Source organism: Panicum virgatum, chromosome 2N (assembly GCF_016808335.1).
Source record: "Panicum virgatum strain AP13 chromosome 2N, P.virgatum_v5, whole genome shotgun sequence".
Classification (NCBI taxonomy): domain Eukaryota; kingdom Viridiplantae; phylum Streptophyta; class Magnoliopsida; order Poales; family Poaceae; genus Panicum; species Panicum virgatum.
Window position 1 is genome coordinate 52,688,846 of NC_053146.1, and position 62,586 is coordinate 52,751,431.

Below are 62,586 nucleotides of genomic sequence, written 5' to 3' on the forward strand. Positions count from 1 at the left end.
AGGGTTTTTGAAAAGCGAAAGATGTGACCCTGAAAACATTATGTGTAGTGTACTGCACTTGTGCAGGAAGAATTACAGGTGCAGTTCAGAAGTTACATTGCAACACTTTAGTAGTAAGTGGTAGCAACGCCTTGCAAGGCAAAATGGTCGTTGCGCACACCAAAAGGTCGCTCGATTGGATTGGGGCAAGGCAAGTCTGCAAGCATCTTGTTGGAGTTTATTAAACATGTATTTGTCACGGTTAACGGCGACAGGGTGACCTAAGTTACCTCTTTATTCTCCTGCTTGCTTGCACGTTGCTGCCGGGTGAATCCATCCATGCTTCGGCTGGCTTTGGCGTCATCTTTTGCATGGAAAGAAATCCACTTCGACGTCATCGCTTTGCAGCGCGCAATGTCTTCTTGCACTTGCCTTGCCTTGCCGATCTTTTCCTCATGAACTGCTCCGTTATTCCGTGCAGCTTTTGTCCTGCTGATGCTGCCGGGTGATTTGAGAGCAAAATAAACAGTTTGGTACTCTAAAGTCTGAAGGGGAAAAAAGTCAGTTTAATACATGTTATGCGTAACCACGCAAAGAATGTTTCATTTCTTCAGAACAGACGCAAAGAAAACTCGGAGTATAGGATCACAAAGCCTGAAAAGTCAGATCTGCGAACTCCATCCGAGTAAAATACGTTTGACAGTGCCCGGCGTGTGTATACCGGCGTGTAGAAATATCTGACGGCGATTGGACCCACCAAAGAGCCTCCAGGATTCAGGCACCGGTGGGTGGCGCTCGGTTGCTTGGAAGGAGGAGGCAGGAAGCAACCGGCCTGATAGGCGGCAAGCAAGGCTCAATGGAGTTGCAAGAAAGCGCCATGCCCCATGGGGGTTGCTGCATGATTTGTTATATTCAGACGTAATGGAAAAAGGCGCTAACGATTCTTTGTAATCCAGATTAAGGAGTATAAAATAAAGTAGACTGATATATAGTCAAACAGCACGTACAACACATGTCATACACAATCAGCTGACCTGACCTTGTCTTTTTTTTTTGTTGGGCAAAAAATAACTGAGCTATCAGCGCTGTTGATTAACATGGAAGATAACCATAAGTTAAATCGCTTTATATAAGAAAAATATCAAATCATTAGATTTCCAGCTACCAAAACATTGATTCTACCCTTCTTTCTTTTGGCAATCATTTACAAAAGCCACATCAGTCAGGTCTCACTCCAATTTGTCAGGTCAAGGCCCATGCTGCCCATGCTATGCCGCTTATTTTTGCAGCAATTACTGGCAACACATGGGCAAACCTGCTGAAGAGTGACTGACGAACAATTCTGTATTCGGAAAATACTCTGGAGAACAATTCTCAAATTCAGAAGAGAAAAAAAGAAATGTGTTCATTTGCAGCTGAATTTTTTTTCTTGAATAGGCAGGAGAGCTACACACCGTTGTATTATGAAGAGAATGAAAGTTCAGATTGCTTGCGTTACTTCCGATTAGCACCTCATCTCTTTTCGTACCTTTGTTTTCCCTCTCTTGTTTGCAATTAGCACTCCATTGTGAAATGGACAGCAATAGAGAGGAGATTTATAGAAGATTTTTTTCTGAATGGGATGGGATCATGTCAAATCCGAGAAGGAATCATACTATTTAAGCAAAGAGCAGAGGTAGCAGGATGGAGTCCGCTCCACGCCACAGGGGATCTCCTATAAATTCCCCGCCTTTTCCTCCCCACTCCACTCATCACAGAACCTCTCCTCCCTCTCTCTCCCCCAAGCCCCCAAGGCTTGAAGCTCTCCAGCTAGACTGTCCTGCTTCGGCGCTACTGTGCACAGCCATCGACAGCACACAGCAGAGTCTATCCTGTGGGCACTGAGCAGCAGCAGCAGCAATGGAGAGGCCTGCGCAGGCGCCCAGGCAGCTGCCGCCGGGGTTCCGGTTCCACCCCACCGACGAGGAGCTGGTGGTGCAGTACCTCCGCCGGAAGGTTCTGGCTCGCCCGCTGCCGGCCGCCGTCATCCCTGTCGTCCACGACGTCGCCAGGCTAGATCCATGGGACCTCCCTGGTGCGTGCGCACGCTCTCCTTTGAGCCGCCGTCCGTGATGCTTACATCTGCAGAACAGCGTGATGTTCTTCAGATTCATGGGAATGGAACGTTGAGACAGAGTTTTGATGTTCCTTGGTTGGTGTCTACAGGAGCGAGCGAAGGGGAGGGGTACTTCTTCAGCCTGCGGCGAGCGCCGGCGACCGGCCGCGGCGGCCGCAGGAGGAGAGCCGGCAGCGGGTACTGGAAGACCACGGGGAAGGAGACGCCTGTGTTCCTGCACTACGGTGGCAGGCGGCAGCTGCTCGTGGGCGTCAAGACGGCGCTCACCTTCCATCGCAGTGAGCCGTCGTCGTCGTCGTCGCGGACAGGTTGGGTCATGCACGAGTACCGGCTCGCCGTGCCTGGCGACTTGGCCATGGCGGAGCAGAGGAAGAATGCAAATCATGTAAGAATTCGCCACCAATGATTTCATCCTTCTACTGAATTTTACTGAGTCGGCAATTAACTTCGTTCTCTGCTGTTAATAGAACATGCCACTGTCAATTTACGGGCCACTTTAGTGTCGGGCCATCAAATCAAAATTTTCCGCTAAGTGGTTAAACTCATTTGGATATGCCAAAAAGCAATAGTAGTACTAGTAACATGCACTCCCTCTGTATTTAAATATATGATGATATTCAGAAAAGTCTAGTTATTTCAAAAATCAAGTACGTTTTAAGAAGTCATAAAAATATTTTTTTCCTCAAAAGAAACCAGAGATCCATGCTCTGTAGCATTTGCCCGCTAGGCTTATGGTTCGTGCTTACTCTGTAGTAGTACTTTACAGCCTATGCTTATGTTAGGCTTATGCGTTAACACCGGCTTCGCAAACCAGAAAGTTCCATTTCTTTGGGCAACTTGAGACTGTGACAGCTTAACAGCGACTACTGAACACACAGTAATGTTTCAGATCATGCAGATATGAGAATCTTGCCTCCTTCTGAAGTAGCTTGGTCCGATTTGCAACCTCGATCGCGATAGTTCACTGAAACTTAATTTTTTTCTCAAAACTTGGAGGACCGGTTTGTTTTGTTTTGCTTGCAATCGATAACATGGCAACGACTCGCAGGGCCGTGTTGCTGAGCCGGGGGAGTGGGTCGTGTGCCGGGTCTCTCTGAAGAACAGGCCAAGAAGCAGGCCAAACCGGGATGGCGACGGGAAAACTCCTGGAAACCGCACCTCCATCGCACAAGGCGCGGCGCCGCTGCAGCACCGGGAAGGTGACGGACGGCAGCCGCCGTCGCTGTTGATGTCGCCACAGCCGTCGTCGTCAAGCTGTGTCACCGGTGTTACCGACATTTCAGACCAAGACGAAGTCAGCAGCATCAGTGTCAGAGATGCTCCAGCAGACTCTCAAAGAGAGGCCTAGGCGTGACGAACTTGAAGTTTTTTTTTTCCTCCCTCCGTTGCCAGTACTTATCCTGGTACCATACAGTGATGGGTTAAGCATCAGGCAATCAGGTCCAAGGCAAAGTCCAGCCCAAGAACGATCTCGAGATATCAAACAGTTGTGTGCCATCTGTATCGGTTGTAACTTGTAAGATTCGGTAACCTGAACTAATCAGGAGCAGTAGTTGCAACGGTTCAGATGCTGGCTGAAGTTCCTACAGTACTTATACAGGCGCTGCAACGGCCCACTGGTGTGTAAGATTGCAGCTGACTAGGTGAATTCTTCGCACGTTGCTGCTGGAATTCGATGAATATGTTATAAATGAAGCAATTTTTTTAGAAAAAATGTACAACTGAAACTCTCATACAAATTACATTACAAAGTAATAAAAAAAAAGCTCATATAAAAGCAAATTGTAAATGCTTGACGTCCAACTGTAAGGTTGGAGGAGGAATGGCTCCTACGTACTATACCAGTAGATCGGGAGAAGTTTCTCAGGACGCCTCATTGGCAAAATATAAACAATGAAAATAAAAAGGATGAGCACAGTCTACATGACAACTGCCATTCTTGGGAGCACAACCCGCATGGCATCGCGTGAATTCTGAGAGTTCGTGTGGCAAGACTTGCGATTCCTCCAAAAATGACGCTAGCTCTGACTTCTGATGGAGCTGAATCCGTTTTGAAATACATTTTGCAAAACAACTCCATCCTGCTTTTTATCAATAGATTGAAGAGAAGCTGGTTGGAGCCACCTTTTGTGACTCCACTACATAATGGAAACATATTTTAGGCTTCACCAACGGCTTCTTGGATGGAACCGCTCCAAGACCATCCCTTTGGGGCTTTGACGGGCTTTGTCCAAAGCCGTCTTTGGAGCCGTTTTTTTAGCCTTGCCAAAGGGACTCTTAGACCTACTCGATTGGAGGAAAACCAGGGATGAGTAGATGCTCTTGAACCTGTACAGCATTCCCACAGTGGAAAAAACAAAGAGTGGCAAACTAGAGAGAGCTCATGAATTCACCTATACTGATTAAAGTAATGAGTTTTGTAGTTGAGTAAAGTGGGCTCAATGTTGTATGCATTTTGTTTAAAGGTATTTATTATTTAAAAATTAATATTTTGAGACAAGAAAATTAGTGAATATGGGCAGTTTGCTTAGGATTCCTAAATATTTATTTTCTATTTTACTATTCTTATTTTATTGTTAGAGTAAAAAGTTTGAGGATTCGAGCATTTATTTGTACCAAGACAAATCTCCTTGTGTAGTGAATATTGAGGCATATCATCAGTCAAAGTGGGTTTTATTATATAGTCAATAATGAATAAAGAGAAAAATAGTGTCGTACTCAATTCACGTGAGTTCAGAGAAAACACCTTAGTTCCTACAAAATAATTGCTTAATTGACATGTGGTTAAGCTCAATTTCCTGAAAAAATATTTAAAGTATAAAAGTAAATTTCTGAAGCATTATTTTCAAAAATTCTATTAAAGTAATACTTGTTTTTTTTCGAGAGGAAAGTAACAGTTGAATTGGGCGATCCTTTTAACACTTTCAACAAATCGGCCCATTTTCTCTCTTAAGTGTCGCTTTAACTGACGGCTTGGCCCACTCGCTCGACGAACCGGGACGGGCCGGGCCGTCGTGCACAACCAGTACAATCCGACCACGCGGGGGCTTTCCTGCAAAAAGCGCGCAAATAAAAATCTCACGCAGGAGACAAATCCACGCTTTCCTTCCTCCTCCCTCGCGGCCAACTAACCAATCCCTCCTCCCCTCCCTCCCTTCCACCCTGCCATTCTCCCGTTCCGTTGCGGCGTCTCTTCCCTCCCCATCCCCCGCCTCCACCGCCGCCTCCGTGCCTAACGCCCGCTCGAATTCCCGCATCCGCTGCCGGCCGATCGCCGAGGACGAGGATGCTGGGCGCCGCGAGGAGGCAGCTTGGATCCGGTCCCGTGAGTGCCGAGCACATCCGCCCCTGGCCCAACCGCCGCGTGTTTCTGGTCGCCTCGCGAGGTCTCGATCCGTAACGGAATTTTTTGAATTGTTTTTCCCTGCGTGCAGATGCTGGGGCAGTTTCTGCGGCGGCGACGCCCGGCGGCGGCGACCGAGGCGGCGAGGGGGTACTCCGCCGCGGCGAAGGAGGTGAGGGCCCGCTTGACGGAACCCTACTCATTCCTCCTAAACGTGGACGGGTCGAGGTTGCATTGGTGTTAGATGCCATGATGTGAATCGTAATTGCGATTGTTCCGTTTGTCGATTGGCGGCCTCACTGTAACGGGGGTAGGTGGTTTAATCGGTGGGGACGTGCGGTTGCATTTATTGTGTTTTAGTTATTGCCATGAAACGAACTGTTCCTAGTTTGGTGATAGGTTGGTCTGTTTGTTATGGGAGTGGTTGGTGGGTCATGGAAATGATTCGATACTCTAATAATAAGTTATGGCTTTTGTCTTAGTGGGGGTATGCTTTGGTTTTGTGTGGTGCTTGCTTAATTGACAAATGCTATTGGAATATATTCGTTAACTATATTTTTCTGTGCTGAGATTACTGCCTGCCTATATGCCACTACTAGGGGAAATTCCAAACTGATTGATCATAATGTTTTAAACCGTTGACAAATCATTTGTGCCATATATATGGATGAAGCATGTTTGTAGTTCCTAAATGTTATTTGGTACAGGGCTCTGGTCACATTATTGGGTTTAGCTACATTGTTATTCATTTTAAGATATGATTTGTTTCTTCTTTCTTTTGATTCTTTTGATCCTATTTGCTTTGTCTATATGCCAGCACCTTGCTAATGTTTCTGTTCCCACATTGTAGTAACTACATCTTCATGTGGCAAGTTTTATACACTATTATTTTACATGTTCAGATGACTGTCCGTGATGCATTGAACTCTGCACTGGATGAAGAGATGTCTGCTGATCCTTCTGTCTTTCTGATGGGAGAAGAGGTATCACATGAAACAAATTCCAGATTATTGTCCTTTTGCGCCTGCTAAATGGATCTCTTATAATTCTTGTTCATTTGTGGTAGGTTGGAGAGTATCAAGGTGCATACAAGGTGTGTTAAATTTCTGAAGATTAATGCCTTTAATCCATTGGTAACTGAATATTGATATGTGAAGTCATACCATCATTGATAGTATTCATTGGTGCTCTGTTGCAGATTTCTAAAGGCTTGCTTGACAAGTATGGTCCTGATAGGGTTCTTGACACGCCTATCACAGAGGTGTGCTATGAAAATGTTAAATTATTGCTGTCTATTTTCAGTCTATGTAAACATGATCACACACTTACTCATTTCTCTTTGTATCCTCAGGCTGGATTTACTGGCATTGGTGTTGGTGCAGCTTATCATGGTCTTCGGCCTATCGTAGAATTTATGACGTTTAATTTCTCGATGCAGGTGAGTTTTTTATATAACTGATAAGCAGTTTTTTACTTGTTCGTTTCAAACAACATCCTTAAATGCCTGAGTGTACTTTAATTGTTGGTGACTGCTATGCAATATTCACTTGTTTCTTTTATATAAATTATCTTCTGGATAGTCTTACAGTATTTCTTGTATGGAAATCATCTTGACCACTTGGCTGCATAGCACAAACATATTTTTGCTCGCCACTTTGATTACAAACTATCCATAGATGTGAAGAAATTTAACTTTAGTTGCTAGTCCCATTCCTCATGCTTATCTTCCCAGAATTTCTGTTGAAAGCAATCATTTGTGCATGATTTACTCGTGTGACTGAGACAAGGGGTTTATAATGTATTGTCTTTTGGCCATATATGCTGTGTACTGATTGTAGCTTATGCACTGATACACTGATAATGATTCCTAATGTAATTTTTTCCATTAATGTCATCAACTGAACTCACTGTTTCATATTTTGTACAATAATACACAACTGTCTATGCATATCCAGGCTATTGATCATATCATCAATTCAGCTGCCAAGTCAAACTACATGTCAGCTGGTCAAATCTCTGTTCCTATTGTTTTTAGAGGACCTAATGGAGCTGCTGCTGGAGTTGGGGCTCAACACTCACAGGTTTGTGACAGGGAACGGCTCATGTAGTTATGTGTCTAATCATCATCCTACTGCTTTCTAATTTTTCCATTGTTATGTTGTTGCCATATTTTTTGGTGCTTGTTTCTGCAAGATATACTTGCACTATTGAGATGACAATCCTTTGATGCTCCGTGAACCTATTTGCAGTTTGTGTGTGTTTTAAATTAACAGTGAAAAATAAAATGATAAGTTTTGATCAAAGAAACCAAAAAATTGCATTGTGAGAGTGTCTATGATACTGTAGGGAGCTGAGCAGTAGCTGTGTAATACTGTAATTAGTTTACTATGGTCATGAGCAGCTGAGCAGTAGCTGTGTAATACTGTAATTAGTTTACTATGGTCATGAGCTTTCAAGATGCATAGTATCTGTTTTTTATGCATCTTGTTGCTAGCTCTTCGATTATGATGTTATAACTGTACTACCTTGAGATTACTAACTCAACATTATGCAGTGTTATGCAGCTTGGTATGCTCATGTTCCAGGACTCAAGGTTCTTACACCATACTCTGCAGAAGATGCTAGAGGCTTGCTAAAAGCCGCTATTAGGGATCCTGACCCTGTTATTTTCCTGGAAAATGAATTGCTGTATGTCAGTCTGATCTTTTCTAATTATGTTTCTTACTAGCCTGCATTTTGGTGAGATTTTATAATACTGTTTGCAGTTATGGAGAATCATTCCCTGTATCTGCTGAAGTGCTTGATTCTAGTTTCTGCCTGCCGATAGGCAAAGCTAAGGTATGTTGTCGTGTCTTCGGTACATGTGTCTGGGTGTATCGGAAGGCGCTGGTTTATGTAGGACTATATGCATAAGTTCATCTTGATGGTTTGGCTGGATGAGTTCTTGTTGATGAGCCTCCTTGGGTGTAGAGATCAGATAAAGACTTGTAGATATATATTTCTGGAGTAACGCTTCTATTTCCAAATCAGGCTCTCCCTGACTTCCATTCCTGTTCTGTGCACTTAACTGCGGGCCTCATCTTTCTGTAGGTAGAACGTGAGGGTAAAGATGTTACCATTACCACATACTCCAAGATGGTTGGTTATGCTCTCCAGGTATGTCATGTTGCTCTTGGTAAACATTGTAAAGGAGTATGAGATTTTTAAATTATTAATTCATTGCCCTGTAGGCTTGACAAATAATTAGCATGTTTCTTTTTCCTATGATGTGGTATTTCTGTAAGGATTTGGATGTACTTTATCAAGCAGTTACTACTAGTTAAACTGATCTGCAAAGTTGTCCATTTGAAAATTTTATTTTGTTTTTTGTTCTAAGAAGGATATTTCGATGGCAGATGGTTTTAGTAGTGCTGATGTCACTTATTTTTCTCGATACTGAATTTTGATATGTTCTCATGCTCAATTTGTCTTCAGGCTGCAGAGATACTGTCCAAGGAAGGAATCAGTGCTGAGGTAATTCCTCTTGTAGAAGATATATAGTTTCACTTGTTCAGTATAACTGATAAATACAGGATCTTGTCTTCTTCATATGCCATATTTAGCACCTTACCTTCAGTTCATATTTGTTGGCAGGTGATCAACCTTCGATCAATCAGACCACTTGACAGAGCTGCTATCAATGCATCTGTCAGGAAGACCAACAGATTGGTGACTGTCGAAGAAGGGTTCCCCCAGCATGGGATTGGTGCAGAGATATGGTTCTCCTGCTCACTTGCTTGCTCACCCTCTCTACACACGCTCGTGTGTAGTATCTAAGTATTCTGACACATTTTTGTTGCAGCATGTCTGTTGTAGAAGAAAGCTTTGAGTACCTTGATGCACCAGTTGAGAGGATCGCTGGAGCTGATGTACCTATGCCCTATGCTGCCAACCTTGAGAGAATGGCTGTTCCACAGGTCCTCTTCTTTGTCTTCCATCCTAGATTTTCCATTGTCTCTTGCACACACAACTCAAGATTGCTCTCTCTTCCATGCTTATTATGTCATTTATGACAACATTTAGTTGGTTTACCTATATGTTTAGCAGAATTTCCGAATATTATGCCCAGTCCTTTGGAATTTGTATTTGGGGAGGTACGCATGGGATAAATTGAGGCCATCCTGACTGACTATGTAAAAGATGGGCAGTAGTCAATAATTAACCTTTACATTTGGACCATTAGATGTGCATGCCATAACTCACACTGTTTTCAGCTTCTGCATTTCTTTCCCAGACTTCTGTATAATGTTGTCTGCCACCCGGATATGCCTGGAGTGTCCTGTTATAATTAGGAATGGGGTGGTTTCTTGTCTGTCTTGTTGTGCATGCCAGGTAGCCATTGAGGTCAAAGTGGTCACAGCATAGCATCACTATTATTGGTTGGCAGCTTGGCTGCAACTCTTTGATGCTTTGCGGAAGACCGGAAACTGGCAAGACTTGGGTGTGTAGCTCGTTTGGCAGTGGCCTGATTCATTCGTAAGACAACTGAGGGGCATCTTTTGGGTGACTTTTGGAAACCGAATAATAAAATTTTGGTGCAATCTTATATCTCTCTTTCTAAACATAGTGTCTGCACTGAGCGCATACACACATAATTACCTTATTTGCTTTTTTTTTGCGAGGAATTACCTTATTTGTTGCCGTTGGTAAAATCTTCTCTTTTTTTTTTTGGCCTTGCCTAACATTCTCATGCTGCTGTTCTACAGGTAGATGACATTGTGCGGGCAGCGAAGCGGGCCTGCTACAGGGCAGTGCCAATGGCAGCAACGGCCTGAACCTGATCGGTGACAAGCCTTTTTGTTTCCCTTGGCTTTCGCCTTCTAGCCAGAAACATGTAGTATTCATAGTATTTCATAAGGTGGTGGCAAATTGCCCAGAACCCCAGAGACTCCAAGCGAGCTAATTTTGTAGATCTGCCCTGGCGTGCTTTGCTCCGTTAGTCGCAGATGGATGATTGCATTCTTTCTGGTTCCAAACCCCGTTCCTTTTCTATGATTTGTACACAACCTAATCATGTTGGCATGCAAACGGACCACTTTGTTGTGACGCGTCATTTCTGTCGCATCGCATCTTTTGCTGCTTGGACCACAAGGTCAGTGGATGACAATAAACAACTCACCATGATTGTGCATGCCTACTTAATTTCTAATCTGCCTGGAATTCACAGCAGTGGACATCAAATCTTATGAATTACAGTGGCGTCTTCGGGTAAAAGAATCAATGTCCCTGTCTGTAACTGGATGCCCTTTCCCGATTTCCTTGAGAATTGAAGTGTTTCCCCGTTTTTCCTGCCTTGCTCAGTTGCTCTGTTCTTCCAGAGATCGCAACTCCGAGCTCCCCATTTCCGATATCCTTTGCCGACCATATCTTTTTCGCGACGACGATCCCCCACCGACATGTTGGGTACGCGGGTACACCAGCGGCGGCGACCCTTGTCAGACGGGTACGGCACGACTAACTGTATGATGGCCCCGGTCAAAGGATCGGTCGCTTAAATAGAGCCCGGATCCTGTGCCGGTAAGCATCAATCAGTAGAGTATAATAATAGCACGTCCTCGTCACCGAACGCGGCCCCGTTTTCTATCGGTACTAAACAAGGCCCAAATACCCCGTGAAACGAGGACGCCGCTGATTTTGGCATCGGGATCTCGTTGACCGGAAACATGGGTCTGGTGACTCACGTCCTTGCGTCTTCTCGTTTGCTTTCCGAAAACACACCCTCTTTGACCGGACCAACAGGCCGCAACAAGCCAAAGAAGAATAGGCCACAGTCTAAGATTAAAGAAAAAATTGGAGAGCAAAAGCAACACCAACACCTTTGTGCTCCGAGGAAAAAAAGATGGGGTTCTTGGAAAAAAAAAGATGGTATACTGGAATGTGAAGGAATGGTAGACTGACACAAAGCTTAAGCAACGCCGACGGCTCAGTTTGACCAAACACAAAGACCGGAGCAGGAACCAAAGCTTCATCGGAGACAAGCAACCGGAAAAGAGATCGTTTATATTTTGTTTTAGTTATTAATTAATTAAAGATACCATCGTTAATTTAAAAAAAGGGCACGTTATAACACAGTGCGAGCGAACGAAGTAAAGAAAGCGCACCAGGGCGGCACTCGCCCTCGAGCTCCGAAAAGGAGGAAAAAAGGAATTCTCCATTTCCCCACTCGCTCGTCAGTGAGAGTGTGCGTGCTGGGCTAGCCGCTAGGGTTTCCGCGCGCGCGAGCCCGAGCGCCGGCGACCCGGGGCTCGATCCGGCGCGGGCGAACCGGGTCCCCGTGGGGGCGGAGCGGAGATGAAGTCGTCGCTGCGGAAGCTGCGGGGCTTCGCGCTGCAGCGGCACGAGCAGCGGGTGGACCGCGACCGCGGCCGGGGCCACTCCACCGCCGCCGTGGCGGCGGCGGACGAGCTCCTCTTGGCTTCCCAGGTGCGGGGTTTCACCTCTTCTTCATTTCGCTGCGTGGCTGCGTGAGCTGGCGAGCGAGCGAGCTTGGGTGGGCGGGTGAATCGGTCGGGACTGCGGAGATCCTGCGAGGGAGGAGCGGCGGCGGGTCGGGCCTGGCTTTCGCGGCAGGATGCGTGAGGTACGGGTGTTGGCCTGTTGGGTTCCGGGGGATTGGTTCTGCTTGTTGGTTGAATTTGATGGTCCGGAGTTGGTTGAATTGTATGGGAATTCTAGTGTGCGGATCTGTGTGCTCCATTCAGCGCACTCAGTTGGAGGTCGTTGGGGGTTCCCAAAGGGAGAAAGGAGGTTAGGCTGTTTCTAGTATTACGGGGTATCGTGAGCTTACTTTTGATGTCGCGTATTTCCGAGAGAATTTCCGTTAATCTGCTTATCATTTGACGGTTTGCGAATTTCAACTCAATTTCCATGGCTATCTGTCATGTTTAGTTTGATTTTCTTTTTGGGATGCATTCTCTCCTGTTCAGTGAGGTGGTAATCTAGTGATTGTGATGCCTGTGTGCGGTGCTGCGCTGGAGCTAGAAAAAATTCCAAACATTAGGCTGGTTTGTCCGCAGTGACACTAGTTTAGTGCGCCAACTAGCAACTAGTACTAAGCTAAATCCCTTGCAGTTGAGGGTGGCACTTTGCTTGATGGGGATCATGTCTAATCTAGTTGGATCAGAGAAAGCCTTGTTCAGAAGTCCGTAATGTATATGAGGGTGTCCTGAATAACGAAGAAGTGATAAACGAGCGACATCCTGCTGTTTACCAGCTGACGGATTCATCCAAATTTCATAAAAGATGTTATAGTCAAAATTTTCTTGCATTAAGAGGTGCTGGCTTTGCATCCCGCTAGTTTTGTTCTGAGTTGCTTCTTTCTTTGTCAGGATATGGCAGATATGAGGAGCTGTTATGATAACTTACTTTCTGTTGCCGCAGCAATTGCAAATAGTGCATATGGTAATTTTCTTGTCTAAAGGTTTCTTTTGCTCCTTGAGATCAATTATAGCTTGTGATACGTCCTCCCTAATGTTTACTAAGCTCATTTTAGGACCGGTTAGAATGTTGAACTCCTGGAGGTGTTGAAACCCCCTATCCCGACATGGTCCAAAGCACGGCACCTTCTTAGAACAAAGCCTGGGGGGAATCTACCCTCGTGGTTGATTAAAAAAGATCATTTTATCACACTAATGTTTAGTGTTAGTTTATGGAAATATCAGTTATCATTTAAGTTATCTTTTTTCTATATATTACTTAGGTTTGCACACTGTTTTGCGAACAGATACCCATCTGCTCTCACATGGATGAAACATTTTATCCTCACTCAAAGCTCGAAAGATCACAATGAGCTTATTTAGGACCCATTTCTCTTAATGATTTACTCAATTACACAGGGCATGCAAACTTAATCATTTATTTTTTTTCTCACCTTGCTGTCATCTATTAACCTCAGTTCATGAATATTAACATATAGATGGCTTTATATATCCCTGTTAAGGTTTTAGCGGCTAAAAGTCATCTTGTTGATTGGATGTCAATAATTACTATTGCAGAGTTCTCTGAAGCCCTTCAAGAAATGGGAACTTGTTTACTTAAACGGGTTACACCAAATAAGGATGGAATAAATGGTAATTATGTTGTTGTCTTCTTTTTTCTATGTGAACATGCTTGTTTTGATAATTGACAGCAATACATGAATATCATTATAATGAATGTTCTGGATTTTGATAGGTTGTTGTCATTAACTCATTGCTCATGTTGGGTCGTCATCATCATTTAATTCATTGTCCTGAGGGTTCCAAAGCTACCAACTTGATCTTCAGAAACCTATGTGCATACATAATATCATATTTATACTCTTGTATAAATTCCCATTCATTTTTACTGTTGTGCAGTCATCTCTAGAAAAGGTGGATGTGTTTGGATGATACTGTTCCTGCCATCGTTGGTCACAAAAAGAAAAGTAGAACATGCTGCATACATAAGTTAAATAATCTCATTTATGTTATCTGCAACTGCACTTAGGCTCTTCAAGGAGAATGAGAGCTAGTTAACACAAATTATTACAATGCCCATCTTTGTTTTTTAGTTAGTAGTCACTGTCTCATTAAAAAAATTAAGAGACATAAAAATTGGGAAATATTTCCCCTCCTAATGTTTTTTTGAACATGACGTTTAACTTTCAACTACTTCTCATTTGATTGTTTAATTTTTACATATACATATAAATTATCTCCAGATAAGGTTTTGCTGTTGCTCGGGAAATCACAATTTGAACTTCGGAAACTTGTAGATAGTTATGTAAGTTTCTAATTACCTATTTGTTTACCTTGCTAATTGCTATACTATAATTTTCTATTGCTAATCCATGCAACTACCTTTCTCACAGCGTGTGCATGTTCTTAATACCATCACCACTCCATCACAGTCCCTTCTGAATGAGCTTCAAACCGTGGAGGTATATCTTTCACTCTGGTACTAGGCATCAATGCATCATGTGCAGGCTTGTATTTTCTTATTATTTTGTTCTATGCATTGTATCATATTTTCTGTTGTTACACCTTTTTATCCTGTTTGTGGCCTTCTTAATGTACAACCGATTTACACACGTGCTCCCTGTTTTCTCAAGAAGGGTAAAAGCTAGCAGTTTAGGCCATATTTATTTGCAAAACCATGTTTTAATATGTGCTATATGTGGTACAAGTGCTAGTATCTGTACACTGGTATCTGGGCTACAAAATAATCTTGGCCAGATCTAATACTTGTTCGTATTTGAAAAGACTCTACAAATTTCCAGTATATCTCATAATCTTACCTATGTTTATCAAAAGATAGGTTATGCAAACATGGTTATGTTTATATGCAGAATTACATTTATAGTTTGCACCTGGTTTATTTTTGTATGCTGTTGCTGATGATAGTGTTACTTCATGAGTTAAAATACTTATTGTTTCCCACCAGACAACTATGTGTGATTAATAGAATGTTTCCCGTTGCAGGCAATGAAGAGTCAGTGTGATGAAAAGAGGTACGGTATTTTTTCAGAATACACGCACAACTTTTACATTGTTGACATGGATTTTGAAGTTCTAATATTCCTTTCAGAGAATTGTACGAATTCATGTTAAATGCACAGAAAGAAAGGGGAAGATCTAAGGGTGCTAAAGGTGATACAGGAGCATCAGAGCAACTGAAACAAGCTCAGGAAGATTATCAAGAGGAAGCAACTCTTTTTCTATTCCGGTTAAAGTCATTGAAGCAAGGGCAGTTCCGAAGTCTTTTCACTCAAGCTGCTAGGCATCATGCTGCACAGGTGCACATTCAATCACTTGGAGAATTCTCCCTTTCCTTATGGCAATCTGTCCAGAAATTTATTTTGTGTAACATAAATGTATTATGCAAACCAGCTAAATTTGTTCAGAAAGGGGCTCAAGTCCCTTGAGGCTGTAGAGCCACATGTTAGGCTTGCTGCTGAGCAGCAACACATTGATCATCAGTTCAGTGCACTTGAGGAGGAGGATTACTTTGTTGAGGATGAAAATGATGATGATTACAATGACAGTCATGATGGAGAGCTATCTTTTGATTATGGAGAAAATAAAGAAGTCGAGGAATCTGTTAATGCTTCCAGGAGTCATACAGAGGTACTAGCATATCTTACTATTACATTATGGTTAAATATCCTACTGAAGGACATTCTGGAAGTTGCTTGATGTGTGTGTTAACATGTCCCTCTTTACTCAGTTGCTCGAGTTTAGTACTGCTGTATCTTATCATATTAAATATGTAATGCTTGCAATATAGCACCTTATGATGAGTGTTACCTGTATGGTATTGGAAAAAGAACTTATTTAAATTTGTTAATCAACCTTAGCTAGCAGAGAATGGCATGATTTTTCAAAATGAATTTGACACAAGTATATATTTCCCTCTAGTTTTTTTGTTCTTTACCATCAACTGTTTTCTAATCCTGTTTTACAAGTGCATCTGATTTTATGATCAGCAGGAATTTTTTAATAGAGCCAAAGAAGAGTATTCTTCTATTCCACATGAAAGGCAAAGAATTGTCAGTCAGTCAGCACCACTTTTTCCTGAGAAAAAGCTCGAAACAGAAGATAAAATAAAAGATTTGCGGCGTTCGGCAATGAGGAAGTTAAATACTTATGTTTTGCCTACTCCAAATGATGTTCGAGCTACTTCTCAGATAGTTTCAGGAAATCCTACTTCTGGGCCTCTCGACAGCAGAGGTGCCTTTCCATCTCCGCCCCACCCATCTGCAGAAATGGGAGATTTGAGAGACAATAAACTACCTAGTCCGGCAAGATTATCTAATGCACAGTCTGTGCTGAAAGAGAGCAATATCAATACCGCAGAAACAAGGAAACTACTCCCAGTGGGTGATATGGCCTTACCTGGCTATCATGACTTGAAGACTTCTGATAATAAAAAGGTGAAGAGAGGGTCATTTTCCGGCCCAATAGCTTCCAGACCACGGTCCACAGAGAACATTGATGTTCTTTCTGCAGCACCCAGGCACAGCTCTGCACATCAGCCAATTCATGTCAGAGTATCCCCTGGCAATTCACCGCCACCTATTTCCTCACCGAAAATAAAGGAGCTTCATGAGCTTCCTCGACCGCCTGTTAATTCATCAAAACATACAGCTTTTCCCAGTTTGGTTGCTCACTCTGCCCCGTTGGTACCAAATTCTGCCTCATTGGTGCCCAAAGTTCAAGACCATTTTAGGGCGAGACAAACACCACCAAGTACCGCATCACCTTTACCAACACCACCTGGGCCTATAGCCCGTAGTTTCTCTATACCTTCTAGAGGCATGAGAACATCAAGTATTTCAGATAGTAAAGAGACAGAAGAGCATCAGGATAAGGGAGCTGCTAGAATGAGCCTTTCTTCTCTTCCTTCAACGCAAACATTCTTGGAAGATGGTCAGCTGTTGTCAGCAGCTGCAGAATCAGTTAGCAAAACATAGGTGAGTTTTCACTTGTGTTTGTCTTATAAACCTCACATATTTCTAACTTTACATTTGCATAAGCTTCTGCATGTTGATTTCTGTAACCTTAAGTACAACAGTTGGACCCGACCAAAGTTCTTATGAGATTATTATGTTTGTGGCTAATGAGCCTCAGCAATGTTGGACTAATGTAGTAATGTTGCTATCATTTACTTTTCATGTGCAGGGTATTTGGTGCTGAGGTGGATTATTACATTATCAAGTGGCTCACTGGAGGAATGTTGTACATATTAGAATGTCAACTCAGCCAGAATCGTGAAGTAGTTGGTATTTCGTGTGCCCTATGGTTAAGATGTAGTCTGTGCAAATAACGGGTTTGCGGAAATAAATCCCCATTTTTCTCACCGGTTGATTGATTGACGCGAGATTTGCTGTTGCTGCCCTCATTATTTGCTCTGAAGCAAGTTCTGAGCGCCATCTGTTTTCTGCAGCTTATGTAATTATCACCTGGTTTCCTCTGCTTATGTAATTATCATCAGTTTTCCCCTGATCAACATTCGAACAATCACTGTGGAAGGGTAGGGAAATCCTGGTTCCCTCTCTATAGGATTTTGCCTGAGGGGCAAAAAAAAGAGAGAAGGCCTTTGTTGTTGTTGCTGCATTGGCTCAAAATTGAAGGCTAGTTTGGTTCCACATTTACCTCCCCAGGACAGAATCTTGACTACCAGCTGGTTGTCTCTTTTGGCCTTGTGAATCATGTGAAGCTGTTTTGGAACTATAGCATTTTCGTTGTTATTTGCCAATTAATATTCAATCATGAACTAATTAGGTTTAAAAGATGTCTCGTCATTTACAGTTAAATTGTGTAATTAGTTATTTTTTTCAACTGTATTTAATGTTCTATGCATGTGTCTGAAGATTTGATTCGATAGATACTGTAGAATTTTTTTTGGAAACTAAACACCGAGTAATGTTCATTGCTCAATAAATGGTTTGCTTCCCAGTTCTGGATAGAATGCGTTGCTGTGCTAAATCCACCCGGAGCTTTGGTTGGGGAATTGTCCAAGATGCACGAAACGTAGAGACGCCAGAGAAGATTTTGAGCGAGCCTAGGGAGGGCACGGAACATCTACATTCGATGCCCACCAAACTTGTAAAGTCGCGGCACGACCCTGGGTGCGGTTCTGCCACAACTCCATCAGATACGACTTCAGGTGCGACTCTGATTCTCTGAGTGGTGGGGATCGTGCGTTGGCAAACTCGTGAGATTCCACGACGACTCGGGCGATTCTGACACAACCACGACCCACCGTGTCGGCTGCGCGTCCCCGGCGAGTCACGGATCATCAGCGCAGCGCGCGACCGTGCGAGCGCAAAACGACACCGGCGGCGCCCCACCGCACCTCGTCACCTTGGCGGAAGACGACGGCGATGCGATGCGACGGTATCTCCAAGAATTTACCAAATTTTATTTGACAAATTTTATATTTTGCTAACTTCTAAAAAAATATACTAAATAAAAAAAGTTCATCTCCAATAGTTTAGCATAATTCACTTGCCAAACCCAAATATAACTTACATCAGAAACTTGAGAGAGAAACAAAATTATGTTTATGCCTTCCACCTCATGAAAACTTATATCAGAAACCTGAGACAGAAAAAAAATTATTTTTATGACCTTCCACCTCTTCTGATACGGACGGATACGCCGCGGATACGAGCGCGCATATATATGCGCGCGGAGGCTCTTTTTCCGAACTTGGCATAAATGGCAATCTGGGATGGGGAACTGTTGGAGAAGATTTTTCCTGTTTTTGCCAAAAAAAATAAAAATGACAATCTGGGATGGGGAACTCTTAGAGATGCTCATGCCCCGTTTGGATGACTTGTGCTACTCACGCTAAAAATAAATTTATATGCATGAAGTACTAAACAGAGTTTATTTACAAAACCTTTTTACAAATGAGTGCAATTTTTCGCGACGAATCCAATAGCGGCAATTAATTCATAATTGCCTACAATAATGCTACAGTAATCATTCTCCAATCATGCGGTTAAAAGACCTCATTAGATTTGTCTCGCGAAGTAGTGCCGAAGTTGCGAAGTTAATTTTACAAACTGCTTTCATTTAATATCAGTATTAACGATCAAAGTTCACTGGCACAACTTGTGCTAGCAAACCAAACAGAGCACGTCTCCTCGACGATGAACAGCAGCAGACGACGCTGGGCCTGGCACTTTTCGGGTTCAGGGACCAGAGGCGCGCAGGCACACCACGGCACCACCCCTTGCCCAAGTGCAAGCCCCAACGATCATCCTGAAGCTTTTGGTTTTGGCGTGACCGTGACGCCGAGATGGTCTTCTCTCTCGGCGATAGGGACGGGATGGTCAGGTACGCAGGTCCAGCGTCCAGGTGCGTGCGCGGTGCCGGACGTGCCTGCGCGTCTCGGGAGGCGCCTCCCTTTCTCCGTGAGACAGCCGTGACGCCGTCGGGGCGGGCGGGGGAGGTGGGAGAAAATCAGAAAAAGGACGGGGCGGGGGCGCAGCTTTCAAGGCACGCGAACGCGATCTTGGGCACCACGTGCTTTGGTCGGCGGCCACGCGCCCACGGGCGTTTTTCTCCACGCTTTTCCTAAATTCTCGATGGTTTCTTTTTGTTCTGCACCATTACCCCAAATGGCAGCACGCCGAATACCGCAGAAACCCCTTGCTCTTTCCTAGGGATTTCGAAGTTTTTATGATCCTAGAAGTGACCTGCAGCAAAGCAATCTGAGATGAATTTTAGGAACTATACTACAATTATCTTCATAAAGTTCCATTCGTACAAGCGCTGTGATTGCGTGGTTGGCAAGGCAAGAAAAGGCATGTGTGCAGGATTGGAGAAGTAATAGCGTAGAGCCATCTATTAAAGAATCAGAACATTGCTACCTGGTACAGATTTCAAATGTTAGACGTAGCTTGATTTTAGAGGATCTTAACTGTCAACAGATATATATAAAAAAATGATGTGTAAAAAAAACTGCCAAAAAATATATCAAGAAGAGCCGGTGTGCAGGTGAGCTTGTATCTTGAGCGGACGAATAATTCAAACTCTGTGCCTTTTGTCCTGTTAATAACTCATGCAAGGGAACAAATATTAATCTCTAAAAAAACCAGAAGTATTCTTGCACACGAATATTACTTATCTCAGAAACGTAACTTTTTTTTGGATCTTAGTGTATCTCAGAAGCAGAACTAGTAAACACTGATTGACAAATTTATTGACAAGTAGGACCAAAACACAAACAATCCCACGTGAAAGAAAATAAAAGTGATAAAAAGGGGCAGAATGCTTATTGTAGGAATCTACTCCGATAGTCCTATTTAGCCATGGAGAAGGAAGAAGGAGAGAGAAGGACCCAAGCATTCTCAAAGGGGAGGCCGAGGCCGCGACTCGCGAGAAGAACCACACGGGAACCAGGTGGGGGAATCGCTCGAAGAATGCCGCATCAATGTCTCGGTAATTTCCGTTGATCTTGCGTAAATCCCCAACGGCTCCGACCCAATTCACCCGGCAGCAGAGTACGATCCGTTTGGGGCCCGATCGTTGTGCTGTGGCTTGTTTCTGGTCGCCGCACTCCGCGCCGGCCGATCGCGCCTCGATCTGGATCCGTGGAGGGGGCGCCGTTGGCCGTTTGGACCTGAGGAGTTGATCTACTTAATCTCTTCCTTGGTTGGTTATAGGATGCGCTTGCTTGCTTACAGGGATTGTTTTTTTTTTTACTGTGGAATCCTTTTCTCTTCGTTGATGTGGGCCCTGGAATCCAAATGCGTGTTTAGAAAATACAGACCAGTTCATCCCGATTTGCTGCGGATCGGATTCGATTGCTTGCTGTGTGGTGGAGCAGATAGTAGTTAATGTCGGTGGTTTGCTTTTTTACCTTCCAAACTTTTGCGGATTGCTAAATTTGCTGCATTGCATCGTATTAGCATTAACTGCTGGTTCATAGATTTTTTTTGTTAATATTCCTACGATGACTTTGCAGCTAATTGGCAATTTGGAATCCTCTTTGTGATAAAGTCTGAAGAAACTTTGTCATAAGTTAGCTTATTTAGCAGTGTAGTGACATCCTTTGACTATATCTGCAGGATTGTGATCTGATTTCTTGGTATGGTTCATCCGAGGTTTCTTGTTGCTTGTTCAGGCTCTAAGTTGTGTTTCATCTCAAATTGTCGCAGTAACTATAAGATCATGATTGGTGGTGGGACGGTGACATCCTCACTAGTGATCGGTTTGTGTCAGAAATCTAGATGTGGTTCTAAGTTAACCCTCTCGTGTTGATAGAGTGGGATAGATGATTATTGGAACCTTCTCTTGTTGAAATTACTGGAAGTTGGTAAGGGGTGTCATTGTAACATCTGAATAAGCATCTTCTGGAAGTAAGAGCAAGTTCATTTTTCCATTTGCTCCGTAAACGATATTGGGATGGGTTTGCCTCAAATTCCTATGGTAAAGGAGGAAGTGCCAACTGCACTCAGTACACCTGTAGCCAGTCCTCATTTCAGTGTTAGTGGTCCCTGCAATTCAGGTAACCTTCCTGTAGGGTGCTCAAGTAGAAGTGGATTTCCATGCCCATCCACCAGTGATTTCAAGAGAAAATCTGCATTGGGCACGTCGAATGAATTCAATAGCCATTTCAGAACCAGCCATTCCACTGATGATCCTGCAGGATGCCAAGGCCTAAATCCTGAATCAAGAGATCCAAGTTATATATCATTCCATAAATTCAGATCTACTGTCCAGATGCCTGCAATGAGGGTTGTTGGGTTTGATGCAGGAACTGCCTGTTCCACTGGTGTTCCTGATATGACGGTAGCTGACAAAATGCATTCATCTTTAGTCATTGGTAATTGTGGTTCATCAGCTGGACAGCATGCACTTCAGGCAAGGAAAAGGGTATTGTCACCATTAACAAATGTGCTTCCTGCTGGACAGTTCCATGGCGATGCCCTGAACATTGGTTCTGGCGATGTCAAAAATCAGCACACTCATTGTGTTAGACAGCTCTCTACTTCTGGCTTCCATGACAGTAAAAAGGCCAACATTGGAATTCTTGATTCCTTTCAGTCACCTACTGAGCCAGCATTGAGATACTCCAGTTGGAGTACAGACCAGGGTGTCGGAAAGTTTAGTTCTAATGTATTCACCGATGGTCCTTTGCTTGAGGGCAAGGAATTCTTTTCATGCTCAGATCAACCAGGAGCTGAAAGGTTTATGAATCTTTCAAGGGTATCTGTACCACCTGCAAGATTATCACATTCCCCTCCACTCTCTCTTTCTCCGCTTGGTCCAAAATGGATGCATAGAATGAGGACTACAAGAGCTTGGAGGGATCTAACAGGAGAAATTGAAAATGATTTCCTTGGCCTGAAGGAAATGGAGGAATCAAATTGTGAGGATTATTCAGAGTATGGTGGTAGAATAAGGATGAGGAATATGTTAGAAGAAACCAGTATTTTTCATGAAGGATTTGATACAGTGAGCCCTAAGAGGAGTTTTGGTAGAAGATATCGGAACTGGATCCCAGAATCTAACCCAGTGTCTCCAGGCATTGGATGTATTAGGAGTTTGAACCTCCTCCCTGTAAGGAGATCATTGGTTGGCTCCTTTGAGGAGTCTCTCTTATCTGGTCGCTATTCATGTGGAAAAGACAATCAGGTTCACCGTGTTTTCTATTACTCCTAATTACTCAACTTTTGATGAGGATATCAGACATCTTGTTTTTGTCTTAATTAGTTAATTTCTTGTTCTCATAATGCAGAGTATTGACGGTTTTCTGGCTATTCTTAATGTGACTGGTGGTAACTTCTCTCCCCCAACTCAGAAGCTTCCATTTACAGTAACAAGCATCGATGAAGATAGCTCCTTGTTGTACTATTCGTCAATTGGTCTTGCGGGGAGGTTGCCTACGAACAATAGCAAAAGCCCAAGACTCAAAAGAAGCCTCAGTAACAGTGATTCGCGGTCATCAAGAAGTCGACTACGCATACCTGTTAAAGGCTGCATACAGCTGGTACTGAATTGCTTGACCTTATAATATTTTTTGATTGGGATGTAATATGGCATGATTGGAAACTTTCTGTGAGCTTAACTACCTGTTATTACTAATATATGTACCTTTTTCACTTCCTAATAAAGTTGATATTGTTTGTACAGTGAACTTCAATTTCTACGATTTATTGTGTATGCATGAAATATGAACATATCATTTAGTTTGATAAACCCACATGTTTGGAGCACGTTTGTTAGACATGATGGCACATATTGCACCTTGACCTTGAAGTCTGCATGCCCTTATGTATTATATTTAAACTTTTAATTCAGTTGATGAGCCAGTCTAAAAGGAAATTGAAGCACCTTTCTGCATCCGGGGAAAAAAGGACAGCAATTGTATTATTACTATTTGGAATTATAAAATTGTGATATGCCAATTGAGCTCATGATGCTACCTTCATTCCATGTTTGGAGCTAACTTGGGGACTTAGCTAGTGCATCTCACCTCCCTCAGATTGCTTTTTGATTGGATCTTCAAAAATTTTTATTAAATGGTCATATTTCTAGCGATTTGTGTATTTCACATTAAGGAAAACTCTTGTTTGGCAGGTGGTCAGTAATCCGGAGAAGACACCACTTCACACCTTCTTCTGTGCATATGATTTGAGTGACATGCCTGCTGGAACCAAGGTATGAGAAATCAGTACATGTTATTGCCTTTCTGGTGGAACCAAAAAAGGCCCCTTGTCGGCTGTTTCAGAGTAATATGGAACCACCAGTTGCTTACATAGTAATGCCTGGCCACAGGCACGTCCTGGGCATCCGGTTGGTGCGCCCTGGGCAGCCGGTCTCCAGGGCCTTTTTCTCGGTCGTGCGCAAGAGAATCTTCTCTACGCAAAGAAAACCTCAGGGGAGGTCCCCTGGGACCGAATTTTTTTATTTCCTCTTAAACATATACATTTTTTTTGCTTATTGTCTTATCTTTATGTATGTCTCAGATTCTTATTTCACATCATGACAAAAAAATGTGCATCATGGTGACATACTCTGTTGTGATTCTTGATTTTGCTGATTATTAAAATGTCATGTTTTTTATTTCTTAGTTTTTATGTTGAAATTCAATTAATATTGCTGGATTCCATATACTTATTGAGACACATGTGGTTCAGTGCCAATCATGGACTTCTATTTTGGTAGATAGACAAAAGAAGAACATTTGGGTCCTCTCAGTGTTCTTATTAGAGTTGATTATAGAAAGTCTTCTAAATTCATTTTATTATATCTATTAATTTTGGGTGAGGGGAGGTGGGGTTACCCAATATCAAAGCAGGGCTTTCTATGAGTCCTTACTGGTTATTGTAGCCAACCAAGGCTGCCCGCTACCAATCCAGAAAACTAATTTCTGCCCATTAGTGAAAGTGTTGCCACTTCAGTTTAATACTGGTGTACTTGGTGGTGGGATCAAATGAGTAAATTGTGATATATCATATGGTGCAAATACTTGATCATCTGGTACCATTTTGCAAGTACTGCCAGGTGCATGAATGATATTTGCCTTATGAAATGGATGTCTAATGTCTTCCTTTAGTAGTCGCAATTATTTAGTTTTATTTCTTTACTTCTTTTTCTCAAGCCTGTGTTCTGATATTGTAAAATGGGACAGACTTTCATGCGGCAAAAGATCACTCTATCCTCTGCTTGTCCCTCTTATCCGACCAAAGAAGGAAGCAAGGCCAGTGACGTAAAGGTCGAGTCAGTCCAGTGTGGAAGTGAACTTAGAGAGTGTGGTGCTCTATTTTCCGAATGTAATAAAGCCAATGCCATTGGTAGATAAATCCAAATTATAGAGTTCAAGTTAATAGTTTTTTTTTAATTTTGCAGGTTCTGAAAAGGGGCATAACTGCTACTCAATTGATGAGTCAGAAAAGGGAGGTTACACAGATACAGGATGTTGCTCCATGGAATGTGACATTATAGTAGGGAATTCAGAAAATGACACCAATGCTGATGGCTGCTGCTGTCAAATAGACACAAGTCTGTCTGATGGAAATAAATCTTGCTGCAGATCTTCCAAGGTCAATGATATTTCAGCTGGAGGTGTTCTTCGCTATGCTCTGCACCTACGTTTTCTGAGCCCTTTCTCCAAGAAGTCATCAAAATCAAGGCAGCAATGCAAATCTAATGTCTCATTAGATCTCCACAGTCCCAGTACTCGGACCAAGGGAGAAAGAAGATTTTATCTCTACAATGATATTAGAGTTGTCTTCCCTCAAAGGCACTCAGATGCTGACGAAGGCGAGGTATGTGGCAATTAAGATATTTCAGGCTGTATATTTCACCCTTCTAGCTCAATGATAGTTTTGTTTCTTTGTGCAACAGTGAGGTTGAAATATCTGAACCTATAACATAGAAAGCATTCAGTATCCACAAAACTGCCAATTGGGATGCAAAATTTATAAGATATCTTTTGTTTTTTTTGTTTTATCTCTTTGTTCCAATATTTTTGCATTACTAGATACATCAGTCCTGCCCTGTTTAAGTACGTTCATTAGACTTAGCACATGACATCTTTTAAAGCCGACTACTGCCTATCTTGTTCCATTTGACATGGCTAACTGATTCTTTTTTCCTGGCAGCTGCGGGTTGAGCATGACTACCCAGCTAATCCCAAATACTTCGACATAAGCAACTAAGATCTGGTACACTCGTGTTAGCTGCAGATGAAATTTGTGCATATCATTTCCTCACTAACTTTTATCTGCCTCTTCTGTTTATTCTCGTTATCCAGATGTACAGTACTAACCTTCTGATCGAATAGCTCATTCCATCTACTTTGCTGTATGATCTTTAATTAAGGTGTTGCATTGCGACTGGATGAATATGTCATCATCTTCTCTCTTGCCAAAACAGATCCAAGAATAATCTCTCTCTTCTTGCTTTGCACCCATGCACTGTCTAAATAAATACCCCCTCCATTCCAAAATGTAGATCGTTTTGGCTTTTTTAGATTCATAGTGTTTGCTATGCACCTAGATATAACATATGTCTAGGTGCATAGCGAAAATTATTAACCTAGAAAAATATATTTTGGAGCGGAGTACTTTTTATAACAGAATTTTATTGACTATTGATTTGAATGAGCTTCAATCAAATCGACGAACATAATTGTGTTGAGAATAATGGTAACAAACCACTTTGTTGACAAAAATATAAGAATAATATAAACAGTTGGTGTGGATTCTAACTAATGGTATTCTCTAACTGAACATCTCACGGTTCAAATGTTGGTATTTCTGCGTTCGGACCATGAACTGCCTGGTAGAGAAGCCTGTGCAGTATATTCCTGTAGGGGTCCTTTTCTCTTTTCTCCTTCAGATAGTTGATACAGCTCTCCACTTCAGATTTGACTTGCAAATAGAGGCGTTGGGCCTCGTCTCTGTCTCTCAGTTCCTTCCCTCTCCCTATGCAAGCAAGCAAATCTAATGAGAATTTTTCTCAAAAATATTACCATACATCATGTTCGAGAAGTACATCAGCATGTGTCCTGCCTTGTCATTTGGTGGCCAAACAGATAAAGCATGTTAATTTCTTAAGAGAGAATGCCTGAAAAACACTAGTCCCTCAATTCATTTTTTAGTAGGTAAATTAGTATTTTCAAAGGTCATACTTAATAAATTTTACCGATTGTATATATTGATCAACTTAGATGCATACTTAGTGTACAAAAGGTTATATGAATATATTTGTATTTCAAATACCTTTTTATATGACATTAGCTTTGTAGCAATTGATGTTTTCATTATATTGTAAGAAAAAATGATGGTTAAAGTATATCTCTAAAGAAATTTTAAAATCCTAACGTGCCTGTTAAAACGAACGAACGAAGGGAGTAAGTTTAAAAGGGTGTCATCTGATTGTTTTTTGAATTTTGTACCTCTTGTTTCAATAGGCTTTCCAAAGACGAAATAAAACCGCCCTGGTACCTTTGGCGCAACCACTACAGGGTGCATTCCTTGATCTTGTAGCTCCCCCATGGAATCAGTCCTTCGAAACCAAAACTCTGCATCAGGACATTACACAGAACCCAAAAGGGAAAAGGAGAAAAGAAAAGAGATTTTTGAATTTGAGCAGCAAACCTTAACTTCAGGCCATCACGAGTTAGCACCTTGTCGAGAATATCATAGAAGGGAAGCTTCTGAAGATCATTGTAGTCTAACAACAACTGAGATAGTAGATTAATCATCAACCAAGTTTGTGTTCTCCAATGGAGATATTCTTTTCATTGGAAATTACAAGCAGTATTTTGTTTCGTTAGGATACACATTTTACCAATACAATTACTCTATTAATACATAATTTTTGTGCTGCCATTAGACCCCAATTCAAAAGTACTTTCTTATGAGTATACTCTGATATCACATAAATAAAAGAGCAGTTGTTGGTCAAAGCCTTTTTCCAGGAAATGAAATACGCATTGTAATTTCAAACTTAGGAAGTAGCATAGTGGTCGGTAGTAGGATAACACTTACATCGCATATATCATCTTCTCCCACAACTCCAAATGGTATGATACTTGCTCCAAACCTGGATGCCATTCTCACAAATTCAGGTTGGTCCGGCCAAAACAACTTGTACTCCTCTCCCTGTAAACCACAGCCCTCAGTGAGTCCATCTCACCCTTACCGCTTTGACTTCTCATGGTCTCGGAGACATGACTTGGCCAAAATCAAACCAAATAACATGCCAAACCCTCACCTTTCTATGAAGGGCTTCCCGCGCACCTCCGGGGTACAGCAGCACAAACTCCTTGTCTGCGAGGAGTTTGTAAAAATTTGCCCCCGTGACAGGCACCGCGCCCATGATCCGATAAACATCAAAGTGTGCCGAGTCCGGCATGATCTGCTCTGAGTTCTTATCGAACATGAAGGGGTGAGCCAGGCCCCGGATGTGGACTCCGGTGCTGCTCAGCACCCCTGTGACCATGGGTCCAAGCTCAAGCCCAAGGAGCATGTGATACCCAACCAGCACGGCAGGACCCTCCCTTGGCAGCCCGGCCAGTCCCCTCACTATCTTCCCATCGGGCAGTGTTGATAGTAGCACCGGGTCAGTGATAAAGTTTAGGATCCTGAAAGTTTTCAGAAATTCAGTAGCTTTCAGGAACTGTTTGGAACGGCGAATTCACAGAGAATTCCTATGGGATTTATACTGTTTGTTGTAAAATTGGATTGTCACGTTCTAAAGGTCCAAGTTGCTAGAGAAATGTACCTGTCACGATTGATAACCTGTTGGAGCTCATCAGGAGTTGCTGGTAAATAATCTGAAACAAAGTCCGTCTTCTTGGAGCGGCGATAGTACCCAGCTCCTTTGATGGTGGTTGCGAGATCAAATTCAGCTTCCTGACAGGTATTTTGTGTAATTGTTCATCAAGACCTAGATATGCTTGTAAACAGTAGCTGGCCGTGGCCATAACCCATAAGAAGAGTGATACAAAAGAGACCAAATATTTAGTTGGCATACCAGTAAGATTTTGTGGCCATTGTCTCTGAAAAGGCGTGTTCTGCATTTCTCTATAGCACCACGTAGCTTCTCAGCCTCTTGGCTGCTAGGCAGCAGTTCATCATTTCCACTGGCAAAACAATATCAACTTCGGATCAAATCTTAAGCAGGAAAATCTGTACAAATAAACTTTTCATGCATATATTCCATGGAAAGCATGTTTCAGACTGTTAGCCTCAAAACTTTTAAGAGTGACGACAAATGGAAGAAGAAAGAGCATTCTTCCCTAATTTGCCTACATGGCCCTCTGCGAGTCTTACCTGGCTAGTACCAAAGTCTGGGCTTTGACTGCATGTAAACGGGAATTGACAAATGATGCTGCTTTCTTCAGTATTTGCAACTTCCAAATAATGGATTCCTTTGTCAAAATATCAACTAAAAACTGCAAGGAAAAATGTAAAAAAAATAAGGATGCGACGTAGAAATAAATTTAATTGCTGTACTTCCAACAGAATAACAGATACGAACTGAAAAATAGAAATAGCATCAAAGTGTTCATAAAATCAGTTTAAAAAACAAACAGTAATTCAAATAGCTTCATATGGTTTGACACTTTTGAACTCACTATATGGGAAGCCAACAAACTGGAGGTGATCTCTGATAATGTATTGTCTTCTTCATGAGAAAAGCCACGTCCAACAACAGTTGATGGCATCTTCATGAAGTTCCCTAAAAGCATTAAACTATAAGCACTCAGTAGATGCAAGTCAAATGAGTATACTTTTCATGCTATAGTCAACTATCTCCAACCATCGTGCAATGTTCAGTGAAGAACTACAAGAAGCTAGATCTGACAAGGGGCAGCGAATGTGTTCAGTACATTGAGGAAACAGATGATGGCTACATCTCATCCACCTAAAAAATTTGCAAAAGTACTTGCTTTCGAGTGAATCAAAGCAAGCATGCCATTCCTCTGGCAAAAAAGTTCAGTGTAGAATTTCTTAAAAAGATTAGTTTAGAGAAGTAAATCAAAACCTGTCAGAAAAGTTAGCAGTTGTGGAGTGGTCAAATGGAAGGGTTCAGGGACAAAATTCAAGAAGGCTGAGAGAGTTTGCAGCTGTGACTTATGGAATGATGTTCCTGCAAGAGGAGGCAAATTCCATGAGTCAGGAAAAAGTTATCACTGCAAGATCAGAGGAACACAAAAAACCATAGTCACTTGCAGCAAGACCTGGGTTTACTAGGATAAGTACCAGATCGATGTCTGGGTTTCGCACTGCCACAGCTAGGGCAATGCATGCTCCTACTGATTCTCCAACAAGATACACTGGTCTGTCTGATGCTCTTGAGCTCTCGGATTTCACCGTCGTCTCCACAAGCTCAACAAGCCCTGCATTCATTTGACAATGTTTTGGAGATTTCATTAGTGGAAAATTTAACTTTGAATCCTGTATGTTTCAGGCATGATTGAAATACTGAAATTGTGATAATTTTGGATGAAACCATCTATGCATTCCCATGAATTGTAGAAGAAAAGGCATGCTGCTGATTACTTGATTCCCAAAAATTGATTTATAAAGACATACCTTCAAAGGACGTGCGATCTTCTACTGGTATATGCAAGCACCACAGCTCAAACATCCTGCAGATTCGAACAGTTCATCGGTCGCATCCAAGAAAAAATAAGTCATGAAGTTCCATCGATATTTGCTCTTACTTTGCCAATTTCTCATGGTGGCGGATAAGTCCTAAACCAACTCCGTCGATTCCTGCAAGGATCCGAAATCTAAATCAGATAAATTTCTGAGAAACCAAAGTAATGAAATGTACCAATCGTTTATGTGTTCTAACATTACAGGTCAGCTCGATTTCTTAGATAGCAAAAACATCACATGAGGATTTGTATTTTCAGCATCTATTATCTTATTATTTGGCCAACAAACGGAGCCTCCACGTTCGCTCTCAAGGTCTAAAAATTCCCACGTTAATCGGAGAAAAATAGAAAAATAAAAATTACCCACCACTGCCATTATAATAAAAATTAGCCTAAAATACCCCTGTGTCTAATTAAAAATCACCCACCAATGCCATTATGAAAAATTAAATATAAAATATCATTTATCTATGTATCAGTTACAAACATATACTATCAATAAAAACTAAAACTAACAACAATCAATCAAAATAAAACAAAAATAAGAATAAATATATGTGTAATATTATTAAAGCTCAACAAATCAAATTATTATTATAGGTATATCATATTTGAATTGTTTTAACCAACAATAAGATATAATTTACGATAATGAACATGTTGATGTGTGGTAAAAAATAGTATAATCTTTAAATAGGGATACAACGACATGCAAATTTTTAAATTTTCAATACTAGCCGCGCAAATGCACGGGCTGTACGCTTAGTTATCTGAATCTGTAAAAGACCAAAGTTCCGATTCAGTGCTACTACAACTGTCGTTTCTGTCCACCTAACAGTCAAACAGCACACATGTCGGCATGTTGCTGTCCATTAACCATGCTACCTCCAGCAGCTATCACCTACCACACAGTAAACAGTTTGCCATTTTCCCCATGCTAATAGTGAGAAAGCAGCACATGTGGTCCGCATAGAGTTTTGTCAGATCCTCTTGTTTTGTTTATGCCATCGGCATGACCTGCAGATCTCTGAGCGAGCAAGTCAACAAAACTGATCGGGTGGCATGAGCAGGCAAGCCACCCAATCGTCGGCAAGTTGCCTATAACTTAGTGCGGTGCTATGTTCATGATGCGCTTAAATAATACTACAACTGTTGGCTTAAATTATCGTAGGGCCACCAAAACCTATAACTGCCTGCAAAATGTTGTATTCTGCACTGCTGCCTATGGAACGCACATGACAAACAAGATTTAAATGGTGGATGATTATGTATAGAGGCTGAAAAGGACATTAAAAAATCGATACCGCAATATATCTCCATGCCGGAATATTTAACTTAAACTAATGTTAGATCCCTTCTGCATAATGTTAGTATTTTGTTAGTGCCTGCACAATATGACAATTTACATCCCTTGCATGTAAGCATGTTAGATACAGACAGCAGTGCAAGTTTTTTCTTTCTCTTTTTGATTGCTGAAAAGGATGGATAACAAAAAGTAACACAGCAATAGCTTCTCCGGTCTCCCCATTGGAATATTCAGGTTAAAGTTAAACTCACCATCTGTGCTTTGTCAGATATTCAAATTTCAAAGAGCGCACTCAGATTGCAAAATTAAAGGTAGAGAGATCACTAAGCGAGAACGGCGCATTCTTTTATCGAGGGAAATGGTCGTACGTACTAACATACCGGGCAGGTAGAGCAGCGTGGGCGCGCCGGGGACGCGCTCGCCGCCGGCGCCCCCGCACTCGAGCGGCGAGAACCACCGCGGCGGGCCGCCGTCCTTCCGCCGCGCCATCTCCCCCGCCGCCTCCACGTACTCCCGCAGCCCTCTTCTCCTCGCCGCCGCCGCGCCCGGCGGCGGTGACGCCGAGGCCGAGCTCGACGCCACCGCGCGCGGCCTCCTCGGCTCCCACCCGTGCGCGGCGGGCGCGCGACGGAACGGCGCGCGGGCGAGGAGCGGCCGCCCGGAGCGAGGCGGGGCGACCGCCGACGCCGCGGCGTTGGCCGCCGCCGGCATGGCCGGTGGCTCTGGAAAGCTAATAGCTAGTAGGCGATCGAGGAGCGAGGTCGTTTGGTTGACCACCCGGGCCGCGCTCGACACCGCGGCCAGCAGCAGTGCGCGCGCTGTGTATTGCAGCGTGATTGGCTGGCGACAGACATAAAAAAGGGGAGGGGATAGGGGAAGCGACGTACCAGTAGGAAGCTCGCGAAATGTGGGCGACGTGGGAGAAGAGAGATAGCCCCCTGTTTATTTTTCAAAATTTTTTTAATATCTGTCACATCGAATCTTCAAATACATGCATTAAATATTAAATATAATTAAAAAAATAATTAATTACACAGTTCAACTGTAAATGACGAGATGAATCTTTTAGGCATAATTAGTTTATAATTGGACATTAATTGTCAAATAACAACGAAAATACTACAGTACTCAAATCTAAAAAATTTTAGAAACTAAACACAACCATAGCTTTTTTTTTTGTGGAGGGGTTAAAAATACTGAGGTTCTCGAGTTGGGCACGATTCCTCAAAGTCGAAGGTGAATTGGTGGTGGCGAACTGGCGATACGCCCCCTCTCAACGACTGGGCTGAAGTCTGAAGACCATGTGCGTCAAAGCCATTCGTGTTCCTCCTGAATTGATACCCCACGGGCCACGCACGGAAAAACTCAACTCCGATCCTACCAGTCGAGAGAGCTACAGCTGTGTTCACCTCCCCAAACTCCTCCAAATTTTCCATCACATCGAAATCACATCGAAACATTAAATATAGCAAATGACTCATACATGGAGTACTAAATGTAGATAAATAAAAAACTAATTGCATAGTTTTGATGTACATTGCGAGACGAATCTTTTGAGCCTAGTTAGGCTATAATAAGACAATATTTATCACAAACAAACGAAAAGTGCTATAGTATGCTACAGTGTCCGATGTGATTTTTCCCTCCAAACTTTCGCGGATCTAAACACAGCCTACACCACTAGGGATGAAAACGGACGGAAAAAACCTCATTTCTACTTTCGTTTCTATATTTTTTTGACGAAAACGGGATCGGGTTCGGAAAATACAGGTACGGAAACGGGATCGGGTTACGCGGAAGTACGGAAACGAACCAATACGGACGTTGAGCCGGAAAGAATAACGCGATCAAATATTCTCGAGTATATATTAACATAGTCACAAAATAATATACACGTACGAAGTTATTAGTCCAATATTCACTAGTATGCCATGTGTTAACATGTTAACATGCATACTTAGTGATTGGTATGTTTTTGTACATATCAATTTTTAGACATATCATATGTAGATTAAAAACGGGATGAAAAACGGAATAAATACGGATCAATTCCATGTAAAAACGAGATTCCTCGTAAACGGACGGAAAAACCTCATTTCTATTTTCGTAAATACGAAAACAGGATCCCACAAATACGGAAACAGACGGACAAAAATAGAAAACGGAACGGGTCGGAATGAGAATATTTCCGTCCGTTTTCAACCCTATACACCACCCACACAGCCCAGTTCAGAGCAGTGGCGGAGCTAGGATTTAACCCAGCGCACCATTGCTACAGTAATCACAGTAACGCTATCAGCTTCGTCTTAACATCTGCTCACCTAACTTTGATTAATCTGATGCTAGATGAAAGGATTCGGAATTAAAGTATGGCTTTTTGGATGGGGCTTGACTACATAGTGGGCTGAACTGGTTCAATGGCTCAAGCACTCTTCCACAGTTTTACTCTTTGCAACTTATAGATAAGTGTTCTTTTACTCTTTCAGTCACTTTAGCCCAAATGAGCATAGTGGCTCTTCTTCTTCTATGTTTAGAACTCCCATCCATGCATAGATTTTGGAGGGGACAAGGTGCTCCCTCATCCGGGAACTAATATGGAGTATTTGAGTTCACTCTTCCTTTTATGGATCCGCCACTTCATATGTTTTTCTTTTCTATATTGTTATTTTCAGTAGTTCAGCCAAACAGATACGCTGAGGCTTGTGTGGAGGAAAGGGGTTCATGGCCTACTTTGGTCGACACATGGTAGTGCCAGAGAGCTAGGCTGAGAACGTATCTGGTGTTATTGTGTTACCAATTTTAATTACACTTAAATTTGTGCATATAAAATTCTAACAAAAATATCAATAGATAGAGCACACAAGCATCTATCATCATGCAAAGTTTGAACCCACAACTATTCTCAAGTGCAAGTTTCTCTTTTCTGTTTCTTCTTGCACAAATTTTTGTTCAACCTGAAATTTTGAACAATGGTAGATGTTTGAGTGCTCTACCCATTCATATTTTTGTTGAAATTTTAGATGCACAAATTTAAGTGCAATTAAAATTAATAAGACGATAACACCGTAGGGACCGGTCACTACTACAGAATAGGCCTTTGTTTCAGGTCATTTATCCCGGTTACCTTTGGGCCCGGGACAAAAAGTGGCTTTTGTCCCGGGTCCAAAGGCTAGCCGGGCCAGCGGGGGACAGGGGCCTTTTGTCCCGGGTGGAGCCACCAACCCGGACAAAAGGCCCCCTTTTTGTCCCGGTTGGTGGCTCCACCCGGGACAAAAGGTCCAACCCTTTTATCCCGGTTGGTAACACCAACCCGGACAAAAGGGTGACCCTTTTATCCCGGTTGGTGGTACCAACCGGGACAAAAGGACCATTTTGTCCCGGTTGGTGTTACCAACCCGGACAAAAGGCCCCTCCACGTGATAGTTCAAAAGGGAGTTATTCTTTACTGAGTCACATGTACTACTTAGTTGAGTTGGCAAGAAAGCCATGCGCTAGGCAATAGGTCTTGGGTTCCAATCCCGCAGGGTGCAAATATTTTTTAGCGCGAGGGACATTTTGTCCCGATTCTACCACCCGGGACAAAAGCCTCCAGCGCTTTTGTCCCGGCGGCCTTGTCCCGGTTCCAAAACCGGGACAAATAGCCCTTTGGAACCGGGACAAATGGCCGGATCTGTAGTGCGGTACCACCACAGATGTTCTCGAGCTAGGTAAACCTAAATAGTCCAGGCATCAGCAACCTGCCGTATACGTAGACGAAGCTGCAAAAGAACATGCACATCATCCAAGCCACATCCGTGTCCGCGAGAGGGGTGAGTGAGTAGACACGGATGCCGCAAGTGGAACCGGCCAGCGTGTCGGTCGGCGGCGTCGGGCGTGGCCCTGCGGCCTGCGTCGACTACGACGAGCACGAGCCGTGCAAGATATATATACGAGTTACTCGGACGCGTCACGCATCGAGGCACCGGGGCCGCCGTGAAGCCAGGCCATTTCCGGCACCGCGCGCGTGGAGCACGTGCATATGAGCATGTCGTCGAGGGAACGCGAGGACGTGTGCGGCTGCGGCGGCGGCCGACGCACGTGGCGGGCACTGACCGGTGGCACCACCGGAGTCCCGGAAAGCTGCGCTCTAGGAAACGGACAGCTACTACATCTCGCGCTCTCTTCTCTTCCGTCGGGGGCCCGGGACGGAGGGATTGTTTTAAGCTGGGCCGTGCGGGCAGGTGTGGCAGGGACACTTTTGGGCCGATCAGCGGCAGGACCGACAGACAGACCTGGGGGATCCGCCGAAGCAGGCCGCGCACAGGAGGCCCAGTCGTGGGGAGCGCGCGACACGGGCCCTAGTGATCTCAGCGGTCTAGCATGCTACCGGCCCAGACTGCCCGATGAATTCTATAGTAATCTTCTGGAAGATTTTTTTTTTCTTTCCCATCTTCCAATGTTTGAGATTCATACACATGTTATGGTCCGTCTGATTTGATACCCAGCCATCTTCTTCCTTCTACCATCCGCGCCGCCGCCTCCTCCTCTGTTTGCTACTGCTGAGCGCTTCCCCTGGTCCCTCCGCCCCCCTGCTCGGCCCACCCCCATGCGACCCGCGCCGCCTCCGGTGAGGAAGATATGAAGAAGCTATTTCAAAAAAAAATGTTGATCTAAGTTTTGAAAAATGTTGAATCCATTTTTTAAAAAAGTTGAAACATGTTGTGAGAAATGTTAATGTTAGTATTTGTTTCAAAATATTGATTTGTATTTCAAATCAGCTATTTTCCAATGTTGATCTATATTTTTCAAAATGTTGAATCTAATTTTTTAAAGTTGTTGTATCTAACTGGACTTAATGGACTTTAAAGTTATATTGGTTAACCATCTCCCACAAGATATATAGGAGCCTCCGGACTACCCTCAAGAAGGAAAAAGAAAAACACCAATACTTCTCTTCTTAGAGACAAGAGAGAGAAAAGATACGCAGAGTAAATAAATGTTTAAATAAACAATTAGTAGGTGTTTCTTTGAGAACCAAATGGAATGGTTTGATTCCGTTGCTGTTTGGGTTTTTGGTCGACAAAGGAATAGATTTCATCCTACCCTTTTTTGTTTGGTTCAAACCGTCTCGTTTGCTACTCCTTACCATTCAAGTGGCCGTGAACGGATGAACTGGCATGTCTAGGGTAATTCGCGATCTTGCCGGACTACGGGTGCAAGAAATGACGAATAAGTTTGGAGCCAAAGAGAAGAAAATGGTGGAAAAACACATAGCTTCCTCTACGGGGATAAAAACAGAGAGAAAAATGCGTCGCGGCGTATCAGCGATAACTAAAAGGTAGAAATAACCAGTCGAGAGGGCAAAGATTTCAATGGTTGGCCGAAATCTGCGATCGCGAGCGACAAGTTATCATGGGCTTGATTTAAAGCTGGACCAATTGAGGTCACTGGTGACGTTCAGATAGCCACGCCGAATTGTAAGACCCGATAAAAATGGAAAAATTCCCATTGCCACTAGTCTCCGTTAGCGGAATAATCAGCAGCAGCAGCTGCTGTTGCGTAGAGCTACATTTTTTAGCTTTCACCGTTTAATGCCAGTATAGACACCCAAAAAGAACAGAAACTCTGCTGCATTCCATGCCTTCCAGCACATCGTGTTAGCTTAAACGGTAAATGCTACACAGTCGGTTACCTACCATTTAGTTCTTTATTCGGACCAAACAGACATTTAAATAGCTTAAACAGTCATTAAACCAGATAAACGTCTGATTAAATGTACACGACTGATTACTAAGTCACGTTTACACTACCTGTAAACGGGCTAAACAGCCGCATAGGCGAACATTGATCGGAGCAGGGATTTAGAATCGAATGGCCTCGCATTCTGCAGAGCTTCTTCACAGATTAAAAAAGAACAGCGTCACTTTTTGTAAACAAAGAAAAATCAAAAACTGAAACATGTTTTTTTGTCTGGGTGCGCGTGTGATGTTTTAGCTGTTTGTTTACCTTCACTTTCGTAAGGTCCGCAGATCTCCTCGCTGCAAGTTGCAGAGATGCCACCGCGTGGCGCTCGACCGGGCTGCATGGTGGGGGCCGGGACGAGCATGCACAGCAGCTGCAGCGGCACCGCACAAATCATCGCGGAATGGGTAAAAACATATTTGCGACCCAACCGCCAAATTAAAACTCTAAATTAAATGTAATAATCGTTATTTAAACACATCGGACACATTAGTTTAATATTTTAATTTGGCGATCCTTTCTCAACCCACGGCCCGATCAAAACAACACCGGTAGTCCCGCGCGAAGGTGGACACAGATGGTACAAGCACAACAAATATTTAAAAATATACAAGAGTGACATACGATATTAACAAAGAGTTTTACAAACCGAGTTCAAATACACCAATAGTTTACATAATCTACATAAACTAAATAGTTTATAAATTATACAATAGGGTAGCAAAGTTCAAAAAGAAAAGAACCTACAACTACGCTAGTGTTCTGCCTCTTCTTAAACGGTTAGACCGGTTCATCCAACCGGTCAGACCGGTCTGCATGGGAACTCTACGTAGACACCGGTCAGACCGGTCCCACCGACCGGTTAGACCGGTCTGAACAGACAGAGAAGCTGCACACATCGCCCACACGCGTGCAACTCGCCAAATCCCTAATCTAAGGGTCTCTATCCACCACTTCCCACCCCTCTGCATCTCTGCTGATAAATTTGACGCAGCAGGGGCAGAAATCGACGTCTGGGTGCCCTGAAATAAAATATGGTGGCAACAAACCCTGAGCAACTAATACTCAGCAAGACTTACCCGACCAGTGGGTATAATTTAGCCCACGTACCTAGACATGCAAGATATTTAGCTGGTGGTTATTTTGCAGAAAAGCAACTAAAGTAATTCCTTACTTTCATTATTTCAGCCTCAGATTATATATGAATTAACTCTAATCTAATATTTGCAGGAATCAACTATAGCAAATATGGTGGTGCAATCCAAACAAATATCTCAATGTGTTCAAGATTATATATATATATATATATATATATATATATATATATATATATATATATATATATATTACGTTCTAACATTTTGCTACGATGCAGAAAAGAGATCAATGACCTCATAACCGCGAGACACGGCGAATCGATTTGATTTAACCTTGTAAGGTGGACCTAACCAACACGGCACGCAAAAGTCCCGTCGGACCTCACGCACCAACCTTTCCCCTCCCCGCCTCGAACTACAGGAACCAGCCCAACGACATATGGTCAGCTGAGCTCAACGTGAGACCACGAAAAGTAAACATATGCATCCCCAATTCTCCGCGACTACTCGACTCGCCCCAAGAGTTGGGTGCGGGTTCCTGTACTTTCGAAACAAAGCAGTACTCGGCTTACCAGTTTCGACTACCTCATACTCCCGGTATGCGATTAGTACAGTTCAATCCCCGATCAGCACTGCCGACAACGACCGGTCCTTAATCGACACGAACGGAGCTAAGACATCCAGGAACCCTGTCCTGCTGCCATACCTATATATCATTACCATTCCCGTCCGGTCTCCAATTTCCATATCAAATTCAATAACTCTTGTAATGGAATATAATTATACCCTAAATCTCGCGAGTAACCGGAAATTACTCGACTTCTAAATATTAGTATAACTCGCAAGTGACAAGAATCACTCGTCTTCTATCGAGAATTATTAGCATAGCATTTCTATCGTCCTATACATATTAGTATAACTCAAGGAAACCTAGGGATCATGCAACTAGGGTTCCAAACAATTCCTAAATCTAATGCACAAGTAATAAAAATATATATATAGGTGTCATAATTTAAAATAGTAGGATGTGTACCGGGGCTTGCCTTGCGTCTGCTGCTTAGTACTGGGGTGAGTTGGGCCTTGGGCCGACTCCCCACGATCCTCCTGTTGCGGGGCTTGCCCCTGTGGCCCCTGTGGCTCCGCAACCACCTCGTATACCACCTCCTCTGCCGCGGCTGCTACACATGTGCATATGCATATGACATGAGAATGGATACATGATTTTTTAAAAAAAAATTACAAGTAACCAATAGCCAAATTAAATTCTAGCTATTTGCACCAACTAACCCTAATGGAACCCTCTCAGCTCTGCTAGCACCGGTCAGACCGGTGCCCTATACCGGTCAGACCTGTCCTAGATACTCAACCACGCCACCGGTCAGACCGGTCCCACCCAGACCAAAACTTAGAATTCCTTGGCGCGGCGAAAATCGCCTACAAATTTTTAAACCCTTATAGGCACTAGTCCAGGGATACATTTGGATGTTTTTGACTAGAGGGAACCATCTAAAAACATCTAGAACTAGAGATCGACCATCACAAGCTAAAATATTTTGGGTGAGTGTTTCCCCTGCGAAGAACTTGGATCCCCCGCTCCCCAGGGAGGGAATCGTGGAGAAGAAGCTCCCCCACGCCGGTTTGATCCTTCCTTGGCCTTGGAATCAAGTGGAAAGGGAGGATTTGGGACTTAGGGTTTGGGTGAGAGGGGAGGGAGAGGGAGCTCGGGCTCGACCTGGCTCTGGTGAGGGTGAGGGAGTTGGTGGGGAGGAAAAGAGAGAGTAATCTAAATGTTGTGGGCCCAACCAGTTGAACCCAGTTCAACCGGTCAGACCGGTAGCTCCGACCAGTCAGACCGGTCCGGTCCAAACTGACAGGAAAAATTCTGCGTTTAGTGATTTGTCGTGTGAGTTGAACTAATGACCATGGTTAACTTAATTACCGAGGATTAACACCTGGGTGTTACAATCCTAACCCCTAAAAGAAATCTCATCCCGAGATTTAATGAATGACTAAAGGAAAAGTTAGAAATTGGTGTGTACCTCGATAGGCTTGTAACAATTCTGGACATTTAGTCTGAACAAATTCCTCCGTCTCCAAAGTAGCTTCCTGCTCGGAGTGATTACTCCATTGCACCTTATAAAAATTTCTAGTATGATTTCGAGTGACTCGAGTCTTATAATCAACAATTTTCACCGGGTGCTCGGGATACACAAGATCGGGCTCCAATTGTAACTCTTCTATATCAACAATCTTGGTAGGAACACGGAGGCATTTCCTGAGCTGAGATACATGGAATATATTATGAACCCCGGATAAGTGAGCAGGAAGATCTAGGCGGTATGCCACTGGTCCACACTGCTCACTGATAAGAAAAGGCCCAACATAGCGAGGTGCGAGTTTTCCATTCACACCGAATCGTTGAACCCCTTTCATTGGAGATACCCGCAGATAGACATGATCCCCCACTTGAAACAGGATAGATTGACGCTTCTTGTCCGCGTAACTCTTTTGTCGGGATTGGGCAATCTTCAAATTTTTCTGAATAACCCGAACCTGCTCTTCTACTTCATTTACCATATCGGGCCCAAAGAAAGTTCTCTCCCCAGCTTCTGACTAATTCAATGGTGTTCTGCATTTCCACCCATATAAGACCTCAAATGGAGCCATCTTGATGCTTTCTTAATAACTATTGTTATAAGCAAACTCAGCCAATGGCAAGCACTCATCCCATTTTTGATTATAGGTGAGCACACATGCTCTAAGCATGTCCTCCAATATTTGATTTATCCTTTCTGTCTGGCCATCAGTCTGGGGATGATAAGCCGAACTGCGGAGGAGCTGAGTGCCGAGGGCGGCGTGAAAGTGCTCCCAGAACCGGGCAATGAACTGAGCACCCCGGTCTGAAATGATTGACTTTGGAATTCCATGAAGACTCACGATACGGTCCATATACAGCTGAGCGTATTCCTTTGCCGTATATGTGGTTTTTACCGGTCGAAAATGGGCCGCCTTGGGGAGACGATCCACAATAACCCATATCGAGTCATATCCCTTGAAAGTTTTGGGTAGACCGACAATGAAATCCATACTAATGTCCTCCCACTTCCAGGATGGAATACTCAATGGCTGCAAAGGGCCGGCTGATCTCAAGTGGCTCGTCTTAACCCTTCTATAGGTGTCACACTCAGACACATGTTTAGCAATTTCTCGCTTTATTCTTGTCCACCAGAACCGCTGTTTCAAATCTTGGTACATTTTATTACTGCCTGGACGGATAGAATACCTAGAGAGATGAGCCTCATCAAGAATCTGCTTTCGAAGCTCCAGATCTTTAGGTACCACTAGTCGGTTCTTAAACCATAAAACACCCTCATCATCTAGATGGAAATATGCCGCTCGAGGATCATTTTCTCCAAGCCTTTAACTAATCTTTCCCATGCCAACATTGTTTTTCTGAGCTGCAATAATATGATCTCGAAGTGTTGGAGTGAGGGTAAGATTAGCAAGAGTACCCTCAAACACCATAGTCAAGTTCATCTTCTCCATTTCTTGGCTCAAAGTGTCATGCACTGCTGTGGCTGAGATGCAACTGCAACTGGCTTTACAACTCAACGCATCGGCTACAACATTAGCCTTGCCCGGGTGATAATGAATCTCCAGATCATAATTCTTAATTAGCTCTAACCACCGTCTCTGGCACAAATTCAGCTCGCTCTGGGTAAAGATATATTTGAGACTCTTGTGGTTTGAGTATATATGCATAGGATTATCCAGAAGATAATGGCGCCAGATCTTTAATGCATGTACCACTATTGCCAGTTCCAAATCATGAGTGGCATAATTCTCTTCATGTCGCCTAAGTGCTCTGGAAGTATAAGCAATCACCCTCTAGTCTTGCATGAGTACACAGCCAAGGCCCGTACCTGTTTCATTTAATAATTATAAGGGGCCAACTAATAACCAGCTGAGTTAAATAGGGATGAGGATGCAGCGGAAACTCGTACCTGATGCATCACCATAAACATCGAAAGGCCGAGTAATGTCCGGCTGAGCCAAAATAGGGGCCGACGTCAATAACTTTCTCAAAGTCTGGAAAACTTGTTCACATTTGTCGTCCCAAACAAACTTTACCCCTTTCTTAAGCAATTCCGTCATGAGCCTAGCAATTTTGGAGAAGTCCGGTACAAACCGGCGATAATAACCTGCTAGCCTAAGAAAGCTCCGGATCTCTGGGACGGAGGTAGGAGCCTTCCAATTCAGGACATCCTGAATCTTGTTAGGATCAACATAAATTCCATCTTTTGAAATGATATGGCCCAAAAATTGGACCTCCGTGAGCCATAAATCACATTTACTGAATTTGGCATATAGCTTGTGCTCCCGCAAGCGCTGAAGCACAATGCGGAGATGCTCTGCATGCTCCTCTTCATTTTTGTAATATATAAGAATGTCATTAATGAAAACCATGACAAACTTATCTAACTCAGGCATGAATACTGAGTTCATGAGATACATGAAATGAGCAGGGGCATTTGTTAGCCCAAAAGACATGACAGGTACTCATAAAGCCCGTATCTGGTGGAGAAAGCTGTCTTGGGAATATCCTCACTCTAATTTTTATCTGATGATAACCAGAGCGGAGGTCAATTTTTGAAAATATCTTGACCCTGAATAGCTGATCAAACAGAATATCAATTCTAGGAAGAGGATATTTGTTCTTGATTGTGACGGCATTCAGAAGTCTATAGTCCACACACAACCTGAGGCTTTGATCTTTTTTCTTAATAAAGAGTGCAGGACAGCTCAAAGGTGAAGTGTTAGGACGAATGTAACCCTTATCAAGCAACTCCTGCAATTGTTTCTTTAGCTCGGCTAACTCATTGGGTGGCATACGATAGGGTCTTCGGGAAATTGGTTCCGTTCCCGGTTGCAATTCAATGGCAAATTCAACTTTGCGATCCGGTGGCATTCCTGGCAAGTCATCCGGAAAAACATCCATATATTCACACACCATAGGTATGTCAGCCAATTTTTTGCCCTCAACCTGATTGACATTAGGAGTCGATGATCCATGGCCCTCAAGGTGCAAGGTCATAGGACCATGAATAGAGGATTTGATGTGTACAGATTGGGAGGTCGTGTCTAGAATAACTCCCTAACCCTCCATCCAGTTCATGCCCAATATCATATCTATCCTTTGGGTTGGTAACATTATCAGGGTCGTAGGAAATTTTTTTCCTTGCAACTGTAGGGATACTTGCTTGACAAATTGATTGGTGATTAACTTTCCCCCAGGTGAGTGAATATGGTACAGCTTGGGCATACTTTGTATCTTCAGCCCCAGTCTAATAGCACACTCCTTGCTAATAAAAGTATGAGACGCTCCAGAATCAAACAGGACAGTAACAGGATATTCATTCACTGAAAATGTACCCGACATCACCGGAGCGCCCTCAGGAATACCCTCGAGGGTGGTGTAGTGAACTTGCACCGGCTTGAAGTGAGCCACACTCTGCTTCTGACTTTGCTGGCTCGATTGCTGGTCTTGCTTGGGTGGCATTGGGCAGTTCCGTGCAAAGTGACCCGGCTGCCCACAGTTGTAACACGGAAACAAAATGGGGCGCACCGCCGGCTGCTGCACCCAAACCTTCTGCTCATTCTGCTGAGGGGCAGGAGGCCTGACTATCCCTTATGGCTGAGTGTACTGAGGGGGCCTGTATCCCCACTGCTGCGGTGGCTGGTGCTGAAAGGGGGCACGTTGTGGGCCCGACTGCACCAAGCGAAACCTCTGGGGAGTGCTGCTCGAAGATCCCGCCGCCGACGCCTTTCTCTTCATTTCTGCCTTGTGAGCCAAGTGGGCATCCTCCTGAATGATAGCACCATTGACCAACTCACTGAAGGTGTCAAATTTGACCATAGCCAAGTGATCTTGGAGCTTACTGCTGAGCCCCTGCCTGAAGCAAGTCTGCTTCTTCTCATCTGTGTCCACGTGGTAGCCCGCATACTACGATAAATTGTTCAAGGCCTGGGCATACTGTAGGACACTGTTGTTACCCTGTTTCATGGCCAAGAACTCTATGAGCTTCCTGCGAATGACCCCTGCATGGATATGATGTGCCCTGAAAGCTTCCTTGAACTGTGCCCAGGTGAACCGAGTGCCCTCGGGAAACATGGCCACGTGATTGTCCCACCAAGTGCATGCGGGACCCCTGAGCTGCTGGGCTGCAAATCCGGCTTTGTCCACATCATTGTACGGGTGCAGGGTGAACTTAGACTCTATGGTCCGGAGTCAGCTATCTGCTTCCAGTGGCTCATCGGCTTTGTGAAACAGTGGCGGCTGGGTGCTTAGAAATTGCTCATATCCAGGAACAGCTAGCTGGTGGTGATGCTCAGGCCGCTGCGCTCTGCCCTGCTCCACAATCTCCCGTAGGAGTGCCGTCTGTTCGTCACGTCCAGCGAGCATGGCCGCAATGGCCTGGGCCAAATCAAGAGGGTTCGGTGGTTCTCCCATTTTGCATTCAACCATGATTGGATTAGTTACATTTTTTTCCTGACTACATAAAAATAATCATGACTGCAACTAATATCCGAATCATGGAAGAAATTGCAGAGAATAACTTATTTAAACACAATGTGTAGGTTTCTGTCTGCGCTCAACCGGTCAGACCGGTGCAACGGACCGGTCGGACCGGTCTGCACGGTCTGCATAGCGCTGTGCACGTGGACCAACCGGTCAGACCGGTGGCTAAGACCAGTCAGATCGGTCTCCACCCAGAAGTAAAATTCTAGAGTTCAAGTCGTGTACTAAACCCCTTAAACAAATCCCCAAATGAAATTTTGAAATCAACAGATGCCATGATGCATGATACGATGCATGATTCCATAAGTCATCTCACGTATGCAACTAAAGAAAACATAAATAGCATGATGCATAGACGCCCTGTGTTAACCTCTCAACCAAAACACGAACATCTAATTATGACGCTAACATAACCTATATAGAGCTTACTACGAATAACTCCACCCATATTAGTAAATCAATCTCATCCTAAGTCAGAAATTCATTTTTAATTTGTAATCTATGAAAATTAGCCATGCTCGTACCACCCCCAATGCGTTTCGGCTCTGATACCAGCTGTGACGGAACCACCAAATTAAAACTCTAAATTAAGCGTAATGACCGTCGTTTGAACACATCGGGAGCATTAGCTTAATGGTTTAATTTGGCGATCCTTTCTCAACTCACGGCCCGATCGAAACAACACCGGTAGTCCCGCGCGAAGGCGGGCACAGATGGTACAAGCACAATAAATATTTGAAAAAATACAAGAGTGACATACGATATTAACAAACAGTTTTACAAACCGAGTTCAAATACACCAATAGTTTACATAATCTACATAAACTAAATAGTTTACAAATTATACAATAGGGTAGCAAAGTTCAATAAGAAAAAAATCTACAACTACGCTAGTGTTCTGCCTCTTCTCAACCGGTCTGACCGGTTGGATCAACCGGTCAGACCGGTCTGCATGGGAACTCTACGTAGATACCGGTCAGACCGGTCCCACCGACCGGTCAGACCGGTCTGAACAGACAGAGAAGCTGCACACATCGCCCACACGCGTGCAACTAGCCAAATCCCTAATCTAAGGGTCTCTATCCACCACTTCCCACCCCTCTGCATCTCTGCGGATAAATTTGACGCAGCAGGGGCAGAAATCGACGTTTGGGTGCCCTGAAATAAAATATGGTGGCAACAAATCCTGAGCAACTAATACTCAGCAAGACTTACCCGACCAGTGCGTATAACTTAGCCCACGTACCTAGATATGCAAGGCATTTGGCTGGTGGTTATTTTGCAGAAAAACAACTAAAGTAATTCCTTACTTTCATTATTTCAGCCTCAGATTATATATGAATTAACTCTAATCTAATATTTGCAGGAACCAACTATAGCAAACATGGTGGTGCAATCCAAATATCTCAATGTGTTCAACATTATATATATATATATATATATATAACTTACATCCTAACATTTTGCTACGATGCAGCAAAGAGATCAAGACCCTCATAACCGCGAGACACGACGAATCGATTCGATTTCACCTTGCAAGGTGGACTTAACCAACACGGCACGCAAAAACCCCATCGGACCTCACGCACCAATCTTTCCCCTCCCCGCCTCGAACTACAGGAACCAGCCCAACGACATATGGTCAGCCGAGCTCAACGTGAGACCAACAAAAGTAAACATATACATCCCCAATTCTCCGCGACTACTCGACTCGCCCCAGGAGTTGGGTGCGGGTTCCTGTACTTTCGAAACAAAACAGAATATCCTATATCTCGTGAGTGACAAGAATCACTCGTCTTCTATCGAGAATTATTAGCATAGCATTTCTATCGTCCTATACATACTAGTATAACTCAAGGAAACATAGGGATCATGCAACTAGGATTCCAAACCATTCCTAAATCTGATGCACAAGTAATAGAAACATATATATGTGTCATAATTTAAAATAGTAGGATGTGCACCGGGGCTTGCCTTGCGTCTGCTGCTCAGTACTGGGGTGAGTTGGGCCTTGGGCCGACTCCCCACGATCCTCCTGCTCCGGGGCTTGCCCCTGTGGCCCCTGTGGCTCCGCAACCACCTCGTATACCACCTCCTCTGCCGCGGCTACAATACGTGTGCATATGCATATGACATGAGAATGGATACATGATTTTTTTTAAAAAAATTACAAGTAACCATTAGCCAAATTAAATTCTAGCTATTTGCACCAACTAACCCTAATGGAACCCTCTCAGCTCTGCTAGCACCGGTCAGACCGGTGCCCTATACCGGTCGGACCGGTCCTAGATACTCAACTACACCACCGGTCAGACCGGTCACTACGACCGGTCAGACCGGTCCCACCCAGACCAAATCCTAGAATTCTTTGGCGCGGCGAAAATCGCCCACAAATTCTTAAACCCTTTTAGGCACTAGTCCAGGGATACATTTGGATGTTTTTGACCAGAGGGAACCACCTAAAAACATCTAGAACTAGAGATCGATCATCACAAGCTAAAATACCTTCGGTGAGTATTTCCCCTGCGAAGAACTTGGATCTCCCGCTCCCCCCAGGGACGGAATCGTGGAGAAGAAGCTCCCCCACGTCGGTTTGATCCTTCTTTGGCCTTGGAATCAAGTGGAAAGGGAGGATTTGGGACTTAAAGTTTGGGTGAGAGGGGAGGGAGAGGGAGCTCGGGCTCGAGCTGGCTCTGGTGAGGGTGAGGGAGTTGGTGGGGAGGAAAAGAGAGAGAGAGAGTGATCTAAATGTTGTGGGCCAAACCAGTTGAACCCAGTTCAACCGGTCAGACCGGTAGCTCCGACCGGTCAGACCGGTCCGGCCCAAACTGACAGGAAAAATTCTGAGTTTAGTAATTTGTCCTGTGAGTTAAACTAATGACCATGATTAACTTAATTACCGAGGATTAACACCTGTGTGTTACAATATTCCTCTACATTTTCCAATAAGGGAAAGAGATCGGATCAGCGGCATGGGCGCCGCCGATCTGACCCACCCGTTCTCGGTTCCCGTCGGCGTCAACTTGATCCGCGGCTGCTATAAATGGAGGCGGCGAGGTGGCGCAGAAACCATCCACGACGACGACCAGCCCAAATCGGGAAAGTGTAGGTAGTAGTGAGACTGTGAGTCTGCGAGAGTGAAGCTGCGGAGGAGGAGAGGAGGGGCCTCGCATGGCGGCGAGAGCTCTGCTCTGGTAGCCAAGGATGACTTGCCTGTGTTGGCCTCCGGCTGCAGGAGGCTGACGCGCTCTTCTGCCGCGTGTGGTCTCGCAGGCAGTCCTCTTGGCTAGCCTGAGCGGCTCCCGTCCTTCATGCCAGGCTCATCTCCTCTTCAGTCATCTCCTCTTCAGTTTTATCAGTTGCTGCACCCACCCGACTTGACAGATCACATAACCATATTTGCTGAGGAAAAAAAAACATATTTTTTCTTTAATCTGCAACGCATGCTCGGATGCAAACATTGGCAGATTAATAGCTATTATATTATATACATTATAATGCATAGCACACCTAGCTCGTTGCATTGCCCTTCTTCTTTCATGAATGTAATTTTATAGCCTTCGCTTTATTCTTGGTGTGTGAAGCAGCATCAGGAGCTAGCACACCAAGCTCGGATGCTGCATGGACCTGCAGAAGGAATGTATGCAGCCGACTGCTTTCTGTCGCCCGGCGCCAGGGACATTGGAGGGGTTCTTGTTGAAGGGCACGTTGAAGTGAAGAATTGAACAGGCGAGGGTGCAGACTGCAGAAGAACAGAAGTCATGCACGTACAGCAATTATTTTCCCTTCTGCTGTTTCATTTCCTTTAGCTGCAGGCAGAGTTAAGATAGATAGGTCATAGGTGACTGCAGTGGAATGGCACTAATATTCTGGTGCACCATTTTTTTTAACTCTACTCCACTGTTACATGTATTTATTTTGTGAGAATTTTCTTGAAGAACTGTAACAAACTTTTTCGGTTAAGGAGAGAAGATAGAAGCACAGAATAGAGGAAATCTTTGTTCTTTTTTTCTCGCGAATGAAATAACTCCTGGAAGGTGGCTAGAAGATCATTCACCAGATTACTTCTTTGTCTGGAGAAATTTGCATTGGTTGTCTGAACAGTATGCTTGAGAACTGATTGCTTGTGATCCAATGGAGACTGAACTGCATGTTCTGTTCCTGAGTCTTCGTTCTCCGCATTATTCATGAAAGCAACACAATTTAATAGATAAAAAATTCGAAAACAACATATAGTGAAGCCGGTAAACCTTCTCAAGGCAAACTATACTCCGTTGTGCACACTAGTCACCAAAATTATAAAATTTATCATATGTTAAAAAACTTTACTCTCATATCCCTCGTTGACGAAATTTGGGATTACACTTCGTGGTTTCCCTTTGAAAAGAAACATATCTCCTGCAATTGCAGCACAAATACATACTCATCTATGATTTTATCTTTTTTTTTCAAAACAAACAGCAAGAGTTCTGCATCTTATTATTACTAATGGGAGGCTCCTTTGAAGCTTCCACGTGAAGCTTAGGTAGAGGCTCCTTTGAAGTCTCCACATGAAACCTAGGTAGGCAGTCTAAATATAAAAAATTCATATAAAAATTAGAAACATCGGTCATCAATCCAACAACTCTAATCATAACAGTTGTCTTTCCTAATAAATTATTTACATCTATCATTATAAAAATAGACTAAAGTAGTCCTAAACATGTATCTAAATTACCCACATATGATATTATAAAAAATCTAAAATAATCATCTAATCTCTTTGTGTAAATTACCCACATATGCTATTGTAAAAATAATGCAAATAACCCCCAAATTTGCATATAAGTTATCCAATTACATTATTAATAATAATTAAAGTAACCTCTAAATCTGAATCTAAACAATATAATTATAACAAAATATTAAAGTGCACCAATATAAAATTCTAAATTATTATTTCTACCATTATTAATATATTGTTATGTGATAACAATGGGGCAGCGGAATAATCAAATCGGCAAGCTAATCTGTCACAAGCATTTCACTGAACACATTGTGTGCAGGAACTAAATCAGCACATAACATCAAATCTTGCAAGCACAAGTTATCCAATGCATCAACCAACAAAACACTTGCAGCAATAGCTCACTAGAACATCAATCCCATCATCTCAAATCAACATACCAAAGAACACATATGCTTCTCATGCCAACTCATCCATACAAGCAACCACTTGGGGGTATGGACCAATAGCAAGCAAGATGGTGACTTAACCAACACAAATAGCAAGAAAAATACCGAATTAAGAGTGGACAACTAGATTTACGTGGAAACCCCTTGCAGGGAAAAACCACGGGCGACAGCGAGGCAAATCACTATGAGATGAAGCAATACACAAGGTGGGAGCCAACAAGATGGGGAGGCTCCAAATCCCCCACTCAATTTCACTTTCTATTGGATGGATTTGGTGGATCTAAACCTCTCCTCTCTTCTCCCCCAACTCTCCAACCCTAACTCTCAAGAACAGAAAGAATACCCCTCTGTTCAGTTCGCAGCCAGGGAAGGGGCTTATAATGGCAGCTTTGCAAAGAGGCCCTTGGAGCTCAAAACAATTGCAAACAACCCCAATATTAGTACCTTAATAAATGAGCTAATGGGCTTCTAAATTGGTGAATTAGGAGCTGCATATCACAATTCTCCACCTCAGCGACAAATGAACCATACAGCAAACACATCAAGTTCTTGATGCCAAAAGTTCAATCTTCAAAAATGCTTCATCTTCAAGTGAACAAATCAACATGTATCAACTCACCGCCACCAATGCTCCACTTGGGAGCTAACTCGGGCAAGAACGAATGCCAACCAAGTTCAAGCAATACTCAAACTTGGCCTTCGGAACCACCTTGGTTAACATATCAGCCGGGTTGTCTTTTGTGCCAATTTTCTCAACATACAAAGCTTTCTTTTTCACATGAAGCCGAATAAAGAAATTGCGCACATCAATATGCTTGGTTCTCTCATGAAACTTTTCATCTTTTGCAAGGTAAATTGCACTTTGACTATCACAAAAGACAACACGATCAACCTGCTCAATGCCCAAATCACCAAGAAAACCATGCAACCAAATAGCCTCCTTCACTGCCTCAGCCAAAGACATAAACTCAGCTTCTGTGGTAGATAAAGCAATTGTATCTTGCAAGGTTGCCCTCCAGGTAACACAAGACCCACAAAGCTGAAATACATCGCCAGTGAGGGAGCGCCTTTCATCAAGATCCCCAGCAAAATTGGAATCAGAATAACCAACTATTTGTCCCGGATTTGTTGCCCTTTGATCAAACATCAAACCAAATTTGCTTGTGCCTCTAAGATACCTTAGGATCCATTGTACTGCCTTCCAATGTTCTTTGTCCGACTTTGACATAAAACGGCTCACAACACTAACTGCATGTGCAATATCTAGACGTGTGCAAACCATAGCATATATCAAACTGCCAACAACACAAGCATAAGGAACTGTAGACATGTACCTTTCCTCCTCAATATCAACTGGCCCTGATGAAGTAGATAATTTGAAATATGCTGCCAAAGGAGTAGAAACAGGTTTCGCTTGTGACATGTTAAACCGATGCAGAACCTTCTCAATATACTGACTTTGTGAGAGCCAAAGTCTACCCAAAGACCTGTCACGACGAATATCCATACCCAACAACCTCCTAGCTGCACCCAATTCCTTCATCTCAAACTCACTCTTGATCATAGCCTTTGTTGCATCAATAGCAGAACGACTCTTTCCTGCAATAAGGATGTCATCAACATAAAGCTACAAATACACCCTTGAGCCATCTGCAAGCACCTGCTGAAACACACAAGCATCATATGAACTTCTTTCAAAACCATGGCTAGTAACATAAGAATCAAAACGATGTTACCATTGCCTTGGAGATTGCTTCAAGCCATACAATGACTTCTTTAACAAACAAACATGGTTTTCCTTTCCTTCAACCACAAAACCTTCTGGTTGTGCCATAAAGATCTCCTCCTCAAGCTCACCATGAAGAAATGCAGTCTTCACATCCATTTGCTCTAATTCCAAATCAAATAGAGCAACCAAAGCTAGCAAAGCCCGAATTGAAGTATGCTTCACAACTGGAGAAAATACCTCATGGTAACAATTCCCTCCTTCTGACTGAAGCCCTTAGCAACCAATCTAGCTTTGTATCTTGGAGCAACAACATCTGGAGAAGCATCTTTGAGCTTAAATACCCATTTACAACCAACAATCTTGCGCCCTTTGGGCGGCAACACCAAATCCCAAGTATCATTCTTATGCAATGATTCCATCTCCTCAGTCATAGCCTGGACCCAACTAGCTGACTGAGGACTACTAACTGCCTCTCTGTAAGTGCTAGGCTCATCATGAACAATATCCTCTGCAACTGTCAAAGCGAAAGCAGCTGTACCTCTGCCTCGTGCAACTGGTGTGACCCACTCTCCATAGTGTTGTGGTGGTCTCCTCTGTCTCTATGAATGATCTGCTATAGAAGAGTCTGGAGCATCTGAAGCACCACCTAAAACTGTATCCTCCAACTGACCATCAACTGCATCTGACTCATCATCTGCCTCATCTGTGTCAATCTAAACACCATCTGCAGACTCTGACAATAGTGGCTGCTGCTGCTACTGACTGTCAACTGTAGTAGACTCGGTCACTGGAGTCTCCACCTCAAATGTTACCCTCTCTGCTACTCGCTCTGCCTCTGAACCACCACCTGGAGAGGCTCCACCTGAAGTAGATGCCTCATCCAACTGCTAACAAACTGGAGTAACGATCGCCATCTCATCAAAGGTCACATCTCTACTGACGATCACCTTCGGGGGTTTTGCATTTTTACACCACAAACAATACCCCTTAACTCCATCACCATAACCAAGAAAGACACACTTCAAAGCTCGAGGTTCCAACTTGTTCTGGCGAATGTGTACATACGCCGGACAACCAAATACCTTCAAGTGATCATAGTGAGGTGGCTTGCCAGACCACACCTCCTCAGGTGTCTTACAATCTATAGCTGTCGATGGTGAGCGATTAACCAAGTAGCATGCTGTGGTAATTGCCTCTGTCCAAAGACTCTGTGGTAACCCGGCATGAGAGAGCATGCAATGAGTCCTCTCCAACAGTGTCCTATTCATATGTTCTGCTACTCCATTCTGTTGTGGAGTGCCAACTGTGGTGTAGTGTGAATTATGCCAGCGTCCCGGCAATATTTCTCAAACTCTCCCGAGCAGAACTCAGTGCCATTGTTTGATCTCAAATATTTGACCTTTTTCTGTTTGTGTTTCCACCATAGCCTTCCACTGACGGAAACGAGCAAATGTCTCATCTTTGGACTTCAAGATGTAGACCCAAACCTTCCTGCTGAAATTATCAACAAAGGTTAACAAATATTTTCCACCTCCAATAGATGTCACTGGTGTATCACCCCACAAGTCAGTATGCACATAGTCAAGAATAGCCCGAGTCGTGTGAACTGACCTGCTGAACCTCAAACGAGTTTGCTTCCCAAATACACAATGCTCAAAGAACTGCAAACTACCTGTCTTTCGACTGCCCAACAGACCACAACAACTCAACTCAGCCATACCACGCTCTGACATGTGCCCCAACCTCATATGCCACAATGTAGTCATAGTGTCATCATCAACCTGGGAACTAGATGCCACTGCAACTGACCCAGTAAGCAAACTGCACTGCAGAAAATACAAGTCATCTGTATCTGGAGTAGTAAGAGCCTTCATCACACACAAGGAACCCTGAAAACCTTGATCTGATAGTTATGAGTCACAAACTTGTAGCCTTTCCGATCAAGTGCCTTGAAAGAGATCAAATTCTTCTTCAACCCAACCACATGGCGAACATCTGTGAGTGTACGAACAATACCATCAAACATCTTGAATCTGATTGTGCCAATACCAACAACTCTGCACTTTGTGTCGTTGCCCATCAAAACTGAACCACCATTCAATGGCTCATAAGTGGCAAACCACTCCCTGTGCGGACACATATGGTAGAACAAGCAGAATCAAGAATCCAACCAGTGCTGAAGCTCATATCACAATCAACTGATGCACTCGAAGCACACTTTCCAACTGAAGAACTGTCTGCACTAACAACAAGTAACTCACCAGACCCAACTGAATCAGCATCTGCAACTGCCACACTAGCTGTTGAAAATTTTCACCCTTACTACCATCTCCTTGCTTGTCCCTCTTTTTCTTCAATTTAGGACAATCCCACTTAAAATGGCCAAAGTCCTTGCAATACTTGCACTGAATGGCTTTGCCTGAACGTGATTTTGAATGGCCCTTAGATTTCCTCCTGCCACTGCTAGAAACATCACCACCATTATGACCACGCTCTACGGATCTCCCATGACTCACCACAAGACCCTCACTCTGGTCTCTGGCCATGACTCTCCATACGAGACTTTTTGAGCAAATCCCTAGACAAAAGGATAGAAGTAATATCATCCATAGCAATAGAGTATGTGCCATAAAGGATCTGATCTCTGATGCTATCATAAGAATCTGGGAGTGAACAAAATAGCCAAATGATCTTTATCCATAGAGTTAGCAACATTCTGATAATCAAGCACCACCTTATTGAACTCATCAATATATTGCTTGATAGGAGTGCCTTCTTGCATACGCATCCTAAACAAGCGCATCATAAGGTAGAAACGACTTGAGAGAGATTTATCCAAATAGATAGATTCCAATTTATTCCAAAGAGCCAAAGCAGATTTTTCCTCACAAACGTGCCTCAAAACATTATCAACAAGAGCCAAACGGAGTACTGCCAATGCCCTCTTATCTATTGTCTTCAACTCATCCTTAGATGCACTAACCAAATCTGAATCAACCTTTTCTAAAGCAATGTCCAAACTCTTGTCAATAAGGATCGATTGCATTTTCACTTGCCATAGTCTAAAGTCACCACTTCCATCAAGCTTGCTCACTTCTAATGTTGACATATTGAACCAAATCAGCAAAGTAATTTGTGCCTTTGATAATTAACAGCTCTGGTACCGCTTGTGATAACAATGGAGCAGCAGAATAATCAAATCAGCAAGCTAATCTGTCACAAGCATTTCACAGAACACCTTGTGTGCAGGAACTAAAACAGCACATAACATCAAATCTTGCAAGAACAAGTTATCCAATGCATCAACCAACAAAATACTTGTAGCAATAGCTCACTAGAACATCAATCACATCATCTCAAATCAACATACCAAAGAACACATATGCTTCTCATGCCAACTCATCCATACAAGCCACCACTTGGGGTATGGACCAATAGCAAGGAAGATGGTGACTTAACCAACACAAATAGCAAGGAAAATACCGAATTAAGAGTAGACAACTAGATTTATGTGGAAACCCCTTGCGGGGAAAAACCACGGGCGACGGCGAGGCAATTCACTATGAGATGAAGCAATACACGAGGTGAGAGCCAACAAGATGGGGAGGCTCCAAATCCCCCACTCAATTTCACTTTCTATTGGATGGATTTGTGGATCTAAACCTCTCCTCTCTTCTCCCCCAACTCTCTAACCCTAACTATCAAGAACAGAATGAATACCCCTCTGTTCAATTCGCAGCCAGGGAAGGGGCTTATAATGGCAGCTTTGCAAAGAGGCCCTTGGAGTTCAAAACAATTGCGAACAACCCCAATATTAGTATACAACATGTGTAGGCTTTATTTTCCTTAATAGATGAGCTAATGGGCTTCCAAATTGGTGAATTAGGAGCTGCATATCATATGTTAGTATTATTATTTATATAAAAATATTACCCACGATATGTGTCATCATGTATTCATGTATGATGGAAAAGATAAGAATACCAATTCACAAACAAATGGTTCAATTAAATATATATCAAACACGCATGGAGGCCTCATGCAAAATAAAATCTAATACAACTAAATAATAATAGATATGTATTTTAGAGTATGTGTTAGAATATTTAATAGATGAAAGAGAGTGCGAGATAGATAATTATTATTAGTTATAATTCTTATTTTTATATTAATTCTAATTAGTCCATGTGGGAGGGTTGATAGGCTAGTATACTAATAAAGAAAAAGAATAGTGGATACATGCAACACCAACAAAATTCATGGCATACAACAACGATGACAAAATAACACACCGGTTGCTAGCACATCTAGTGGCGACCATGCACACCGCAGCAAGCCACTATCATCGAACAGGGTGACAAGATCCACTCCTTTCTGCCTCAGTAACTGCTCCTTGTTGCAGCTTACAGTTATCCAGTACCCTTTCTTGTCGGATATGGAACAGTCAGCCTGCTTTAGTTCTTCCTCTGATCTTTTGTTTTTCTCCGAGCCTAGCATCTCTGTTTAGACATCCTTCTGGAACCAAATCTTTCCTCATTTAGCGAATCAGCAGAGCACCTGCCATTATCCCGTACGAGATAGCCACTTCTTGCAAGATAATTAGAGAAAATGTTCACTGCACACGCTGCAGCACATTTCCATTCCCCCAAAAAATAGATAGAAAAAATGTTCACTTGCTCAGAGGTTCAAGCTATTATCTTGACTACTCACAGTAGAACTTCAAAATACAAGGGCGTAGCATGAGAAAATCACAAGTTTGATTGGCGATCACCGAGCAACATCACTAGTTCAATAATTGGTCAGAGAGAGATCAACATCACATGATGGGCCCATGGAAATCGCAAGAACGATACACAAGAACACTGTTCTGTTCTTTTGCACCGGCCAGTACAGCTACACCAGGGATCAAATCCAGACCTATCCCAGCAACTTTACGAAGGTCAACAGATGACCCCAACCCTGAACCCTGTGAAGGTCAACATGATCTTCGCTGAGATACACAGGCACGCGTTGCGAGAACGATGGCATATATTCCCGGTCCCGGTTTTTTCCGATTTCGGCAAGGGATAAGGTGCCGAACCAAATCATACCGACACAGACATAGGCAATCTGGATGGGATCTCTCCAATCCACATCTCTAGAAAAGAAGAGGAGCCATTCGATGCTGCAAGGGTCGTTCTCTTGGCGGCGGGGGGGGGGGGGGGGGGGGGGGGGGGTTTGAGAGCTTTGGTCTTTGGCATCTGCTTCCATCTTTAGCTCATCACTAACCCATTTTTGCACTTGACAGACAGTATAAATAGCCGATGGGCACGCACTGGGTTGCACACAACACAACAGGACAGACCCACTCCCTGTGAGAGGAAGAGAGTGGCAGTCGATAAGAGTCTGCCTAGATAGCCAAGGATGACTTGCCTGTGTCGTGGCCTCTTGGAGTGAGCTCGAGCATAGCTAGCCTTGCGCGCATGCTTGCTCTTCCTATGGTCTCACAGGCAGTCTCCTTGGTGATGGGGGCTCTGCTAAGGTAGCCAAGGATGACTTGCCTGTGGCCTCCTGCTGCAGGACGCAACACGTCGCGTGGCTATGTGTCCTGCTGCGCTTGGTCTGCAGGCAGTCTCCTTGGCTAGCCTGAGTGGCTCCCATCTCTCATGCCAGGCTCGCCTCTTCTTCAACTGAAAGCTTGGCACTTGACAATTGACATGCAGCACACTGCACACGTTGCTCATCCTGTTTTTCCTGCACTTAACCCGATCGATAGCTTCACACTTTCAATTGACTTGGAATGTGCAGAGATAATGTTCCTTTCTTATCATACAACACTTTCACGTTGTACATGAGCACTGCGTAGGCTTGCGACTTGGACGAAGCATCCATGCTTGACGGAAGAACCCGATGAAATGTAGATCACCCCAAGCAAAGGGCAGCCGGCAGGATTTCTTGTTGAAGGACACACAAGGATGGAGACGAGATGTGCCAAGAAGAAGAAGAAGAAGAAGAACTAGTTATTATATTCATTTCTTTCAACTGCATCCTGCAGGCAGAGTTGTCAAGCTAGATATTACACAGTTCAAATCTTCGAACACATGCATGGAACATTAAATGCAGTTAAAAAAGTAACTAATTACACAGTTCAACTGTAAATGACTAGACGAATCTTTTAAGCCTAATTAGTCCATGATTGGATATTAATTGCCAAATAACAACGAAAGTGCTACAGCACCAAAATCCAAAAATTTTCGCGAACTAAACACACCCATAGATTGTTATGAAATTCAATGTCACTGTTATCTCTTCAATTAGGTGGGGGGAAATATAGGATCATAGAATGTATGGAAATGCTTGTTGTGCCTTGTGATTTTCTAAGTAATGAGAAAACATTTGCACTTTGCTAATTTGTTTGGAGAAATTTGGCTGTATGAATGCTTTGTCTGAGACACTTGCCAATTGTCCTATGGAAACTATCATCTATGTTATGTTTCTGACTCTTTAACTCCCACATTATTCTCGAATGCAACAGAAGAGTTGTATGATAAGAAAGGAACATTATCTCTTATTAGTAAAAAAACTAAAAAAATTGTGGAATTAAAGAATAAGTGTTTCCACAATGTTTATTGAGACTATTCTAAAGTGGAAGTGACTTTGCAGCTAGGAATGATGAAAATAAATAATAAACTTTCCTCAAAAGAATAAATAATAAATAAATTATGAAAATAAATATTACTATTACTAATTGGAGGCTCATTTGGAGCCTTCACGTGAAGCCACCTAGGATCCTAGGTGGACACTCTAAAAAAATAGAGAAATTCTATAAATTCTCACGAAAATCAGAAACATCCAGCCATCAATCCAATAACTGTAATTATAATAACCATCGAATCTGATATCTTTCCTAATAAATTACCCACCTTTGCCATTATGAAAATAGACTAAAGTAACCCCCTAAACACGTAACTAAATTACCCCCTCTGCCATTATAAAAAAGTTAAAGTAAACCCCTAATTTTTGTGTAAATTACCCACCTATGCCATTACAAAAATAATACAAATACCCCTAAATTTGCATATAAATTATCCAATTATATAATTATTATTACAAGTTAAATTACTTATAAATCTGAATCCAAATTATATAGTTATAATAATATATTAAAGTGCACCAATATAAAATTCTAAAATTACTATTTCTATCATTATTAATATATTATTTATATTACTACCTATATAAAAATACTACCAACGATATATGCCACCATATATTCATGTATGGTGGAAGAATAAAAATACCAATTCACAAACAAATAGTTTAACTAAACATATATTGAATACATATGGAGGTGCACAAAATGAAATCTATTGTAACTAAATAATAAAAATATTTATTTTAGAGTATGTGTTAGAATATTTAATAGATGAAAAGGGCGTGAGATAGATAATTATAATTATTGACCTTATTCTTATATTAATTCTAATTAGCCCGTGCGGGAGCACGTGTTGATAGACTAGTAATGAACTAATTGCTAGAAAAAAAGGAACAATGAAATACTTGTACATGTCTCATCAGATCCCACCTCTTGTTGGTAATCCATTGTTGATAAAATGGATTTACTACTTGGGCCTTCTCCTCGAGCAAAGATATATGTATCTGCTCCAGTAGCATCGCATGTTGCTGATCTTATCAAGCTCCTCCATGGGATCCCTCTTGCTCGTCGGATTTGGAACAGTATTCAGTCTTTGTTTACCTTCTGCTCTTTTTTGAACACTTGCCATTTCCCCTAAGAATATACCCCCATTCCTTACAAAATCAATATTCAAGAGCAGCTCAAGACAATGTCGCTTGTCAGACCTACTATGTTGATTGATGGGAGTAGAAATGCAGGCACCGTCTAAAAATTTGTCAAAAGCAGTGCAATAAATGATAAAACTTTGTTTGAAACGAACCAGATAGGAGAGCTGCCGATTATATTAAAAAGCAGAAGAAGCAGGAAGCTGCCAATATATGTATGATGCAGCTAACGGAACAACTAACACGGGTTGTTCGATCAACATGTCTGACCTCAGCCCTGGTGCAGACAGGAAGGCATTGTAATTTGTCAGGCAGTTGAACAGCCATGCCCATGCGCGTCCATAGAAATATACACCCACACAATTCACACCAAATTAAATTCTCCAATATCCGAACAACTTTATGAAGGTCAACAAAGGATCCAGCCTCATGAAAGCCATTACATGATTTTCGCAGAGATATGCAGGCACGCGTTGCAAGAATGGGGCATATATTCCGGTCCCGGTTTCCAATTTCGGCAGCGATAACATGTAACCGAATCATCTAGAGGAATATGTATAGTCTGGATGAACCTGAATATTTCTAGGAAATGGAGCAACTTCGGATATGTTCGATGCAGCATGGGTCGTTCTCTATCAAGAGAACGCTTTGGTTGCTTCCATCTTTCATCTCTGTACATGGATAGTGTTAGAAATCTAGGCAATTTCATGTTTAATTTATTTCATAAATATGACGCAAGCAAGAAATACATGAATATGATATCATATATGTGCTTATCAAACAAATTCATCATTAAAGACATCATAAATATGAAACTAGTGCTAACCAGCGATGCATGACATGTAGAATCTCTCAAATAAAGCATGTCAATCACAGTGTTTACGCTAATCACAAAGATTGCAATTTTGAGAATAAGATCAGCATACCCAGCGGCAGTGCCGGAAGCACCCGAAAGCGACATGGTGCTTTGTTGATGTAGTCGTCCCGCTCGATGCCGTGCAGATATGTTGCAGTGCCGATCGTCCGCTCGATGTCGTGCCGCCAGGAACAGGAACGAAAGCCGCCAACGTCGGGAACAGGAACGGAGAAGACAAGAAACTCCCGTCATCAAACCTTTGATTGCCACTAATTTTGGTAACTCCCAACTCAAGGTGAGCAAATGGCAAAAATAAAGCCACGTCCATCCACCATCCACCAGCCACGCCACGGCTCAATTTCTCAAATTAACCAGCCATTTAATGTGCAATATTGTCACGGCTCAAAATAACCAGCCATTTAATGACCATAGAGTTTTATTGATTTATTAAATATTAATGGGCCAAGCCCATTATATCTAACAATCCCCACCAAACTCTAGGGTACAACGCAATAAAGTTCTCACAACCACAATCCTTTTATATACCAATATTTCGATGGAGACTGTTAAGTTGAACATCCATCTAGAATAATAGCTACACTCAGCCACAACTGATCAATGGACAAAGCCTTGAATTGACAGTTTTGTGTGAGATGAGTTTCGGTAAAATCCTTAACTGATACTAGGCTGCAAAGAGCATTCCCTCTGTTTGAAGCTTATAAGTCATACTTCCTGGCCTTTTTCATGAGTATCTAGAGATTACCCACATCTCATAGATTGTGACTAGCAATCGAACTCATATAGGTGTGTTCCTTTTAGAATGTTCTGTAGGACAACATCCCTGCTTTTTCAAGCCACTCGGATCACATTAAGAATTTAATCAACCTCCCTAGCAGTATTGGAGAGACGGTGCATCTCAATTGAGCTAGACTTTATTCTAAGGAGTCTCTCCCTCAGCCATCCATTAGCTTGTTTCGCCATCCTAATTCACGGGATCTCCGATCACAAAGGACATGTTACCACTATGGAATGGCTTCAAGTGGGTCTCAAGCCCAACTCCCTCGATGCACCTTCTATCATATTGCGTGATAGACCCTTAGTAAACTGATCTGCCAGATTATTAGATGTATGGACATAGTCCAATGATATTACTCCGGAGTTTCTCAATTTTCTGACAGTCTTCAGGCGTCTTTTCACATGCCTTGTAGATTTCATATTGTCCTTAGAACTGTTAACCTTTGTTATCACGGTTTGGTTGTCACAGTTCATGGATATAGCCGGTATAGGTTTCTCGACAGCCGGCAAATCCATAAGGAGCTCACGTAGCCACTCGGCTTCAGCGCCAGCAGTATCCAATGCCGTCAGTTCTGCTTCCATTGTAGACTTCGTTAAGATAGTCTGCTTGCAAGACTTTCAGGAAACAGCGCCACCTCCAAGCAGGAACACATATCCGCTTGTGGCATACAGCTCATCAGCATCAGAAATCCAATTAGCATCACAATAACCTTCTAGTACCCTTGGATACCCGGTAAAGTGAATGCCATAACTCATTGTGCCTTTTAGATAGCGTAGTACTCTCTCAAGAGCACCCCAGTGAATATCTCCCGGATTTGACACAAACCGGCTTAGCTTGCTCACAGCAAACGAGATATCAGGTCTGGTCGCACTAGCCAAATACATGAGAGAACCAATTATTTGTGAATATCTCAGTTGGTCTCTTGCAATTTTTCGATTTTTCCTCAAAATCACGCTTGGGTCATAAGGAGTTGGAGCTGGTGAACAGTCATCGTACTCAAAAAGATTTAACACCTTTTCCACATAGTGGGACTGCACAAGAGTAACCCCACCATTTCCTTCTTCTCTCAAAAGCTTAATGTTGAGAATAACATCAGCCTCACCCAAGTCTTTCATCTCAAAATTGTTAGACAAAAAATTCTTCACTTCTTTGATCACATCGACATTATTCCCGAATATCAAAATGTCATCCACATATTAGCACAAAATGACACAATTGCCTCCACTGAACCGATAGTATACACATTTATCAGCTTCATTCACCACAAAGCCGGCTGATGTTAAAGTTTTATCAAATTTCTCATGCCATTGCTTTGGTGCTTGCTTTAGGCCGTATAAGGATTTTAGCAGCTTACACACCTTACCCTCTTGACCTTTTGCCACAAATCCATCAGGTTGATCCATATAGATCTCTTCCTCAAGCTCTCCGTTCAAGAAAGCTGTCTTAACATCCATCTGATGAATGAGAAGACCG

The 62,586-nt window shown here is 42.9% G+C and overlaps 5 protein-coding genes across 10 annotated transcripts; 4 read left to right on the forward strand and 1 right to left on the reverse strand.

The window, feature by feature from the left end:
* The first annotated feature begins 1,680 nt into the window (after positions 1-1,680).
* Positions 1,681-3,809, forward strand: LOC120661192 (NAC domain-containing protein 41-like). The gene is made up of 3 exons (XM_039939929.1): positions 1,681-2,053; positions 2,185-2,480; positions 3,144-3,809. Exons 1-3 carry the CDS (start codon positions 1,879-1,881, stop codon positions 3,441-3,443), a joined length of 771 nt encoding a protein of 256 aa, XP_039795863.1. The 5' UTR covers positions 1,681-1,878; the 3' UTR covers positions 3,444-3,809.
* A 1,377-nt stretch (positions 3,810-5,186) lies between these two features.
* On the forward strand, positions 5,187-10,608 carry LOC120661193 (pyruvate dehydrogenase E1 component subunit beta-2, mitochondrial-like). Its single transcript, XM_039939930.1, has 14 exons — positions 5,187-5,420; positions 5,530-5,610; positions 6,341-6,421; positions 6,505-6,531; positions 6,637-6,699; positions 6,790-6,876; positions 7,394-7,519; positions 7,993-8,126; positions 8,204-8,276; positions 8,529-8,594; positions 8,913-8,951; positions 9,072-9,196; positions 9,280-9,394; positions 10,184-10,608. Exons 1-14 carry the CDS (start codon positions 5,382-5,384, stop codon positions 10,250-10,252), a joined length of 1,125 nt encoding a protein of 374 aa, XP_039795864.1. The 5' UTR covers positions 5,187-5,381; the 3' UTR covers positions 10,253-10,608.
* Positions 10,609-11,581: 973 nt separating this feature from the next.
* Positions 11,582-17,668, forward strand: LOC120661194 (uncharacterized protein At2g33490-like). Of its 4 annotated transcripts, none has more exons than XM_039939932.1 (10): positions 11,582-11,900; positions 12,806-12,878; positions 13,472-13,546; positions 14,158-14,219; positions 14,308-14,376; positions 14,918-14,946; positions 15,024-15,231; positions 15,326-15,562; positions 15,925-16,908; positions 17,117-17,668. In XM_039939932.1, exons 1-9 carry the CDS (start codon positions 11,769-11,771, stop codon positions 16,906-16,908), a joined length of 1,869 nt encoding a protein of 622 aa, XP_039795866.1. In that variant the 5' UTR covers positions 11,582-11,768; the 3' UTR covers positions 17,117-17,668. The 4 variants fall into 4 exon arrangements, with proteins under 4 accessions (XP_039795866.1, XP_039795865.1, XP_039795867.1 ...); XM_039939931.1 differs by having other exon boundaries at positions 11,584-11,900; positions 15,922-16,908; XM_039939933.1 differs by lacking the exon at positions 11,582-11,900 and adding an exon at positions 12,034-12,057 and having other exon boundaries at positions 15,922-16,908.
* A 2,559-nt stretch (positions 17,669-20,227) lies between these two features.
* LOC120661195 lies at positions 20,228-25,871 on the forward strand. Of its 2 annotated transcripts, XM_039939935.1 has the most exons (7): positions 20,228-20,389; positions 21,019-22,588; positions 22,692-22,943; positions 23,534-23,614; positions 24,588-24,729; positions 24,806-25,224; positions 25,561-25,871. In XM_039939935.1, exons 2-7 carry the CDS (start codon positions 21,356-21,358, stop codon positions 25,615-25,617), a joined length of 2,184 nt encoding a protein of 727 aa, XP_039795869.1. In that variant the 5' UTR covers positions 20,228-20,389; positions 21,019-21,355; the 3' UTR covers positions 25,618-25,871. The 2 variants fall into 2 exon arrangements, with proteins under 2 accessions (XP_039795869.1, XP_039795871.1); XM_039939937.1 differs by lacking the exons at positions 24,588-24,729; positions 24,806-25,224; positions 25,561-25,871 and adding an exon at positions 23,732-24,067.
* Positions 25,872-26,018: 147 nt separating this feature from the next.
* Positions 26,019-32,206, reverse strand: LOC120661196 (acyltransferase-like protein At1g54570, chloroplastic). 2 transcript variants are annotated; one of them, XM_039939938.1, is made up of 14 exons: positions 31,761-32,203; positions 30,138-30,189; positions 30,007-30,062; positions 29,652-29,810; positions 29,456-29,560; positions 29,046-29,149; positions 28,741-28,862; positions 28,442-28,550; positions 28,190-28,320; positions 27,680-28,049; positions 27,454-27,567; positions 27,061-27,146; positions 26,859-26,968; positions 26,019-26,385 (listed from the first exon to the last, which is right to left on the reverse strand). In XM_039939938.1, the coding sequence occupies exons 1-14, from the start codon at positions 32,089-32,091 to the stop codon at positions 26,195-26,197; spliced, it is 2,040 nt and encodes a 679-aa protein (XP_039795872.1). In that variant the 5' UTR covers positions 32,092-32,203; the 3' UTR covers positions 26,019-26,194. The 2 variants fall into 2 exon arrangements, 1 of the variants encoding a protein (XP_039795872.1); XR_005669819.1 differs by having other exon boundaries at positions 26,340-26,385; positions 26,859-26,984; positions 31,761-32,206.
* Between the last annotated feature and the right edge of the window lie 30,380 nt (positions 32,207-62,586).

Bases quoted from the DNA above. Each gene is read 5' to 3' on its own strand.
- LOC120661192 (XM_039939929.1), top strand. From the start codon at position 1,879: ATGGAGAGGCCTGCGCAGGCGCCCAGGCAGCTGCCGCCGGGGTTCCGG. The intron at 2,054-2,184 runs GTGCGTGCGCAC...TGGTGTCTACAG, and splicing joins AGATCCATGGGACCTCCCTG to GAGCGAGCGAAGGGGAGGGG. The intron at 2,481-3,143 runs GTAAGAATTCGC...AACGACTCGCAG, and splicing joins AGAGGAAGAATGCAAATCAT to GGCCGTGTTGCTGAGCCGGG.
- LOC120661193 (XM_039939930.1), top strand. From the start codon at position 5,382: ATGCTGGGCGCCGCGAGGAGGCAGCTTGGATCCGGTCCC. The intron at 6,422-6,504 runs GTATCACATGAA...CATTTGTGGTAG, and splicing joins TCTTTCTGATGGGAGAAGAG to GTTGGAGAGTATCAAGGTGC. The intron at 9,197-9,279 runs GTTCTCCTGCTC...TTTTTGTTGCAG, and splicing joins GGGATTGGTGCAGAGATATG to CATGTCTGTTGTAGAAGAAA.
- LOC120661194 (XM_039939931.1), top strand. From the start codon at position 11,769: ATGAAGTCGTCGCTGCGGAAGCTGCGGGGCTTCGCGCTGCAGCGGCAC. The intron at 14,220-14,307 runs GTAAGTTTCTAA...CCTTTCTCACAG, and splicing joins GGAAACTTGTAGATAGTTAT to CGTGTGCATGTTCTTAATAC. The intron at 15,232-15,325 runs GTGCACATTCAA...TATGCAAACCAG, and splicing joins CTAGGCATCATGCTGCACAG to CTAAATTTGTTCAGAAAGGG.
- LOC120661195 (XM_039939935.1), top strand. From the start codon at position 21,356: ATGGGTTTGCCTCAAATTCCTATGGTAAAGGAGGAAGTGCCAACTGCA. The intron at 22,589-22,691 runs GTTCACCGTGTT...CTCATAATGCAG, and splicing joins CATGTGGAAAAGACAATCAG to AGTATTGACGGTTTTCTGGC. The intron at 23,615-24,587 runs GTATGAGAAATC...AAAATGGGACAG, and splicing joins ACATGCCTGCTGGAACCAAG to ACTTTCATGCGGCAAAAGAT.
- LOC120661196 (XM_039939938.1), bottom strand. From the start codon at position 32,091: ATGCCGGCGGCGGCCAACGCCGCGGCGTCGGCGGTCGCCCCGCCTCGC. The intron at 28,863-29,045 runs GTGAGTTCAAAA...TTTTCCTTGCAG, and splicing joins GTTTGTTGGCTTCCCATATA to TTTTTAGTTGATATTTTGAC. The intron at 28,050-28,189 runs GTACATTTCTCT...GAAAACTTTCAG, and splicing joins CAGGTTATCAATCGTGACAG to GATCCTAAACTTTATCACTG.